Source organism: Toxorhynchites rutilus, chromosome 2, assembly GCF_029784135.1.
Source record: "Toxorhynchites rutilus septentrionalis strain SRP chromosome 2, ASM2978413v1, whole genome shotgun sequence".
Lineage (NCBI taxonomy): Eukaryota > Metazoa > Arthropoda > Insecta > Diptera > Culicidae > Toxorhynchites > Toxorhynchites rutilus.
The window spans coordinates 172,715,650-172,787,738 of NC_073745.1; the positions used below are offsets into that span (position 1 = coordinate 172,715,650).

At 41.6% G+C, this 72,089-nt stretch overlaps 1 protein-coding gene across 1 annotated transcript; it reads right to left on the reverse strand.

Annotated features, from left to right (window-relative positions):
• Positions 1 to 44,181: 44,181 nt before the first annotated feature.
• On the reverse strand, positions 44,182 to 52,655 carry LOC129766396 (uncharacterized). The gene is made up of 4 exons (XM_055766921.1): positions 52,496 to 52,655; positions 51,693 to 52,440; positions 44,329 to 48,964; positions 44,182 to 44,255 (listed from the first exon to the last, which is right to left on the reverse strand). Exons 2-4 carry the CDS (start codon positions 52,209 to 52,211, stop codon positions 44,182 to 44,184), a joined length of 5,229 nt encoding a protein of 1,742 aa, XP_055622896.1. The 5' UTR covers positions 52,212 to 52,440; positions 52,496 to 52,655.
• Positions 52,656 to 72,089: the final 19,434 nt, after the last annotated feature.

Genomic DNA, 72,089 nt, shown 5'->3' on the forward strand with positions numbered 1-72,089 from the left:
GAATAAAATAGTACATATCATATAACTAACTATCGAACAATTGAAAAAAATCAACCCCTATTCAAACAGAGATACCCAGTCCTGATTGGTCGAAATTGACGTCATTTCTTTTTCGCGCCCGATTCGTTCTCTCACCGGCAAGCTGCATGGCAATCGAGTAGGAGGCGCCTACTTCACACATACCAAATGATATAAAAGGAAGGATTCGTGGATCTCATTCAGAACATTTTTTTCAGTCTCATCTCAACCGCCGCCGCGTTAGCAGCTATTATTCGTTTTCTTAAATCGTCGTGTGTGGTGAAGAAAAAAAAAAAAAAAAAAAAAAAAAAAATCATTTGAAGGTTCTCAAATGGGGATCAACACTAGGGTAGGAGCCTGCCCGTTGGTCTCAAATGTTCCTATCTCACGCCTCCACGAAGATCATATGACGACATTTTTAGATCGGGCGTGAACTGGAAACACACACCTGGTCTTGGCTCCGAGAACGGGTGTCGAAAGTGGCTAAGTGAGGGGGTGCGAGCGAGTCAGAGCGCTATATCTCTCCCGGGGAAGGCCTCCCGGGTCATGGAGGCCTTGCCAACCCGCTGTCTCCCGGGCAAAGGAGATACACCCAGACAATGGAGCTAAGGTCAAGACGAATACTACGAATGCGATCACCTGAGGAGGGTCCCCGAACTGGAGCTGGTCCTGGAACGGGCGTAAGAGCGAGCGGCCAGCGGCTGGAGGGCGATGTGCAAGAGCGGGCCACCAGCCGGGTTCAACCCGAAGAGCTACCGCCACACGGAAACAGCAGCCATCGACATCACCAACGAAACGCTGCGCCTACGAGGCGTGTTGCGACTGTCAGACGACAGTCGTCCACACTTGTGGGTACTACTAGGCGACGGATCATGTGGACACACGAAATGAACGAATTCGTGATCCGCGCCTATTACATCTGCACTGCTTTGGAGACGGACATGAGCGGTCGCCCTCGAATACTCGCAATGTTCGAGGAAGCGTATCCAGAGTTCGTCGGGAGGCTTGACCAAAACGCGATGAACGCGAGGCGTAGAGCGATTGTACGCAACAATATGCTCTCCCAAACGCAAGTCGACGAGATCAAGCAGCAGGTGCAGAGAGAACTAAGCAGAACAAGCAGAGCAAGCGATGTGTCGAGACGAAGTTCAGTACGGCTGAGCAATTCATTCGCGAGTGGGGCACGCGAATCAGCACCAGTGGAGGCCACAGTACAACAACCCTCTGAGCCGGAAGATCCACAGCCAGATCAACAACTACTACGCGATCTGGTCTTCCATTACGACGAGGCGATCTCACAGTTCCGCGACACGGACCCTTTGTCGCGCCCCAGGATCCCGAAGTTGCAGCATTCCCGCAGGCTGACAAGTGCAGTAAAGCTCATGAACGAGCACGTTCTTCCGCTGCACTTGGTTGATGCTGAGAACATGGAGGAGCTGCAACTGAAAGTTTACTGCGCTGCTGTGGCGACCGCCAAAAGTTTAGGATACCGTATTAGGCCAAGAGGCGGACTGCTCCAACATCTCCGTGAAAGGCGTGAGCCTCCATGGCGAAGGAGATTGGAGCAACGGATCCTAAACAAGCGCGCCGCAATTGGAAGACTGATGGCGTACAAAAGAGGCAGCAGATCGGTGAAATTATGTCGCCAAGTTGCTGTGATCGTGCGGCCTACTGAACTTCGCCAGCTGGGAGCTCACCAGCTGACGGAAAAACTCGACACACTGGTACAGCAATTGAGCGTCCTTACAAAACGGCTGAAACGTTACTCTGACTCTGCAAAGCGCCAGGAACAAAATCGGATGTTCAGAGATAACGAGAAAGCGTTCTACGACCACATTAGCGACGAGAAGCCCGACTACCGCGAAGGTTTGCCAGATATTAGCGATGTGACGAACTTCTGGGCTGGTATTTGGGAGACCCCAGTAGAACATCGCGACGGGCAAATGTGGTTAAGACGGGAGGAGGAGAGTTGTGGTGAAATTGGAGAGATGCCAGCTATCATCGTCGGAGAGAACGATGTCCGCGAAGCCTCGCGGTACCTGAGGAACTGGGCAGCCCCGGGCCCCGATGGTGTCCAGAACTTTTGGCACAAGAAGCTGACCGTCGCACATCCAAAGATAGCTGAGTGCTTCAACAAGGTGCTACGTGACCCACACAACCTTCCTCAATTCGCCACCCGTGGCGTCACCTTCCTCCTCCCGAAAGACAGCAACACATTGAACCCATCAAAGTACAGACCGATAACGTGCCTATCGAGTCTGTACAAAATACTGAGCAGCATAATTACCGCCAAAGTTTCTGCTCACTGCGAACAGCATCACATCATCGCTGAAGAGCAGAAAGGATGCAGGAAAAATACGCATGGCTGCAAAGACCAGGCCATCATCGACGCAGCCATAGTCGGCCAGGCGGTATATAACCAGCGGAACCTAAGTATGGCCTACATCGATTACAGGAAGGCTTATGACTCCATACCTCACATGGTTCGTGGCGAATCCTATAAATATCTTGGATTCCGACAGCTCACCGGGATTCGCCACTCCGACATCAAGACGGAGCTGCGAGACAAGTTCTTGAGTCGAGTGAACTGTGTCCTGAGGACTTTCCTCAACGCGGGGAACAAGGTACGCGCGATCAACACATTCGCGGTTCCCCTGCTGACCTTCAGTTTTGGTGTAGTCAAATGGAGCAAAACTGACCTAGAGGACCTTGAGAGGAGGATGAGGAAAGCATTTAAAGAGGCCGGAATGCACCATCCTCAATCGGCACTGGAGAGAGTTTCACTGCCACGCAAAGAAGGGGGACTTGGAATAGTCGACATATCTGCACTGTGTGTTGCCCAGGTACGACAACTGCGCGAGTACTTCGCAGAACGCGCCAACCAAAACGCGCTATACCGGGCTGTCTGCGCCGCCGACAGAGGATACAGCGCTCTGCACTTGGCGCAAGCGGAGTACCAACTCAACTGCAATCTGCAGACAGTGGAGGAGAAGATTGCAGCTTGGAAGCAGAAGGCAGTGCATGGTGCCCACCCCCATCAACTGGATCGGCCACACGTCGACAAGGCCGCATCTAATCTGTGGCTAACGCGTGGTGAACTCTCTTCAGTAGTAGAAGCCGACATGATAGCCATCCAGGACAGGATAATGCCGACGAGAAACTGCAGGCGGTACGTCTGGCATCAAGACGTTGATGACATTTGCCGGATGTGCCATCAACCAGGTGAAAACATAGAGCACATTATGGGAGGCTGTCCCGTTTTGGCCAACGCAGCCTACACCGAGCGCCACAACAACGTGGCCCGTATTGTTCATCGACAACTGGCGCTCCAATGTGCTCTACTGGAAGACAACGTACCAAACTACCGGTACCTGCCTGCACCTGTCCTGGAAAATGACCGTTTCAAGCTGTACTGGGATCGCACTGTTCTGACCGACCTCTCGATCCACCACAACCGCCCAGATATAATGGTTTACGACAAAAGCGACCGCAAAGTCACCATCATCGATGTCGCTATTCCACTGAACCAGAATCTGGAGGAGACCCACGGTCGCAAAATCTGCAAGTACCGACCATTGGCCGTGGAGCTCAAGGAACTGTGGGGGCTAAGGGAGGTCCCAAGAATTGTTCCAGTCGTTCTCTCTGGAACTGGAATTATCCCGAAGACACTTCTGGAAGCGCTAAAGGTGTTGAATATGGAGAAGGAATTGGCCGGCATCCAAAAGTCGGTCATCCTTAGCACCTGCGCGATTGTCCGACAATTTCTCGGTCAGGACTGAAACAGCACGGGCATGCAGATACGTGCATTCCGCAGAGCCTAGTCCCCCTTTGGCATTCAGAAGCCCGGGGGCAGGTGAAATTTCTGGCTAGGTTCGCCTAGTTAAGAAGTGAGATAAGTCTGCCAAAAAAAAAAAAGCCTCAAATGGGGATCAACATAGGGTAGGAGCCTGCCTGTTGGTCTCAAATGTTCATATCTCACGCCTCCACGAAGATCATATGACGACATTTTTAGATCGGGCGTGAACTGGAAACACACACCTGGTCTTGGCTCCGAGAACGGGTGTCGAAAGTGGCTAAGTGAGGGGGTGCGAGCGAGTCAGAGCGCTATTTCTCTCCCGGGGAAGGCCTCCCGGGTCATGGAGGCCTTGCCAACCCGCTGTCTCCCGGGCAAAGGAGATACACCCATTAAATGGAGCTACGATCACGAAGAATAATTAGAATGCGATCACCCGAGGAGGGTCCCCGAACTGGAGCTGGTCCTGGAACGGGCGTAAGAGCGAGCGGCCAGCGGCTGGAGGGCGATGTGCGAGAGCGGGCCACCAGCCGGGTTCAACCCGAAGAGCTACCGCCACACGGAAACAGCAGCCATCGACATCACCAACGAAACGCTGCGCCTACGAGGCGTGTTGCGACTGCCAGACGACAGTCGTCCACACTTGTGGGTACCACTAGGCGCCGGATCATGTGGACACACGAAATGAATGAATTCGTGATCCGCGCCTATTACATCTGCACTGCTTTGGAGACGGACATGAGTGGTCGCCCTCGAATACTAACAATGTTCGAGGAAGCGTATCCAGAGTTCGTCGGGAGGCTTGATCAGAACGCGATGAACGCGAGGCGTAGAGCGATAGTACGCAACAACATGCTCTCCCAAACGCAAATCGACGAGATCAAGCAGCAGGTGCAGAGAGAAATAAGCTCCAGGAACAACAGAGCAAGCGATGTGTCGAGACGAAGTTCAGTACGGCTGAGCAATTCATTCGCGAGTGGGGCACGCGAATCAGCACCAGTACAACAACCCCCTGAGCCGGAAGACCCACAGCCAGATCAACAACTACTACGCGATCTGGTCTTCCACTACGACGAGGCGATCTCACAGTTCCGCGACACAGACCCATTGTCGCGCCCCAGGATCCCGAAGTTGCAGCATTCCCGCAGGCTGACAAGTGCAGTAAAGCTCATGAACGAGCACGTTCTTCCGCTGCACTTGGTTGATGCTGAGAACATGGAGGAGCTGCAACTGAAAGTTTACTGCGCTGCTGTGGCGACCGCCAAAAGTTTAGGATACCGTATTAGGCCAAGAGGCGGACTGCTCCAACATCTCCGTGAAAGGCGTGAGCCTCCATGGCGAAGGAGATTGGAGCAACGGATCCTAAACAAGCGCGCCGCAATTGGAAGACTGATGGCGTACAAAAGAGGCAGCAGATCGGTGAAATTATGTCGCCAAGTTGCTGTGATCGTGCGGCCTACTGAACTTCGCCAGCTGGGAGCTCACCAGCTGACGGAAAAACTCGACACACTGGTACAGCAATTGAGCGTCCTTACAAAACGGCTGAAACGTTACTCTGACTCTGCAAAGCGCCAGGAACAAAATCGGATGTTCAGAGATAACGAGAAAGCGTTCTACGACCACATTAGCGACGAGAAGCCCGACTACCGCGAAGGTTTGCCAGATATTAGCGATGTGACGAACTTCTGGGCTGGTATTTGGGAGACCCCAGTAGAACATCGCGACGGGCAAATGTGGTTAAGACGGGAGGAGGAGAGTTGTGGTGAAATTGGAGAGATGCCAGCTATCATCGTCGGAGAGAACGATGTCCGCGAAGCCTCGCGGTACCTGAGGAACTGGGCAGCACCGGGCCCCGATGGTGTTCAGAACTTCTGGCACAAGAAGCTGACCGTCGCACATCCAAAGATAGCTGAGTGCTTCAACAAGGTGCTACGTGACCCACACAACCTCCCTGAATTCGCCACCCGTGGCGTCACATTCCTCCTCCCGAAAGACAGCAACACATTGAACCCATCAAAGTACAGGCCGATAACGTGCCTATCGAGTCTGTACAAGATATTAAGCAGCATCATAACCGCCAAAGTTTCTGCCCACTGCGAACAACACCATATCATCGCAGAAGAGCAGAAAGGATGCAGAAAAAATACGCATGGCTGCAAAGACCAGGCCATCATCGACGCAGCCATAGTCGGCCAGGCGGTTTATAACCAGCGGAACCTAAGCATGGCCTATATCGATTACAGGAAGGCTTATGACTCCATACCTCACTCGTTTCTCGTCCGGGTATTGGAGCTCTACAAAATTGATCCCGTCGTCGTTAGGTTCCTGCAGCATGCGATGAGACAGTGGAGTACGTCTCTGCACCTCAGTGATGGGGAAAATGTGTTGCAGTCTAGAACGCTGCAGATAAAGAGGGGGATATTCCAAGGCGACTCTTTCAGCCCGCTTTGGTTTTGTCTGGCACTGAACCCCCTCAGTAGGACGCTCAATAGAAACGGTCATGGCTATAAAATAAGGTATGGCGACGGCGCCCACGAAGAAGTGACCCATACCTTCTACATGGATGATCTCAAGGTCTACGCTGATTCACGTCAGTGTCTAGGTGTAGCTATCCGGGTTGTCGAAGACATAAGCAGGGACATCTGCATGGAGTTCGGCCTCGACAAGTGCCGCTGTGTCCATCTGCTGAAAGGGCAGCTTACCGAATCCGGAGGTTACGAGGTCTATGACGGCGAGTTCATAAGAGACATGGTTCGTGGCGAATCCTATAAATATCTTGGATTCCGACAGCTCACCGGGATTCGCCACTCCGACATCAAGACGGAGCTGCGAGACAAGTTCTTGAGTCGAGTGAACTGTGTCCTGAGGACTTTCCTCAACGCGGGGAACAAGGTACGCGCGATCAACACATTCGCGGTTCCCCTGCTGACCTTCAGTTTTGGTGTAGTCAAATGGAGCAAAACTGACCTAGAGGACCTTGAGAGGAGGATGAGGAAAGCATTCAAAGAGGCCGGAATGCACCATCCTCAATCGGCACTGGAGAGAGTTTCACTACCACGCAAAGAAGGGGGACTAGGAATCGTCGACATTTCTGCACTGTGTGTTGCCCAGGTACGACAACTGCGCGAGTACTTCGCAGAACGCGCCAACCAAAACGCGCTATACCGGGCTGTCTGCGCCGCCGACAGAGGATACAGCGCTCTGCACTTGGCGCAAGCGGAGTACCAACTCAACTGCAATCTGCAGACAGTGGAGGAGAAGATTGCAGCTTGGAAGCAGAAGGCAGTGCATGGTGCCCACCCCCATCAACTGGACCGGCCACACGTCGACAAGGCCGCATCTAATCTGTGGCTAACGCGTGGTGAACTCTCTTCAGTAGTAGAAGCCGACATGATAGCCATCCAGGACAGGATAATGCCGACGAGAAACTGCAGGCGGTACGTCTGGCATCAAGACGTTGATGACATTTGCCGGATGTGCCATCAACCAGGTGAAAACATAGAGCACATTATGGGAGGCTGTCCCGTTTTGGCCAACGCAGCCTACACCGAGCGCCACAACAACGTGGCCCGTATTGTTCATCGACAACTGGCGCTCCAATGTGCTCTACTGGAAGACAACGTACCAAACTACCGGTACCTGCCTGCACCTGTCCTGGAAAATGACCGTTTCAAGCTGTACTGGGATCGCACTGTTCTGACCGACCTCTCGATCCACCACAACCGCCCAGATATAATGGTTTACGACAAGAGCGACCGCAAAGTCACCATCATCGATGTCGCTATTCCACTGAACCAGAATCTGGAGGAGACCCACGGTCGCAAAATCTGCAAGTACCGACCATTGGCCGTGGAGCTCAAGGAACTGTGGGGGCTAAGGGAGGTCCCAAGAATTGTTCCAGTCGTTCTCTCTGGAACTGGAATTGTCCCGAAGACACTTCTGGAAGCGCTAAAGGTGTTGAATATGGAGAAGGAATTGGCCGGCATCCAAAAGTCGGTCATCCTTAGCACCTGCGCGATTGTCCGACAATTTCTCGGTCAGGACTGAAACAGCACGAGCATGCAGATACGTGCATTCCGCAGAGCCTAGTCCCCCTTTGGCATTCAGAAGCCCGGGGGCAGGTGAAAATTCTGGCTAGGTTCGCCTAGTTAAGAAGTGAGACAAGTCTGCCAAAAGCGTTGTGCTGTTGCAACGAACAGTCGCAGATCTGAAATTATAAAACGAAAGTAATTCACGCGTTAAAAAAAAAAAAAAAAAGTGATGTCTAAACGACGCAAGAAGCAGGGGCAGAGCCCCAGCAACAAAAATGGATGCAGCACTGCTCATGAAAAGCGCCCTAGGAAGAATTCTGTCCATTCGATGCAGAGCACTAAAACACCTGATGTCGCAAGTAACACATCGATGATCAGTGAAACAGTGAAATTAAGTGAATCTGGGAAGCCACCTAACATTCCGCAAATTGTTAAGCTTCCGCCATTCATGGTAAAATCAATTCCTCTTAGTGAACTAATGGAAAAATTGTCAGCACAAAAAATTGAAGCTGAATTCAAATTGTGCAGAATCGGCATCAAGGTGGTGGTCAAAACCAAAGACCATTATAATCAAACTTTGGCATACCTGAAGGAAATCAAAGCAGAGTTTTATTCCCATGATATTCCCGGGGAAAAACCCTTTAAAGCCGTTTTAAGAGGACTGCCAGAAATTGACACCGATGACCTTGATGAAATTCTTCGTGAGTACTACAAAATGGCCCCAATAGCAATTCATCGTATCATAAGACGTGACGAAAAGGTGAAACGATTTAAAGATCGTCTATACCTTCTGCATTTTAAGCGAGGAACAGTGACCATGAACAGCTTGCAGGCAATCCGTTCCCTGTTTTCTATCATTGTAAAATGGGAACCCTATCGTGGCGGAAACAGGGATGTCACCCAGTGTCAGCGGTGTTTAAACTTTGGCCATGGAACCCGAAATTGCAACATGGCTCCTCGTTGCAACAGCTGCGCCCAAAACCACTTTTCGGAGGAGTGTCCGATTGTAGAAGTTGTTGCCATGAAATGTGCTAACTGTGGTGGAGGACACCAGGGTTCGGACAAACAGTGTCCCAAACGTGAACATTTCAAACTTATCCGAAAACAAGCATCTTCCAACAACACATCCAAAGTGATAAAACCGGTCGAGCCCGTCTTTAATTTGAATGACTTTCCGGCACTGAATGAGTGTGTTTCAGCCCGACCTAATATGGCCCGTGCACCCGTTCAAAATCAGTGGAGCAGCCCTACTCCTGGTCTGAGACATCAAACAACACCTACATTAAGTCCTCCAACTAACAACAACGCGGATCTTTTTAATGCAGCTGAGTTGATGAAAATCTTTGTGGATATGACTGGTGCGCTTCGTCAATGCCGCAACAAAGCTGAGCAAGTGCAAGTACTCGGAACCTTCATTATCCAGTATGGCGTCTAACAACTTCAAAATTTTACTTTGGAATGCTCGCTCAGTAAGAGCGAAAAAGATCGAGTTGACTGAATTCCTTCGGTCTCACAATATCGACATAGGCATCATCACAGAAACGTGCCTATCTGCAGAGAAATCTTTTTCTATTGGAGACTACACCACAATTCGTTTAGATCGATCCCATTCTGATGGAGGAGGAGTGGCTTTGATTGTGAAAAAAGGATTGAAATTTAGCACACTCAAACATCAAAACACGAAAATCATTGAAGCACTAGCAATCGAATTACATCTAACCAGTGGAAATGTTAAAATCGTAGCCGTGTATACGCCTCATCAGTGCACAGACATCAGCGGAGACTCTAGAGTTTTCAGAAATGACTTGGCAAAACTCACCAGAGGCCATGGGAAATACATCATCGGAGGAGATTTGAATGCTCGACATGAATTATGGGGAAACTCTCGCAGAAACAAAAATGGTGTTCTTCTGGCGGATGATGCATTGCTGGGATACTACACGGTCAACTATCCAGATGAACCCACTTACCTATCATCCAGAGGAACTACTTCTACACTTGACGTTTTTCTGGCAAATGTTGTTCTTTCCAAACCGGTGGTGTACAGCGATTTAAGCTCGGACCACTATCCTGTCATCTGCAATATGGTTTGTAAAATCGTTCCTGCCCCGAAAGAAACACGTAAGGATTACCATCATGTTGATTGGTATCGCTTTCGAAGACTTGTGGATGCTGCCATCGGAGAAAACCCGGTAATAGTATCTGCTGAAGATATCGACCGGGAACTAAACCACCTTCAATTTGCGATCATGGAGGCAGATGCAACATGTGTTAGGAGAACGTTGATAAAAGGTAAGCACATTGCTATTGATTCCCAAACTAAATATTTAATACGTTTAAAAAATTTGATTAGACGCCAGTTTCAAAGGTCTGGAGAGTTGGGGAAAAAACAGCAAGTCAAAATTTTGTCCAGGGAAATAGCCAAACGAATAGAAGCTTTGAAAAACCAACATTTTTCCAGAACCGTTGAAAGACTTGGCAGCCATTCAAAACCCTTTTGGAAAATGACTAAAGTTTTAAAATCCAAGCCAAAGCAAATACCACCTCTCAAAGCTGATAATAATCAACTGCTCATAACACATTTTGAAAAAGCAAACGCCATTGGAGAGCATTTCGTCTGCTCACATAACTTAGGAATTAATATACAGAGTTCAAAGTCACAAATGGTTGCGAGTTGTGTGCAAAATCTCGAGGGAAAATTCTTTACAGTACCTCAAGATAAGAAAATAACCTCTGAACAAATTATTTCAGCTGTGAAATCGACTAGGAATATGAAGGCCCCCGGGTTTGATGAAATATTTAATATTGTGCTGAAACAGATGAGTAACAAAGTTTACTCGCTCCTGTCTGCCATATTTAATCGTTGTTTGGAGCTACATTACTTCCCTTCGATTTGGAAAACAGCGAAAATAATCCCAATTCTCAAACCCGGGAAGGATCCAAAAACAACATCAAGCTACAGACCTATTAGTCTTCTTCCAGCTTTGAGCAAAACCTGCGAGCGTCTTCTGTTGGATAGATTGACGGACTGTCTGGACAGAAACAATACCTTATTGCCTGAGCAGTTTGGCTTTAGAAAGGGACACTCTACTACACATCAGCTGGTGAGGGTGTTGAACATCATAAAAAGGAACAAATATGTATCAAAGTCAACTGCAATGGCAATACTTGATGTCGAAAAAGCGTTCGATAACGTGTGGCATGATGGACTGATATATAAACTCTGCCAATTCAACATCCCTCCTTACATAATCCAAACAATTAAATCTTATTTACAAAACAGGACTTTCAAGGTGTCCCTGGGGTGTGTGAAATCAAACATCTTTCGGATTCCTGCAGGCGTTCCGCAAGGTAGTCTGCTTGGTCCAATATTGTACAATATCTACACATCTGACATTCCTCCCTTACCTGAAGGATGTAATCTGTCACTTTTTGCAGATGATACGGCAATCATGGTGAAGGGAAGGATGCCAAGAGAACTTAAAAACAAACTCCAGCGATGTCTTGATAGTCTTATAAAATACATGGAGGAGTGGAAATTGAAAATAAACTCAGCAAAGACTCAAGCGGTGATGTTTCTGCATAGACGGTCCGCCAAACTGATTCCTCCAGAAGACTGTACATTAACGGTTCTGGGCACCCAAATTGGTTGGTATCGCGATGTAAAGTACTTAGGAGTTGTACTTGATTCGAAGCTTCTATTCCGATCACATGTTGATCAAATTAAATCAAAATGTGGAACTCTGATTAAATGCTTATACCCATTAATCAATCGAAGATCAAAACTGTCCAGACCAAATAAGTTGGCAGTGTTTAAACAAATAATTGAACCGGTAATTACATATGCATCACCAGTTTGGGAATCATGTGCAATGATGCATAAAAACAAGCTTAGAGTAGTTCAGAATAAAGTGCTTAGAATGATCACCAATGCTCATTTTTACGCGAGAAACAACCAAATCCACGAAATGCTGAATCAACAATCATTCAATGTAACGATCATAAATAAAAAATACAAATTCGTTCAAAAATGTTTTGCATCTGATTACCCCCTTATAAGGGATCTTTATGTATAAATTGTAAATATTTTTAGGTTAGGTTAGGTTAGGGTAGATTAGTTTAGTCTTAGTCTTATTAAAAAAAAAACAAAAATCACCAAATCCCTATTCACAGGGTTCAAATTCACATAGTCCTAGGAATCACACACAACTTTATTCAAAACAAGAAAAGCAAAGAGGAAAATTTATTATAAATGTATCACTTGAGAGAAAAACTTGTTCACACAAACTGAAAATTAATGTAAATAAAGATAAAATTTTTGACTTTTGACTTTGAAATCCACTCAGTTCTAATTGAACAGCGATTGGAGCATGTTGTCGCTGTTGCGGTGAAGCTCTTTATTTATCATGAAAGCGCGGATGAACGGTGTCACCAAGAGCCTGTTTGTGCACCCTAGGCCAGAAGAGAATCTATCAGGAGGAGAGTGATGCCACAAACGGTTCCCTGGGAAGACATCGCTACACACACATACACGCGCGGCTATTAACAGGTGGTTATCGAGTTGGCATTAACCACTGGTGGGCTTCCAGTATCGAGGAAAATGTGGAAATATCTAATCGTTACTGAGAATAATCTGCCAGTTCCTCTGGGAATTTTCAAAATATATTCATGTGAAAGAGTTTAATTGAATGTTTTCTATCCATGTAACACTGTGACCAAATATGTTTCAATCAAGTGCTATTAACAGGTGGTTATCGAGTTGGCATTAACCACTGGTGGGCTTCCAGTATCGAGGAAAATGTGGAAATATCTAATCGTTACTGAAAATAATCTGCCAGTTCCTTTGGGAATTTTCAAAATATATTCATGTGTAAGAATTTAATTGAATGTTTTCTATCCATGTAACACTGTGACCAAATATGTTTCAATCAAGTGCTATTAACAGGTGGTTATCGAGTTGGCATTAACCACTGGTGGGCTTCCAGTATCGAGGAAAATGTGGAAATAACTAATCGTTACTGAAAATAATCTGCCAGTTCCTCTGGGAATTTTCAAAATATATTCATGTGAAAGAGTTTATTTGAATGTTTTCTATCCATGTAACACTGTGACCAAATATGTTTCAATCAAGTGCTATTAACAGATGGTTATCGAGTTGGCATTAACCACTGGTGGGCTTCCAGTATCGAGGAAAATGTGGAAATATCTAATCGTTACTGAAAATAATCTGCCAGTTCCTTTGGGAATTTTCAAAATATATTCATGTGAAAGAGTTTAATTGAATGTTTTCTATCCATGTAACACTGTGACCAAATACATTTGGTTTTGTGGTTTTTCAATCAATCGCAATCAACAGGATAGCTTCTGAAGATTATTCTTCCCCATCAGTAGGATATTTCCGTATCCAATATTGGATGCATAAAACCTTGTGCCTCCAACGTAACGCTCTCGTTTTCGAAGTTCTCCAAATATTCATTCATTCAGAATGAATTCAGATTCAACTTCATACAAATGAACTCTATATCAACGAAAGTCCTACGTCACCCTTGCGGTTATACCATAGATATAACCCACTTCCTGTTTTTTTTGACGTAGGACTACGTCTAACCGGAAGATATAGGGGGTGAAATGGAAATCTAGGCACTGAACAAGTAGGAAAAAATGCAAGATTTGGAACGCTTATAACTCGAGCATTTCTCAATAGATCGCAAAGGTTTTTGCATCAATTGATAGGAAATAAATCTACGCATCTATCATAACGAATAACATTTCATTTTTCTTGAGATAAATAATTGAATAATTGTGAAATATCAAGCATTGTTAAAATGCACTATGTGCCCATTTTTGATTGGTCCATTTTGTGCTCCTCAAATCGTACCGACCAAAACGGGCAACCAGAGCAGCAGCGAAATAGAATGAAGCACGATTGGAAAGGAAAAAGGAAAAAATGAACGACACATTGGTCGCAGTCTCACACATGCGTAATTCTCGAGCCAGCCAGTCAGCTTAAAAATCCTCGCTCCGCTGCCGTAACGATCCATTCTTTGTGTGGACACCGACTGGACAACATCGTTGCTGGACGGCGAGGGATCGAGTGCCTTTCTCAAGGCAAGAGGGCGGAGGTGGTAGCGCTGGAGTAGAATAGAGTAGAGTTTTCAAAGGGCCTTTCTCAAGGCTAGAGACGAATGAACTGCAAAAGTTTAAAGTCTCTATAATACAATACCTTCCTTCCGTAACGATCTTTCTCATTCAAACCGTACACCACATCGTTTCGCATCACAACACATCAATAAACCAACCCAAGCAGCCATGTCTGGACATGGTAAAGGAGGAAAAGTGAAGGGAAAGGCAAAATCCCGCTCGAACCGTGTTGATCTGGAGTTCCCCGCAAGGGTAGCTAGGCCGAGCGCGTTAGTACCAGTCCACCTAGCCGGCGTTATATAGTTTCGGCCGCTGAAGTGATCGAGTTAGCTGGCAAAGCTGCTCGCGACGATAAGAAAACCCGCATTCGGAACAGAACACATTCGGTTCGGTGGACATCAAGACAACAGGCAGTTGCAGCGAGTGGCGAGTGGCCAACGCAATCACAAAACGGCATCAGGTAGCAGAAGAAAAAAGTTTGTTCTTTATACAAACTGCTTTGGTGGTAAATCCAGAACAAGGCGGCATCGAGGGCGTTCGAAATGGTTTTTTTTCAAAACCACGAGTACTAAGTTTTCTAAATTGGAACCATTCCATAAAACAAGGCGCTTTTCAGGGCCATTAAACCTTCCAAAAAAGAGTTTAGGAAATACAGTTCAATGCTTTCTAAAACAATATCCAAAATAATAATAAAACACAAATTGATTTTTTCATAATTTGTTTGCCAGGATATGATGAGTAAGTGAATTTGGCAGTTGTTCTGAGCTTATTGATTTTCACCAACTCTTAAATTGCTTCTAGATTGAAAGTACAGTAATTTACACTTATCTCGACATTTAGCTAATTGGACGGACCTGTAATGCGACATATTTAGTTGGACATTTTTGTAAACATAGAGTTCGGGGTCCAAATTATGACTCCTCATTGAAAGCCGACACTGTACCACTGTCATCGCAAATGTTCAATTACAGGTTAAAATTACCTCCAATCCGATACTGAGTGGTGGTAATGCGACGTGCCATTGAATGTAATTTACTGTAAAATATGTCACAAGCTGGATGGGAAGAAATTATCCAACTGTGAAAGCTGTGGCGAGTGGCAAATGCAATCGCTAAACAGAAAGGTTTAGCCGAACAAGATGGGGATATCGAGTGATAACAAAACAATAAACTCTTTAGATTGAAGATAATTTTGTGATCCTGAAAAGGACCCTTTTTAGCCTGCATGTGAATCCAACGAGCGAACAAATCGTAATGAATGTATATTTTTGCCATCGCTCCCTTTTAACGCTCATTCGTTCGTCTCGTTGGACTCGCCCCTCTGGCTGAGTCTGCCGATTTGTCTCTATCCTGTGAGTGTGTACCGCTAGAGTATAAAACACGCGGACCCCAAAAAAATATCTTATTTTCTTTCAAACCGTAAACCCGTGTGGTTGTACGGCATCGGCATCGTGGACGTAACAAAGGAGGACAAGTTAAGGGAAAGGCAAAGTCTCACTCGAACCATGCAGGTCTCCAGTTCCCTGTTGATCGCATTCACTGATTGCTCCGCAAGGGTAACTAGGCCTAACGGATTGGTGCCGGAGCACCAGTATACCTAACAGCGATTATAGAGTTTCGGCCGTCAGAGTGCTCGAGTTGGCTTGCAAAGCTGCTCACGACAATCAGAAAACCCGCATCAAGAACAGAGCAGCTACGGTTCGGCGCTCATCAAGGCAACAATTAGTTTCAGTGAGTGGCAAAGTGTTTCTCCGGCATGTCGAATTAAATGTAATTTACTGAACAACATGTCACAAGCTGGATGGGAAGAAATTTTCCAACTGTGAAAGCTGTGGCGAGTGGCAAACGCAATAGCTAAACAGGAAGGTTTAACCGAACAAGATGGGAATATCGAGTGATAACAAAAACACAACACCAAAGGTTCTTCTCAGAACCATCAACATATTCATAAAGAGTAAACAGTAAACTAATCCATTTTTCAGGTAGATAGGTAGGTATTCAAAAAAAAATAGGTAGGTAGGTAGAAGAAAATAAAACAATATATTTAAAATATATATTTAACAAAAGCTGTCCCCTTTGTATAGTCCTACGTCACTCCGGTTATGTCCCCGACATTACCCACCCGTCTTTTTAAATATAGATTTCTCCTTTTTTATATATGTATAAATGTGTAAAACCATATCTTGTTTGCTTTTTTATCTTTATCCTAATCTACCGTTTTTCGTGTATATATCAGATTCACATATTATTATTATTATTATTGTTATTATTTTGAAAATTGATCTACTTTTTCAATTGCATTTTTTTTTCATGCGCATTTTGGATTTCTCCTAACTGTATATATAATATTTTTTTTATAAATTTTTTTTTCTGAAACATTCACATAAACGCTTATTATTATTACTGTTTATACGTTGACTGGCTGTTCATCTTCCGCTCTGTTTATCCGTTGACTGGCTGCTTATCTTCCGCTTGTGACTTGTCAATTGGTTGGTCTCTGGTACTAGGTGTGGATTACTGCTTGTCTCCTTCCGCGTTGCATTGTCTCATCCGTCCGTCTTCCTCCACCGTAGCGTGTTCCTGGGTCCTATTCCTGAACAACCTTTAGAACGGTCCATAATTCCACCACGTCATCGTTGGAATGAAATTCAACTTCAAGAACTTGTTTTTGTTTGCTAGTTTTAGAGCTTCATTTGCTGCTCCGGTTGTAGTGTTTGCAATTATAGCAATGTAGGCTCTCCAATCATTAAATGTCATCTCCTTCAGTTCATCTTTGATCCTTATTTTAGTATCATGTGTCTCCTGTTCATCCTTATCTGGATCCTAGTTATTCTCTTTAACATCAGTTTCCGGCGATAAATAACCAGATTGCAGATTGTTGTAATATTCTACGTCATCGTAGAATGCAAAGGCACTACCCCAATTATGGAATCCAATTCCATCACGTTTTGTGCTGCTTTGACTTCAGTTTTCATTAGAATAATATCGTCGATAAAATTTACGTTTCCAAGACTCTCGAATTGCTGCTTGTTGTTTTCGCTCCGTCGTCCCACAGCACCCAACACCATTGACCATCGACCTTCCGCATGACTCGTCGTCCTCTTCTGGTGGCGATCCGGCTGAGATGTCGAATCGTTCCTCTTCCCTTCAGCGGTCTGCTGAGTTTTGTTCTTGCCTCGCACCTCGTCGAAAATCCATTTCCATCGTTCAACTTTGACCATCTTACGTTATAAATTTTTATATATTTTTTTAAATTTTTGACGTAGGACTACGTCTAACCGGAAGATATAGGGGGTGAAATGGAAATCTAGGCACTGAAGAAGTAGGAAAAAATGCAAGATTTGGAACGCTTATAACTCGAGCATTTCTCAATAGATCGCAAAGGTGTTTGCATCAATTGATAGGAAATATATCTACGCATCTATCATAACGAATAACATTTCATTTTTCTTGAGATAAATAATTGAATAATTGTGAAATATCAAGCATTGTCAAAATGCACTATGTGCCCATTTTTGATTGGTCCATTTTGTGCTCCTCAAATCGTACCGACCAAAACGGGCAACCAGAGCAGCAGCGAAATAGAATGAAGCACGATTGGAAAGGAAAAAGAAAAAAATTAACGAAACATTGGTCGCAGTCTCACACATGCGTAATTCTCGAGCCAGCCAGTCAGCTTAAAAATCCCCGCTCCGCTGCCGTAACGGTCATTCTCATTCAAACCGTACACCACATCGGTTCGCATCACAACACATCAACAAACCAACACAAGCAGCCATGTCTGGACATGGTAAAGGAGGAAAAGTGAAGGGAAAGGCAAAATCCCGCTCGAACCGTGTTGATCTGAAGTTCCCCGCAAGGGTAGCTAGGCCGAGCGCGTTAGTACCAGTGCACCAGTCCACCTAGCCGGCGTTATATAGTTTCGGCCGCCGAAGTGATCGAGTTAGCTGGCAAAGCTGCTCGCGATGATAAGAAAACCCGCATTCGGAACAGAACACATTCGGTTCGGTGGACATCAAGACAACAGGCAGTTGCAGCGAGTGGCGAGTGGCAAAAGCAATCGCAAAACGGCATCAGGTAGCAGAAGAAAAAAGTTTGTTCTTTATACAAACTGCTTTGGTGGCAAATCCAGAACAAGGCGGCATCAAGGGCGTTCGAAATGGTTTTTTTCAAAACCACGAGTACTAAGTTTTCTAAATTGGAACCATTCCATAAAACAAGGCGCTTTTCAGGGCCATTAAACCTTCCAAAAAAGAGTTTAGGAAATACAGTTCAATGCTTTCTAAAACATTATCCAAAATAATAATAAAACACAAATTGATTTTTTCATAATTTGTTTGCCAGGATCTGATGAGTATGTGAATTTGGCAGTTGTTCTGAGCTTATTGATAGTTGGGGACTTTCCTGATTATTCAATTTTCACCAATTCTTAAATTGTTTCCAGATTGAAAATACAGTAATTTACTATTAGTTCGACATTTAGCTAATTGGACGGACATGTAATGCGACTTATTTAGTTGGACATTTTTGTAAACATAGATATCCAAATTATGACCCCACATTGAAAGTCGACACTGTACCACTGTCATCGCAAATGTTCAATTACAGGTTAAAATCGCCTCCAATGCGACACTGAGTGGCGCTTCGGCACGTCGCATTGAATGTAATTTACTGTACAACATGTCACAAAGCTGGATGGGAAGAAATTTTCCAACTGTGAAAGCTGTGGCGAGTGGCAAACGCAATCGCTAAACAGAAAGGTTTAGCCGAACAAGATTGGGATATCGAGTGATAACAAAACAATAAACCCTTTAGATTGAAGATAATTGTGTGATCCTGAAAAGGACCCTTTTTAGCCTGCATGTGAATCCAATGAGCGAACAAATCGTAATGAATGTATTTTTTTGCCATCGCTCCCTTTTAACGCTCATTTGTTCGTCTCGTTGGGCTCGCCCCTCTGGCTGAGTCTGCCGATTTGTCCCTATCCTGTGAGTGTGTACCGCTAGAGTATAAAACGCGCAGACCCCAAAAAATATCTTATTTTCTTTCAAACCGTAAACCCGTGGAGGTAACAAAGGAGGACAAGTTAAGGGAAAGGCAAAGTCTCACTCGAACCGTGCAGGTCTCCAGTTCCCTGTTGGTCGCATTCACTGATTGCTCCGCAAGGGTAACTAGGCTGAACGGATTGGTGCTGGAGCACCAGTATACCTAACAGCGATTATAGATTTTCGGCCGTCGGAGTGCTCGAGTTGGCTTGCAAAGCTGCTCACGACAATCAGAAAACCCGCATCAAGAACAGAGCAGCTTCGGTTCGGCGCTCATCAAGGCAACAATTAGTTTCAGTGAATGGCAAAGTGTTTGTCCGGCACGTCGCATTAAATGTAATTTACTGAACAACATGTCACAAGCTGGATGGGAAGAAATTTTTCAACTGTGAAAGCTATGGCGAGTGGCAAACGCAATAGCTAAACAGGAAGGTTTAACCGAACAAGATAGGAATATCGAGTGATAACAAAAACACAACACCAAAGGTTCTTTTCAGAACCATCAACATGTTCATAAAGAGTAAACAGTAAACTAATCCAGAGTAAACAGTAAACTAATCCAATCCAAAACAATATATTTAAAATATATATTTAACAAAAGCTGTCCCCTTTGTATAGTCCTACGTCACTCCGGTTATGTCCCCGACATTACCCACCCGTCTTTTTTTTTTTCTTTGTTTCACCAATGTATGAATTGTTTTGTTGTTTTTTTTTTATATTTCAAATTTATTTATTTATTTCATATTTCTAACTTTTAAGCAAATTATCAATAAAATTTAATTAAGTTTACAAAAAGTGTTCAGCATATATATCTCTCTTTTTTTTTTTTTTATTAAATCGTTTATTTTTACAGGCTCAGTTACATAAGTTTAAAGGAGCCAAACTCCTATCTGTATTGTTACAAGTATATATAATCATTTTTCATTAATTCTAGTGTTAATGAAGTAGAGAACCGATTGCTCGCGGTTTGCTCGAGTTTAGAAGGGTGACATTTTTTTCAGGAAAAGGAAGGGATATAAGGATATGTTGACAATGTTCACACTCACATTCATCATACTCAATTCTTAAGTCTATCTTATATCTAATATGTATTTACATTTCACCTTATTCTATTGTTAGTAAGAAGGGATTTAATTTCTCGCGAAGGAAAAGGAAAAGGAAAATATAAGGATATAAGGACAATCACACACGAAGATCGATAACTTTTAAGAAGACGTATATTTGGGACATGTAATCAAGGTCTAACCGAGCCAACACATCTCTCACTGGCACATTGGGCTGTCTTCCTCTGGCCCGAAGAGAGTTTTCTAAATTCGATCTGGCAACAAGATACTCCTCGCACGACCAAACAACGTGTTCGATGTCGTGGTAACCTTGGCCACAAGCACAGATATTGCCATCGGCAAGATCAAAACGAAAGAGTAGCGCGTCTAACGAACAGTGATTGGACATGAGTCGAGAGAAGGTGCGAATAAAGTCCCGACTCAAGTCCAGACTTTTGAACCATGGTTTGAGGCTAACCTTAGGGATAATCGAGTGAAGCCACCGACCCAATTCATCTTCGTTCCACTTACGTTGCCAGTTAACGATGGTATTTTTACGGACTAAAGAATAAAATTCATTGAAGGCGATTTGACGCTGATAAATATCGCCTTCAATTGCACCTACCTTTGCCAATGAGTCAGCCCTCTCATTACCCGGAATTGAGCAATGTGAGGGGACCCAGACAAAGGTAATGACATAACAGCGTCTGGTTAAAGCACTCAAAATTTCTCGTATTCTCTCAAGGAAGTACGGCGAGTGCTTTTCCGGCCTCACTGAACGGATAGCTTCGACAGAGCTAAGACTATCCGTTACAATGTAATAGTGTTCAACAGGTCGTGAGGCGACGCTGTCCAGCGCCCAGTGTATTGCTGCCAATTCAGCAATATACACTGAGCAAGGATTCTGAAGACTGTGGGAGGTGCTAAAAAATTCGTTGAACACTCCAAATCCTGTGGACTCATTCATAGAGGACCCATCAGTAAAGTACATATTATCACAATTGATACGCCCATATTTTGCATTGAAGATCGTAGGAACGATCCCCGATCGATGATAATCTGGAATTCCATGGATTTTCTCCTTCATAAACAGATCAAAATGTACAGAGGAATTGATGTAGTCAGGAAAACAAACACGGTTGGGAATATACGAAGAAGGATCAACCTGCATGGAGATGAATTCATGATATGAAGTCATGAATCCAGAATGAAAATTTAGCCCGATCAGCTGCTCAAAATTTCCGATCACCAATGGGTTCATGACCTTACACCGGAGGAAGAACCGAAGAGATAAAAGACGGGTGGGTAATGTCGGGGACATAACCGGAGTGACGTAGGACTATGCAAAGGGGACAGCTTTTGTTAAATATATATTTTAAATATATTGTTTTATTTTCTTCACCTACGTGAATACCTACCTATCTACCTGAAAAATGGATTAGTTTACTGTTTACTCTTTATGAATATGTTAATGGTTCTGAAAAGAACCTTTGGTGTTGTGTTTTTGTTATCACTCGATATTCCCATCTTGTTCGGCTAAACCTTCCTGTTTAGCGATTTGTTGTCACTCGCCACAGCTTTCACAGTTGGAAAATTTCTTCCCATCCAGCTTGTGACATATTTTACAGTAAATTACATTCAATGGCACGTCGCATTACCACCACTCAGTGCCGGATTGGAGGTAATTTTAACCTGTAATTGAACATTTGCGTTGACAGTGGTACAGTGTCGACTTTCAATGTGGGATCATAATTTGGATCTCTATGTTTACAAAAATGTCCAACTAAATAAGTCACATTACATGTCCGTCCAATAAGCTAAATGTCGAACTAATTGTAGATTACTGTACTTTCAATCTGGAAACAATTTAAGAATTGGTGAAAATTGAATAATCAGGAAAGTCCCCAACTATCAATAAGCTCAGAACAACTGCCAAATTCACATACTCATCAAATCCCTGCAAACAAATTATGAAAACATCAATTTGTGTTTTATTTTTATCTTGGATAATGTTTTAGAAAGCATTGAACTTTATTTCCTAAACTCTTTTTTGGAAGGTTTAATGGCCCTGAAAAGCGCCTTGTTTTATGGAATGGTTCCATCTTAGAAAACTTAGTACTCGTGGTTTTGAAAAAAACCATTTCGAACGCCCTCGATGCCGCCTTGTTCTGGATTTGCCACCAAAGCAGTTTGTATAAAGAACAAACTTTTTTCTTCTGCTACCTGATGCCGTTTTGCGATTGCGTTTGCCACTCGCCATTCGCTGCAACTGCCTGTTGTCTTGATGTCCGCCGAACCGAATGTGTTATGTTCCGAATGCAGGTTTTCTTATCGTCGCGAGCAGCTTTGCCAGCTAACTCGATCACTCCGGCGGCCGAAACTATATAACGCCGGCTAGGTGGACTGGTACACAGGTACTAACGCGCTCGACCTAGCTACCTTTTCCGGTGCAATTGGCGGATACACCTACGGGAAATTGCAGACCACCACGGTTCGAGCGAGATTTTGCCTTTCCCTTCTATTTTCCTCCTTTGTTGAGTACACGATGCCGATGCCGTACAACCACACGGGTTTACGGTTTAAAAGAAAATAAGATATTTTTTTGGGGTCCGCGTGTTTTATACTCTAGCGGTACACACTCACAGGATAGAGACCAATCGGCAGACTCAGCCAAAGGGACGGGTCCAACGAGACGAACGAATGAGCGTTAAAAGGGAGCGATGGCAAAAAAATACATTCATTACGATTTGTTCGCTCGTTGGATTCACATACAGACTAAAAAGGGTCCTTTTCAGGATCACAAAAAGTCTAAAGAGTTTATTGTTTTGTTATCACTCGATATCCCCATCTTGTTCGGCTAAACCTTCCTGTTTAGCGATTTGTTGTCACTCGCCACAGCTTTCACAGTTGGAAAATTTCTTCCCATCCAGCTTGTGACATATTTTACAGTATATTACATTCAATGACACGTCGCATTACCACTACTCAGTGTCGGATTGGAGGTAATTTTAACCTGTAATTGAACATTGTCGATGACAGTGGTACAGTGTCGACTTTTAATGTGGGATCATAATTTGGATCTCTATGTTTACAAAAATGTCCAACTAAATAAGTCACATTACATGTCCGTCCAATAAGCTAAATGTCGAACTAATTGTAGATTACTGTACTTTCAATCTGGAAACAATTTAAGAATTGGTGAAAATTGAATAATCAGGAAAGTCCCCAACTATCAATAAGCTCAGAACAACTGCCAAATTCACATAAAGGGTGTGTCACATCAAATTGCATCACGGAAAAAACGCTGTAGAAATTTAATTTTTAGGAATTATATCTTCAGCTTTCGCTTATAATCAGATAAGAGTGTATAGATCACGTTGGCCATGCTTCACTGTCAATTTTTCGTAAATTTGGAAAAATGTGGTCGAACGAAAAAGAGCGTCGTGAATTAATCCTGTGCACTCATTTCGAGAATCCGGAGTTGTCACATCGGGACATCGGTAAGATGCTGGGAATCGTCCAATCCACGGTCAGCAGAGTACTAAAACGATACTTCGAGAACCTAACAATCGACCGGAAGGTGAAGAACGGCAAAAATGGATGCTTCGTCAGTGAAAAAGATCACAAGCGCGTAGTTAAGCAGTTTAGACGTGATCCGAGAAGTTCGGTCCGGGATGTCGCCAATTAGCTGAATTTGTCAAGTTCATACGTCCAGCGGACCAAGCAGCGGAAGGGCCTGCGTATATACAAGGTTCAGAAGGCTCCTAACCGCGACGAAAGGCAAAACATGGTGGGGAAGACGCGAGCCCGGAAGCTGTACACCGAAATGCTGACGAAGCCGCATTGCCTGGTAATGGACGACGAAACCTACGTCAAAGCGGACTTTCGTCAGCTGCCGGGCCTGTTGTTCTTCTCCGCAGAGGACAAATTCAGCGTTCCGGAGGAGATTCGCAAGCAGAAACTATCCAAGTTTGCCAAAAAGTACATGGTGTGGCAAGCGATCTGCTCTTGCGGAAAGCGAAGCGCCCCCTTCGTGATGACCGGCACGGTAAACGGGCAGGTTTACCTTAAGAAGTGCCTACAGAAGCGCTTACTACCACTATTGAAGCAGCACGAGGGCCCGACCATCTTCTGGCCGGATCTCGCTTCGTGCCACTATTCAAAGGACGTGTTGGAGTGGTACGAAGCCAACGGGGTCACCTTCGTGCCAAAGGAAATGAACCCACCCAACTCGCCAGAGCTTCGCCCAATAGAGAACTATTGGGCGATTATGAAGCAGGCCCTCCAGAAGAACCCAAAAGTTGTCAAATCGGAGGTGGACTTCAAGAGAAAATGGATTTCTGTTAAAAAAAAACTACAACCTGACGTTGTACAGAACCTTATGGACGGGTTGAAGAGGAAGGTGCGAGCATACGGGCTTGGGCTCGAAGTATGAATAAAAAGAAAATGCCAAAAGTTGTTTAATAGTTTTTATTTTACTGTCTAAAATTTTCAAAAGGATCGGTCTACTGAGCGAATTTCTACAGCGTTTTTTCCGTGATGCAATTTGATGTGACACACCCTTTACTCATCAAATCCTGGCAAACAAATTATGAAAGCATCAATTTGTGTTTTATTATTATTTTGGATAATGTTTTAGAAAGCATTGAACTTTATTTCCTAAACTCTTTTTTGGAAGGTTTAATGGCCCTGAAAAGCGCCTTGTTTTATGGAATGGTTCCAATTTAGAAAACTTAGTACTCGTGGTTTTGAAAAAAACCATTTCGAACGCCCTCGATGCCGCCTTGTTCTGGATTTGCCACCAAAGCAGTTTGTATAAAGAACAAACTTTTTTCTTCTGCTACCTGATGCCGTTTTGCGATTGCGTTTGCCACTCGCCATTCGCTGCAACTGCCTGTTGTCTTGATGTCCGCCGAACCGAATGTGTTATGTTCCGAATGCAGGTTTTCTTATCGTCGCGAGCAGCTTTGCCAGCCAACTCGATCACTCCGGCGGCCGAAACTATATAACGCCGGCTAGGTGGACTGGTACACAGGTACTAACGCGCTCGACCTAGCTACCTTTTCCGGTGCAATTGGCGGATACACCTACGGGAAATTGCAGACCACCACGGTTCGAGCGGGATTTTGCCTTTCCCTTCACTTTTCCTCCTTTGCCATATCCAACCATGGCTGCTTGTGTTGGTTTGTTGATGTGAGGTGATGCGAAACGATGTGGTGTACGGTTCGGATGAGAATGATCGTTACGGCAGCGGAGAGGGGATTTTTAAGCTGACTGGCTGGCTCGAGAATTACGCATGTGTGAGACTGCGACCAATGTTTCCCTCATTTTTTTCTTTTTCCTTTCCAATCGTGCTTCATTCTATTTCGCTGCTGCTCTGGTTGCCCGTTTTGGTCGGTACGATTTGAGGAGCACAAAATGGACCAATCAAAAATGGGCACATAGTGTATTTGGACAATGCTTGATATTTCACAATTATTCAATTATTTATCTCAAGAAAAATGAAATGTTATTCGTTATGATAGATGCGTAGATATATTTCCTATCAATTGATGCAAAAACCTTTGCGATCTATTGAGAAATGCTCGAGTTATAAGCGTTCCAAATCTTGCATTTTTTCCTACTTGTTCAGTGCCTAGATTTCCATTTCACCCCCTATATCTTCCGGTTAGACGTAGTCCTACGTGAAAACCCCAACCAGTTCAAGAACAAGCATAAACAAAACAAAACAGTTTATATTATATGTCATATTATGTCACTTTAGAATGCATTGGTATTGTGAAAAACTTTTAATAACTCTTTTTTGAATGGTTTTATGGCCCTGTAAAGCGCCGTGTTTTACGGTGGCTGGTTTTGCCACCAAAGCGGTCTGTATAAACAAACTTTTTCTTTCTTCTACCTGCTGCCGTTTTGCGATTGCGTTTGCCACTCGCTGAAACTAGTTGTTGCCTTGACGAGCGCCGAACCGAAGCTGCTCTGTTCTTGATGCGTGTTTTCTGATTGTCGTGAGCAGCTTTGCAAGCCAACTCGAGCACTCCGACGGTCGAAACTCTATAACCGCTGTTAGGTATACTGGTGCTCCGCCACCAATCCGTTCGGCCTAGTTACCCTTGCGGAGCAATCAATGAATGCGACCAACAGGGAACTGGAAACATGCACGGTTCGAGTGAGACTTTGCCTTTCCCTTAACTTGTCCTCCTTTGTTACGTCAACACGTCCACGTTGCTGCTTGTTTTCTTTTTATGATGTGATGCGATGCGATGCTAAACGATGCCGTACAACCACACTGGTTTACGGTTTGAAAGAAAATGAGATATTTTTTTTGGATCCGCGCGCTTTATACTCTAGCGGTACACGCTCACAGGATAGAGACCAATCGGCAGACTCAGCCAAAGGGACGAGTCCAACGAGACGAACGAATGAGCGTTAAAAGGCAGCGATGGCAAAAAAGACGGGTGGGTAATGTCGGGGACATAACCGGAGTGACGTAGGACTATACAAAGGGGACAGCTTTTGTTAAATATATATTTTAAATATATTGTTTTATTTTCTTCACCTACGTGAATACCTACCTATCTACCTGAAAAATGGATTTGTTTACTGTTTACTCTTTATGAATATGTTGATGGTTCTGAAAAGAAACTTTGGTGTTGTGTTTTTGTTATCACTCGATATTCCCATCTTGTTCGGCTAAACCTTCCTGTTTAGCGATTTGTTGTCACTCGCCACAGCTTTCACAGTTGGAAAATTTCTTCCCATCCAGCTTGTGACATATTTTACAGTAAATTACATTCAATGACACGTCGCATTACCACTACTCAGTGTCGGATTGGAGGTAATTTTAACCTGTAATTGAACATTTGCGATGACAGTGGTACAGTGTCGACTTTCAATGTGGGATCATAATTTGGATCTCTATGTTTACAAAAATGTCCAACTAAATAAGTCACATTACATGTCCGTCCAATTAGCTAAATGTCGAACTAATTGTAGATTACTGTACTTTCAATCTGGAAACAATTTAAGAATTGGTGAAAATTGAATAATCAGGAAAGTCCCCAACTATCAATAAGCTCAGAACAACTGCCAAATTCACATACTCATCAAATCCTGGCAAACAAATTATGAAAACATCAATTTGTGTTTTATTATTATTTTGGATAACGTTTTAGAAAGCATTGAACTTTATTTCCTAAACTCTTTTTTGGAAGGTTTAATGGCCCTGAAAAGAGCCTTGTTTTATGGAATGGTTCCAATTTAGAAAACTTAGTACTCGTGGTTTTGAAAAAAACCATTTCGAACGCCCTCGATGCCGCCTTGTTCTGGATTTGCCACCAAAGCAGATTGTAAAAAGAACAAACTTTTTTCTTCTGCTACCAGCTGCCGTTTTGCGATTGCGTTTGCCACTCGCCACTCGCTGCAACTGCCTGTTGTTGTCTTGATGTCCACCGAACCGAATGTGTTCTGTTCCGAATGCAGGTTTTCTTATCGTCGCGAGCAGCTTTGCCAGCTAACTCGATCACTTCGGCGGCCGAAGCTATATAACGCCGGCTAGGTGGACTGGTACACTGGTACTAACGCGCTCGGCCTAGCTACCCTTGCGGGGAACTCCAGATCAACACGAGCGGGAACTCTAGATCAAGGTTCGAGCGGGATTTTGCCTTTCCCTTCACTTTTCCTCCTTTGCCATATCCAACCATGGCTGCTTGTGTTGGTTTGTTGATGTGAGGTGATGCGAAACGATGTGGTGTACGGTTCGGATGAGAATGATCGTTACGGCAGCGGAGCGGGGATTTTTAAGCTGACTGGCTGGCTCGAGAATTACGCATGTGTGAGACTGCGACCGATGTTTCGTTCATTTTTTTCTTTTTCCTTTCCAATCGTGCTTCATTCTATTTCGCTGCTGCTCTGGTTGCCCGTTTTGGTCGGTACGATTTGAGGAGCACAAAATGGACCAATCAAAAATGGGCACATAGTGTATTTGGACAATGCTTGATATTTCACAATTATTCAATTATTTATCTCAAGAAAAATGAAATGTTATTCGTTATGATAGATGCGTAGATATATTTCCTATCAATTGATGCAAAAACCTTTGCGATCTATTGAGAAATGCTCGAGTTATAAGCGTTCCAAATCTTGCATTTTTTCCTACTTGTTCAGTGCCTAGATTTCCATTTCACCCCCTATATCTTCCGGTTAGACGTAGTCCTACGTCAAAAATACATTCATTATGATTTGTTCGCTCGTTGGATTCACATGCAGGCTAAAAAGGGTCCTTTTCAGGATCACAAAATTATCTTCATTCTAAAGAGTTTATTGTTTTGTTATCACTCGATATCCCCATCTTGTTCGGCTAAACCTTCCTGTTTAGCGATTTGTTGTCACTCGCCACAGCTTTCACAGTTGGAAAATTTCTTCCCATCCAGCTTTGTGACATGTTGTACAGTAAATTACATTCAATGCGACGTGCCGAAGCACCACTCAGTGTCGCATTGGAAACGATTTTAACCTGTAATTGAACATTTGCGATGACAGTGGTACAGTGTCGACTTTCAATGTGGGGTCATAATTTGGATCTCTATGTTTACAAAAATGTCCAACTAATTATGTCGCATTACATGTCCGTCCAATTAGCTAAATGTCGAACTAATTGTAAATTACTGTACTTTCAATCTGGAAACAATTTAAGAATTGGTGTAAATTGAATAATCAGGAAAGTCCCCAACTATCAATAAGCTCAGAACAACTGCCAAATTCACATACTCAGCAGATCCTGGCAAACAAATTATGAAAAAATCAAATTGTTTTTTATTATTATTTTGGATATTATTTTAGAAAGCATTGAACTATATTTCGTAAACTCTTTTTTGAAAGGTTTAATGGCCCTGATAAGCGCCTTGTTTTATGGAATGGTTCCAATTTAGAAAACTTTGTACTCGTGGTTTTGAAAAAAACCATTTCGAACGCCCTCGATGCCGCCTTGTTCTGGACTTGCCACCAAAGCAGATTGTATAAAGAACAAACTATTTTCTTCTGCTACCAGCTGCCGTTTTGCGATTGCGTTTGCCACTCACCACTCGCTGCAACTGCCTGTTGACTTGATGTCCACCGAACCGAATGTGTTCTGTTCCGAATGCGGGTTTTGTTTTCGGCGCGAGCAGCTTTGGCAGCTAACTCGATCACTTCGGCGGCCGAAACTATATAACGCCGGCTTGGTGGACTGGTGCACTGGTACTAATGCGCTCGGCCTAGCTACCCTTGCGGGGAACTCCAGACCGACACGATTCGAGCGGGTTTTGCCTTTCCCTTAATTTTTCCTCCTTTGCCATGTCCAGATTTGGCTGCTTGGTTTGGTTTGTTGATGTGTTGTGATGCGAACTGATGTGGTGTACGGTTTGAATGAGAATGATCGTTACGGCAGCGGAGCGGGGATTTTTAAGCTGACTGGCTGGCTCGAGAATTACGCATGTGTGAGACTGCGACCAATGTTTTTTCGTTCTTTTTTTTTCTTTTTCCTTTCCAATCGTGCTTCATTCTATTTCGCTGCTGCTCTGGTTGCCCGTTTTGGTCGGTACGATTTGAGGAGCACAAAATGGACCAATCAAAAATGGGCACATAGTGCATTTGGACAATGCTTGATATTTCACAATTATTCAATTATTTATCTCAGGAAAAATGAAATGTTATTCGTTATGATAGATGCGTAGATATATTTCCTATCAATTGATGCAGAAACCTTTGCGATCTATTGAGAAATGCTCGAGTTATAAACGTTCCAAATCTTGCATTTTTTCCTACTTGTTCAGTGCCTAGATTTCCATTTCACCCCCTATATCTTCCGGTTAGACGTAGTCCTACGTCAATAAATTGAAGCGATCTTTTAGTGGGAGTAGGCCTGCCAAAACCTCGAGACTCATGGTATGCGTTGAGGGCATACATCCCAACGCAATACGGAGACAAAGATACTGAATTCGCTCGAGTTTAATGAGGTGTGTTTTGGCAGCTGATTGAAAACAGAAACTGCCATACTCCATCACTGAGAGAATAGTTGTTCGATACAACATTATAAGATCTTCTGGATGGGCTCCCCACCAGGTGCCGGTAATTGTACGGAGAAAGTTTATTCTTTGTTGGCATTTTTTACTCAGATACCTAATATGGGCCCCCAAGTACATTTGGAGTCGAACCAGACCCCAAGATACTTGAATGACATAGCATGAGTGATCGGTTTACCCAAAAGTTGAAGCTTTGGTTTTGCTGGTCTGTGCTTCCTAGAAAAAACCACCATCTCTGTTTTCTCCGTGGAGAATTCGATCCCTAGCCCAATGGCCCAGGTTGAAAAATTGTTCAAAGTATCTTGTAAGGGTTCTTGCAGGTCGGATTCTTTTGATCCTACGACAGACACTACTCCATCATCTGCAAGTTGTCTTAAGCTGCAATTTTGTGTAAGGCAATTGTCAATGTCGCTTACATAGAAGTTGTACAAAAGGGGGCTTAAACATGAGCCCTGAGGGAGGCCCATGTAAGAGACCCGACTTACTGCCGAATCTCCGTGAGAAAAATTCAAATGTTTCTCACAAAACAAGTTATATAACATATTATTCAATAGAGGCGGTAGACCCCGAGAGTGTAATTTGTCTGACAAAACCTCTATTGAAACAGAATCAAAGGCCCCCTTTATGTCCAAGAATACTGAAGCCATTTGTTTTTTTTTCGGCCATTTGTTCATTTGAATTTCTGAAGAAAGCAACGCAAGACAATCATTCGTCCCCTTGCCCCTGCGGAACCCATATTGTGTATCTGAGAGTAGGCCATTCGTTTCAACCCATCGATCAAGGCGAAACACGATCATTTTCTCCAACAATTTCCGTATACAAGACAGCATTGCTATTGGGCGGTACGAATTGAAGTCGGACGCGGGTTTTCCGGGTTTTTGAATAGCTATAATTCGCACTTGTCTCCAATCATCTGGAACAACATTATGCTCCAGAAACCGATTGAATAAATTCAACAAGCGATGTTTCGCCACATCAGGGAGGTGTTTCAACAAGTTGAACTTAATTCTATCTGTTCCTGGAGCCGAATTGTTACAAGAAAGGAGAGCAAGAGAGAATTCTACCATCGAAAACTCGGAATCAAGATCGCACCTATCTTGTGATATATCTCGAACAATTTTTTGCACAGGAACGGAATCGGGACAAACTTTCCGTGCAAATTTAAAAATCCATCGATGTGAATATTCTTCGCTTTCATTCGATGAAGAGCGATTTCTCATGTTTCGAGCCACTTTCCATATTTTTTTCATTGACGTTTCTCGTGACAAACCTCCCACGAAAGTTCGCCAATAAGCACGTTTTTTCCCTTTGATCAAGTTTTTAAATTGATTTTCAAGGTCCAAATACGTTTGAAAATTCTCAATGGTTCCACGTTTTCGAAAAGCTTTAAATGCGTTCGATTTATCCTGATAAAGCTTGGAACATTGGCTATCCCACCATGGATTGGGAGGCCTTCGACGAATAGTGGAGCCTGGGATGGGTTTCGTTTGAGCGCGAACCGCGCTGTCATAGATCAAACGAGAAATGAAGTTATACTCCTCCAATGGAGGCAAACCATCTCTGGAATTGATGGCTAGAGCAATCGCGTCCGCATATTTTTTCCAGTCAATGTGTCTTGTGAGGTCATATGCCATGTTTATAGATTCAGAAGAATTCGACCCAATGGTGATGGAAATTTTGATTGGCAAGTGATCACTACCGTTGGGGTCCTGGATTACATTCCACTTGCAATCTAACGATAGTGAATTCGAGCAAAGCGAGAGGTCAAGAGCACTTGGGTTAGCAGAAGGTTTAGGTACACGTGTTGTTTCCCCAGTATTCAAAACGGTCATATTGAAGCTGTTACAAAGGTCATATATCAACGATGAACGATTGTCGTCGTACTGTTCCCCCCAGGCAGTTCCGTGAGAGTTGAAGTCTCCCAAGATCAATCGTGGCTCAGGAAGGAGTGAGCACATGTCAACAAGTTGCTTGCGGCTAACCGCAGCTCTCGGAGGCCAATACAAGCTGACAATACAGAGGTCTTTGCCTCTGATGTTTGCACGACAAGCAACAGCTTCTATCCCTCCAATAGGTGGAAGGTCAATTCTAAAAAATGGGTGGCACTTATTAATCCCCAATAGTACCCCTCCGTATCTGTCATCGCGGTCCAAGCGTATTATATTAAAATCGTGGAAAGAGAGATCATTTTGAGAAGAGAGCCAGGTTTCGGACAGAGCAAAAACATCACAATTGAATTTATGAATTAGAAATTTGAAAGTATCCAATTTAGGGATAAGACTACGACAATTCCACTGTAAAACAGTGATATCTCCGACCTCTCTATTTAAATTAGACATCAAGAGAGATAATCATTGCAAGAAGGGGCCATGTTTGCATCAATTGCTGCAAAATTGTCTTTAACACTGGAAGCATTGAGATGACAATGGTTCTGATGGAGTCGGAAACGTTAAAACACGTGAAGATTTGATCCACAAGGTCAGTCAACTTTATAAATCCCGATTGGGAAGTTGAACTAGACGGAAAAACAGGGACAGTTGGGGTTTTTGATGTCCCCTCGAGTGCTGGGCCGTTCAAAGGTGAACCATTCCCACGGAAACCAGGAGGAACCTGATTTTGCTTGTCCGCTGCACTCGATTTTTTAGACATGCTAACAGGGGGTATAACCGGTGGGGCTTGTCCTTGAACTTTGGGAGTGGTCACATTTTTGCGCCGGGGATTCCCTTGGAAAATGAACGGTGTGCCCCCGTTAGCTGTGTCCGCTTCCATTTCGTCAACGGGCAACGTGGCGAAGACATTTTGAGTGTTGATTGATTGTTGTTGGGCAAGTGGAGAAGCGCCCTTTAAAATATCCGCAAAAGTGCGTTTTGAGCGTTCCTTCAAAGAGCGCTTCTGTTTCTCCCAGCGACTCTTGTAAGTTTCACAAGCTGAGAGCACGTGTGGGGATCCCCCGCAATATGGACACTTATGCTCAGTCGCACTGCAGGATTCCCCCACATGTTGCTCTCCGCAAGTTGCACAGTGCTCCTTGTTGGCACAATAATCTAAAGTGTGACCAACTGACTTGCATTTGTTGCAAGTCATGGGCTTTGGCACGAAGAGTCGCACAGGCAGTCTCAATTTGTCCACCATGACGTAGTCAGGGAGGGCCGAACCAGCAAAAGTTACTCGAAACGAGTCTGACGGCGTGAATTTCGTTTTTCCCTCTTCTTGGGATACTTTACCTAGTTGGCGACTGTCCAAAATTTTAACGCCCACCAAAGGGAGTCTTTTGAATTTACCAACTCCTTCTTTTATCAATTGGCACGTCAGACCCGTTTCAGTTACCACCCCCGAGATTTCTACGTCATGGGAGGGCACGTAGACACGATACTCTAGGGTGAACCTCTCGTCGATCACAATTGCATTTGCGTGTTTCCGATCACTCACGACAACACGCAGTTTGTTCGGCCTAACCTTAGAGATTTCGACCACGGAGGAATAAAATCTTGCCAGATCTTTCGAAACCTGAATTACATTAATGGATTTTCCTTTAGGTTTGGGCCGGAAAAAAACAACCCATGGACCAGCTCCTGGTGCATCGTCTGGATAGACCTTGACACGAGGAGAGGAAACAACTGAGGGGGAGGACGAGGTCGATTGTTGAGCGGGAGCGGGATCAGTAGGACTGGGAGGCAAGTTCGGGAGTTGAACGGAAGCGGGAGATTGAGGGGGCGAAGAGGAAAAGTTTGCCAATTTTCTTGAGGGAGGCTTGTTGAGGTTAATTAACTCTTTCTCTGAAGAGACATCTTCTGAGGGGGGAACGCGTTTGAGCGACTTCCCAGCCCCCGTTGTAACGGTAAAATCGCACCACCACACGATGATGGAATCGATGACGATGATAAAGCACACACAGCGATGATACGGCACACGCACCGCGCCCGCGGTGGAGAACTTCTTCCTCACGCTGGTTGTGATTGCTGCTCTTCTCACTCGCGCAATAAAGAGAACCCCGTTAGGGCGAAATAACTTCACCAGCCACTGATAACGGTATAATCTCCACTGTATGATAGACGCGAACAAATTTGCGACCGATGTCTTCGGACTGCGCGATCTGAATGATATATCTCTCTTATAATGTTAACAATTTATCAATTACTTTCTTCTCTTTCATTAATTCATTGTTTTTGACGTAGGACTACGTCTAACCGGAAGATATAGGGGGTGAAATGGAAATCTAGGCACTGAACAAGTAGGAAAAAATGCAAGATTTGGAACGCTTATAACTCGAGCATTTCTCAATAGATCGCAAAGGTTTTTGCATCAATTGATAGGAAATATATCTACGCATCTATCATAACGAATAACATTTCATTTTTCTTGAGATAAATAATTGAATAATTGTGAAATATCAAGCATTGTCAAAATGCACTATGTGCCCATTTTTGATTGGTCCATTTTGTGCTCCTCAAATCGTACCGACCAAAACGGGCAACCAGAGCAGCAGCGAAATAGAATGAAGCACGATTGGAAAGGAAAAAGAAAAAAATGAACGAAACATTGGTCGCAGTCTCACACATGCGTAATTCTCGAGCCAGCCAGTCAGCTTAAAAATCCCCGCTCCGCTGCCGTAACGATCATTCTCATTCAAACCGTACACCACATCGGTTCGCATCACAACACATAAACAAATCAACCCAAGCAGCCATGTCTGGACATGGTAAAGGAGGAAAAGTGAAGGGAAAGGCAAAATCCCGCTCGAACCGTGTTGATCTGGAGTTCCCCGCAAGGGTAGCTAGGCCGAGCGCGTTAGTACCAGTGCACCAGTCCACCTAGCCGGCGTTATATAGTTTCGGCCGCCGAAGTTATCGAGTTGGCTGGTAAAGCTGCTCGCGACGATAAGAAAACCCGCATTCAGAACAGAACACATTCGGTTCGGTGGACATCAAGACAACAGGCAGTTGCAGCGAGTGGCGAGTGGCAAACGCAATCGCAAAACGGCATCAGGTAGCAGAAGAAAAAAGTTTGTTCTTTATACAAACTGCTTTGGTGGCAAATCCAGAATAAGGCGGCATCGAGGGCGTTCGAAATGGTTTTTTTCAAAACCACGAGTACTAAGTTTTCTAAATTGGAACCATTCCATAAAACAAGGCGCTTTTCAGGGCCATTAAACCTTCCAAAAAAGAGTTTAGGAAATACAGTTCAATGCTTTCTAAAACATTATCCAAAATAATTATAAAACACAAATTGATTTTTTCATAATTTGTTTGCCAGGATCTGATGAGTATGTGAATTTGGCAGTTGTTCTGAGCTTATTGATAGTTGGGGACTTTCCTGATTATTCAATTTTCACCAATTCTTAAATTGTTTCCAGATTGAAAGTACAGTAATTTACAATTAGTTCGACATTTAACTAATAGGACGGACATGTAATGCGACATATTTAGTTGGAGATTTTTGTAAACATAGAGATCCAAATTATGACCCCACATTGAAAGTCGACACTGTACCACTGTCATCGCAAATGTTCAATTACAGGTTAAAATTGCCTCCAATGCGACACTGAGTGGCGCTTCGGCACGTCGCATTGAATGTAATTTACTGTACAACATGTCACAAAGCTGGATGGGACGAAATTTTCCAACTGTGAAAGCTGTGACGAGTGGCAACAAATCGCTAAACAGGAAGGTTTAGCCGAACAAGATGGGGATATCGAGTGATAACAAAACAATAAACTCTTTAGATTGAAGATAATTTTGTGATCCTGAAAAGGACCCTTTTTAGCCTGCATGCTCATCAAGGCAACAATTAGTTTCAGTGAGTGGCAAAGTGTTTCTCCGCCACGTCGCATTAAATGTAATTTACTGAACAACATGTCACAAGCTGGATGGGAAGAAATTTTCCAACCGTGAAAGTTGTGGCGAGTGGCAAACGCAATAGCTAAACAGGAAGGTTTAACCGAACAAGATGAGAATATCGAGTGATAACAAAAACACAACACCAAAGGTTCTTTTCAGAACCATCAACATGTTCATAAAGAGTAAACAGTAAACTAATCCATTTTTCAGGTAGATAGGTAGGTATTCACGTAGGAGGAGAAAATAAAACAATATATTTAAAATATATATTTAACAAAAGCTGTCCCCTTTGTATAGTCCTACGTCACTCCGGTTATGTCCCCGACATTACCCACCCGTCTTTTTTCATAATTTCTCTCTTTATATATATATTTTTTTATTTTTATCCACTTATTAAACTGAAAAATACATATAAATATATTTTTTTAATAATTTTTTTTTAACCTTACCATTCCTCTGTTGATAGGGGATCGCTTCTTTCTCCTCTATGCTGATATGGGGCGTCACTCTTTTCCGGTTCTGAAAATAAACCGTGGATGCGGTCGCTCCCCCCTCTTTTTGTAGGTCCTAGGTGGGATCTGTGAAAATAATTAGAACTTATTGTATGTTTTTCCTAATATCTTATTTTAATCTTGTTTCGTATTTTTTTTCATTCACATTCCGGGGCGCGCCTCCCTTGTCCATTCATTATGTATTTTCTTATTTATGCTCCTTATACAATGTACACCCTTTTATAAAAAGTGATTGAGAAAACGAGTGAAAGAAAAATTACACGCTTCACATACACACACACACACAGTCGATAATAACCATTACCATTTCCTGAATATTATTAATATATTTCACTTCCTATATAGTATCAATGTAATTCACTCATGCATCGTTCACTCATACTGGGACGTCTCCCTTGTCTTGAATTATTCAAACATCTCATTCATCATCTCATTGAAACAATTAAAATATTCTTGTGTGTATTATTATTATTATAATTTTTCAAATGTTCCTCAAAATATTTTCATTTGTATCTTGCTGCCTTGATTTTTTTTTCCTAAGTTTTCTAAGTAATTTGTTTTCTCGATTAATCCTTCTTTATTTTTTTCTATCCTTTACTTTCCTCTTTTTTAAATTCATCTTATTTATGGGCCATTGATTCATCTACCCTAATGTTTATTTATTCATCCTTTTCATATATTAATCGTTTTATCCATTTTAATACTTCATATCTTCTTTAATTCATTCGAAACTTTATTTTCTTCATCTTCATTTATGTTTCCTTGTAACTTATCTTCTTCAAAACCCTTATTTTCTTATTAATATATATTTCATTTGATTTCTGAATAAAATTTTTTCTTTATATAATCAACATTCTTCATTTTTCTGTATATTATTTTTCTTCTATAACCCTTTCAGCTGCTCTAATTTTTCTATTTCTATTTAATTGCTTTGGTTAATTTATACGTTTATCCTTTTTAATGTGGATTTCACCATTATTTTTTTTCTTTATACCCTCACTTATTTTCTTTATATTCCTCTCATGCATCATAACTTTTTTGATATATATTTTTCTTTTCTCTAATTGTACCTTTTTTTTCTTTATGTTTTACCTTTGTTTCTCTCTCTATCTTCTTTTATTCTTTCTCCTTTATTTTCTTCATTTTCGTTCATATTTTATTTTCCCCATTTCGTTTCCCGTGTATTTTTCTTCTTTTTAAAAAAACTTCATTATTATCTTTCCATTTATCTATCTCTTCTTTGATTTCATTATCCTTATTTTATTCATTTATCTTTCACGCATATATATATTTATATTTTTTTTACGGTATCATTGAATCGTTGTAACCCTGACAGACATAGACAAGCTATTCTGGTTTTCTAGCCCTTCGGTACGTTCAAAAACGATATGCGTTCCCTAATAATAAAATTATGAAACGTCGCATTGACGGACTCATTAATTGTTATATGAGCAATATAATACGATAATGCTCTTCTTCGTTTGAATTCCTTTCTGATCTTTTTTTTCAGACACATTCTCTGTTCTATATTTTTTTCAGACTCCTGTATAACTTTATTCTTTATCCTCTTACTTTTTTTTTCAATCCCCATCAAATTACCTTTTCTTTCCTAATTCTTTGGATTTCCAATATATATATATATATATATATATATATATATATATATATATATATATATATATATATATATATATATATATATATATTTATAATATGTTGTGAATCGTGGCTACCCTTACAGAATATAGCTATTCTGGTTTTCCAGCTCCTCGGTACATTCAAAGACGTTCTGCATAAAAAGTAATAAATTACTTAGGATGCTGTCTTGATGGACGCATTGATTGTTAGAAATTAGCTGTAAGTAACCCGATTTTACATTTTTTTTCATTTGTTTTATTATTCTTTTTATCATATTTTCAAATTTGCATACATCCTTAAGTAGGGAAAAATAGTGCTATGAGCTTTAATATACCTTCGATCTTCCATTATATATTTTCGAATAACTCACTTTCATTTCCTTTTTCTTATTAATTTTGTTAACAATTTCGGGATTACTCTCTATTTCAATTTTTTCATTATCATTAATTTCATGGTTCGTCACAATTTCTCTATCGGATTTGTTTCTCCTGTTTAAACTTGCATTATGTTCCTCAGTATTGCCCTTAGATTTTTGACGTGGGACTACGTCTAACCGGAGTATTTGCATTAATTGATAGGGAATATTTCTACGCTTCTATCGCAATTAATAGAATGTTATTTTTCATTAGATAAACAATTGAATAACTGTAAAATGTTAAGCGTTATCTAAACGCCCTAACTACCTCATTTTGATTGGCCCGATCTACGGTTTCCCTAACACAGCCATCAAAACCAAGCAGCCTTGGGGAAATCGGCATTGCAAATACATGAAAGTATGGGGACTTTTGTTCTTATCGAAATGTGTTCCCTAACACAGACTTCAAAACCAAGCAGCGTTGGAGAGATCGGCATTGCAAATACATGTAAGTTGGGGGCATTTTTGTTCCGACTGAAATGTGTTTCCCTAACACAGACTTCAAATACATTGAGCTTAGGGAAATTGGCATTCCAAATACATGCAAGTCGGGGGTATTTTTGTTCCGACTGAAATGTGTTTCCCCAACACAGACTTTGAACCAAGGTGTCTGAGGAAATTGGCATTGCAAATTCATGCAAGCCGGGTCATTTTTGTTCCGACTAAAATGTATTTGCCTAACATAGATTTCAAAACTAAGATGTCTGGGGAAATCGGCTCAGCAAATAAATGCAAACTGCGAGTACTTTTGTACTCGCTTGCCTTTGTGCAAACTAGAATATGCTTCCTTAAAACGGTCTTCCGGGGTTCTTCGGCACTCGCATGTTTTTTTGCACTCCGAAAAGTGTTTTCCTAACACGGAGTACAAAAGCGGGTACGAACACCACGCTTTGGCTCGTTTATTCAAGATTGTATTGAAGGATATGCCTTAATATTTTCTGCTCACTGAATTCCTACGCATACCATTTGATGATTAGGCAAGATGTTGATAACCAATTGCTGCGATGACGCCTATTGATTAAATAATATGCGTTCGACGTACATGTCAAATTCGAAACTGAGTGCCTGAAGTTCATCAAATTAAACAAATTCGCGGTTCGAGAAATACGTACACTTGAGAGATGCAAACTTCAGAAGGAAACGTAAAATAAAATAATCGTTTGATAATTCTTCCGTTCATATGTTTTGTCCTAGGCATCATACCAAACGTAAAAGGACTGTCATTAAATTTACTTGTAACGAAGAACATAATCTATCACAATGCATGAATTGACCTTATATGGAATTATACAATCTTTTTACTCACGAAGCAAATATATTGAATTTGATTGAATTCGGGAATTGTTTCATTCTATCAAAAATTTAATCAATACAAACAAATGATTGCTACGCTAAGATAGTCCCACGTCAACCTTGCGGTTATATCATAGATATAACCCACCCATTTTTTTTATTTCATTCTTTGTATTCAGTTTCTTTCTTTGTTTATTAGACTGTTTGACATAGCGTGTCCTTGTTCTTGTTCATGTTGTATTATTAAGAGCTAACTTTCTTGCACAACATGAAATTTCTCCTCTAAAGCAACAGAAAAAAATTGCTAAAACACCTCCTATAATTGCTATGGTAGAAAATGTGAACCATGGTTTTTCCAAAGGAGCGTAAATAATATTTTCTAATATAGTTTTTTGGCTATAGTACTTCGTTGACATCTATACCCATGTTGAACAGTTTCTTCTTACTAATAAATTGAAAGATTCCGTCACTGTTATTGAGTATCGGGACATTATTGAATTCATGTTTATTTATAGTGAAATTGATGAAATCTTATTCCATTTCATGTGCTATTATTATTTGATTTTCGGATTCTTCGTAAAAATAATATATCTCGACATTTTTAGTCGCTAATTTCATATGCGAGTTCAATTTTATTGTTCCCGATCCAGAAATCATTACTACCGTGGTGTTAGAACCATGGGTTATATTTAATTTAATTGGTTGTGGTGCTATATACATCCACTCATTATGTGTCATAGTATTTAGCCAAATTTCGTGCGAAACTTTCAGCACTCTGGTTTCGCATCTTTTTGAGTTGTTTCTGAAGAATAATTGCGTAAGACAGTGCTCACTAGCTATCAAATTTTCCTGCGCTTCGTTAATGTCGCATAATTTAACATTTCCTAGATTTCTACAGGCTGTAAAATCGTTTTCTTTTATCACAAAACCCATTTTTGATTTTTCGTTCGTGATCATTACATTATTTTCGAAATGAATCAGTGTCATGATTTGATCCTTTACTCCTGGTAATACCATCCCATAAAATGCTTCAAAAGCATATTTTGATACTAAAGGAACTTGCAACCTAACGATTATTTCAAATTTATTGGTTAAAACGAAGTCGTAGTTCATTTTATTTAATATTTCCTCAAATATAGCTCCATTGTTTCCTTGGAAATCCTATATTTCTATGGAACAAGCCTTCATGTTCTTCGAGTTTAATGAAAAATTGCGAGGGTTCAATGATCTCTGCTAATTTATTCACACTCAGATCGTTCTTCATCAGAATGTCTAGTATAATTTCTTGCCTTTCTTTAATCGTGCTCAGTAGCTCCTCCATCCACATGCCCAGTTCTATTAATTCCGTTTCAATAGTTAACATTTGTTTAATTCCTTTGGTAAAATTCAGACCCTTTTCTATATCTAGCTGGGTAGTTTTAATATTTTTTTGTATCCATTTGAGTTTTCCATCCACCTGTGTGGAAGCATTGTTCAGTAACTCGTACATGGAATCTACTACCATCGTCTGTTTGTTCAAATTGTCTTTTAAATGCTCCTCATTTTTTCTTAACCGATCGAAATCCTCATCTACTCTAGATCTATCCTCTGAATCCATGACACCCAAATATTTCCAAATTCCTCTGTTTGTTCTGCGAGGAAAAAATACCTTTATAAATTTTTGCTTCGAATTAAGTTTCTCTATGATTCTTTCCAAATTATGGCTCATACGATTACATTTTACTGTCGTCAACTGAGCCGATAATTCTTCGCAAGAATCTTTGTATAAATTCAAACCATTTTCAACAAAATTGGCCAAATTGTTTAAATCATTGACTTCTAACTTTACCTTAATACTAAATGATCCTTGTAAAACGAGAACGTCATTTAGTTTTTTTGTTATCAATTTTGGGTTTTCTTCTGCGTTGTACCCTATTCCGCTGAGGAAAACACTGCAAAGATATGAACATTATCACCTCATTAGAACTTTATATTATTTTCAGATTAGTTTTATCTATTACAACAATTCTATTGTGATAGTAAGATAGATCCACTGTTTTTCTATTATAACAATATTTCAAAACCAATCTATGCCACCATAGGCAATAAAAATAAAGATAAATATAAAAAGGATAGCATTGCTTTGTTCATGTTAGAAAAAAAGACCTATGCAATAAAATTAGTGTAAACGGAAAATTTGAATAAAAGACGGGTGGGTAATGTCGGGGACATAACCGGAGTGACGTAGGACTATACAAAGGGGACAGCTTTTGTTAAATATATATTTTAAATATATTGTTTTATTTTCTTCTACCTACCTACCTATTTTTTTGAATACCTACCTATCTACCTGAAAAATGGATTAGTTTACTGTTTACTCTTTATGAATATGTTGATGGTTCTGAGAAGAACCTTTGGTGTTGTGTTTTTGTTATCACTCGATATTCCCATCTTGTTCGGTTAAACCTTCCTGTTTAGCTATTGCGTTTGCCACTCGCCACAGCTTTCACAGTTGGAAAATTTCTTCCCATCCAGCTTGTGACATGTTGTTCAGTAAATTACATTTAATGCGACTTGCCGGAGAAACACTTTGCCACTCACTGAAACTAAGTGTTGCCTTGATGAGCGCCGAACCGAAGCTGCTCTGTTCTTGATGCGGGTTTTCTGATTGTCGTGAGCAGCTTTGCAAGCCAACTCGAGCACTCTGACGGCCGAAACTCTATAATCGCTGTTAGGTATACTGGTGCTCCGGCACCAATCCGTTCGGCCTAGTTACCCTTGCGGAGCAATCAGTGAATGCGATCAACAGGGAACTGGAGACCTGCATGGTTATCACTCGATATCCCCATCTTGTTCGGCTAAACCTTTCTGGTTAGCGATTGCATTTGCCACTCGCCACAGCTTTCACAGTTGGATAATTTCTTCCCATCCAGCTTGTGACATATTTTACAGTAAATTACATTCAATGGCACGTCGCATTACCACCACTCAGTATCGGATTGGAGGTAATTTTAACCTGTAATTGAACATTTGCGATGACAGTGGTACAGTGTCGGCTTTCAATGAGGAGTCATAATTTGGACCCCGAACTCTATGTTTACAAAAATGTCCAACTAAATATGTCGCATTACAGGTCCGTCCAATTAGCTAAATGTCGAGATAAGTGTAAATTACTGTACTTTCAATCTAGAAGCAATTTAAGAGTTGGTGAAAATCGATAAGCTCAGAACAACTGCCAAATTCACATACTCATCATATCCTGGCAAACAAATTGTTGGGTTAGGGTCACCAACTCTAATTGAGCACCACGTTTTTAGTATGTGAGCTTTAAGCTGCAAATAATTATTTATTTTAGCATAGCCATAACATTATTTTGTTCCCCTAAACTTACAAATTTGGTGTAAGAAACTTCTGGAAGTGGTATGGCTTAAATTACCCTTTTAACTGCGCTGACTACAATGCTAGTTTCTAGAATGCAGCTAAGTTAGTTACGCAATTTTCGTACTATTCAATTGGTACTTACAATAACTAGTTCTATATTTAGGTTTTATAATTGCACGGTAGAATAAGTTTTAGATTTAGGAACTTAGGAAAATATATAAATAATTAGAATAAGAATAAATGTCGTACTGGTACACTCAAAGCCTTCTGATCATTTTTTAATAATTCTTTTGTTCCATCCTTTTATGACCCAGTAGCGTTACATGCCATTCTTCTATCGCCATGTCACTTGTTGACAGCTGACGCCACGTCGTAGCGTGAAGCGTTGCTGCGATGAGGGGTCTCGTCGTAACATACTCCCGCCCGTAAACCTCGGTGAGAGGCCACAACTCTAGGAGCATCGGCAGCAGGTTTACTGTTCAACTCGACGTCCAAAACAGCTAATTTCACTACTGGTCTGCGTAAGACCCCCGACGATGTCCGCACCAGCGCTTGCCGCACTCTACCGTCTCGTCCTGGGAAAACTCGCTCAATTCTTCCTCGTATCCACTGGTTCCTCGCCGCCCCGTCAACTACCAGTACTAAGTCACCGGTCTCTAGATTCTTCACGTCCTCGAACCACTTGCATCTCCGTGTGATCATCGGGAGATATTCCTTGAGCCATCTGCGCCAGAGTTCATCCGTGATGTATCTGGCCAATTTCCAGCTGCTTCGTAGTGTGCATCGGTTGTCCATCTGTTCAGTAGGCAGGAACTTTGTCCCAGAAGAATTTTCCAACAAAAAATGGTTGGGAGTCAGGGCCTCCTGATCCGCGGATTCCAACGGAATGAAAGTAAGTGGTCTGGAGTTTATCATTCCTTCTGCCTCCAAGATGATCGTCTCGAATGTCTCATCATCTGGCTTCCGCAGGACGTTCAAAACTGATCCTATCGCCACCTTCACCGATCGAACGAGTCTCTCCCACGCTCCACCCATGTGTGGAGCAGCTGGGGGGATGAACTTCCAGGTGGTGCTTGTTGTAGTGAACTTCTCAGATAGAGCTTTGTTACTTGCTTCCCTATGTGCTTTCAGTTCATTGCTGGTACCTTGGAAGCAGGTGGCATTATCAGTCCAAAATTCTCTGGGAAGGCCTCTGCGTGCGACGAAGCGTTGTACTGCCATAATACAAGATTCGGTGCTTAGCGAGTGCACAATCTCCATATGTATCGCTCTAATCGTCAGGCATGTGAAGAGAGCCACCCAGCGTTTTACGTTGCTCCTGCCAACCTTCACAATCATCGGACCGAAATAGTCCAACCCGGTGAACGTAAAGGGTTGAGTGAATGCTGTCAGACGCATCTCGGGAAGCGGAGCCATCGCTGGAGATCTTGGCATCGCCTTGGTTACCCTGCAGAAAGTACATGAGCGTTCAACTTTATCCAACAGTCGTCTTAGGGCAGGTATTTCGAAGCGCTGGCGGATTTCATTGAAGATGGTCTCTCGGTTGGCATGACGGAAGCGGCGATGATACCAGTCTACAATTAGGAAAGTTATTAAATGTTGGTTGGGAAGAATGATCGGAAACTTAGCTTCGGTCGGTGCATACGGTGCAGCACCAATTCGACCACGGCTACGCAGAACGCCGTTCTCATCCAGGAATGGACACTTGGTGTAGATAGGGCTGGATTTGTCTACGGTGACGTGGTGATTCTCTGGTGACCCTTGAGTCTTGACGAGGTTGTTGATTTCGTCCGTGTAATACACGGTTTGAGCGGTTTTCAGCAGTTCTTCCTCGGCCCGTCGAAGTTCTTCGCTGGTAAGGTTTCCGAGTTCAAGTTTATCCTTCGATCGACACCTGCGAAAATTTTCGATGCCTCGGAAAACATATGCGGCTACTCTATGCATTTTGGTCCATCTATTGAACCTCTCGAATACCATGTTCGGAGCGAAGTGGGTGGCGTGGAAACGAGTTGGCCGAAGCTCTTCTTCTGTTGGGACGATTGTTCGCTGCTTAGGCCAACGTTCTTCTGGTTCGTAGAGGAAGGCCGGTCCCTGGAACCAGGGGTTGTCGATTGTCACAGGCATACCATTCCTCCACTTGGTGGCAAAATCCGCAATGTTTTGCTTGGATGGCACCCACCGCCATTCTGACTGTTGCGTAGAAGAGAGAATCTCTCCTATTCGAACGGCTACGAATTTGTGGTAGCGCCGATGATCGGTGGAGCGTACCCACGCTAGAACGGTACTGGCATCACTCCAGCAGAACCGTCGACTTACTGTGTACGTGTGCTGTTTTTGAACAGTTTCCATAAATCGAGCGCCCAAAACTGCTGCCTTTAGTTCGAGTCGAGGTATGGAGAGCGTCTTCAGCGGTGCTACTTTTGTTTTGGCACCGACGAGTTTCACCTGTGTTGTGTCTTCGTTTTCCAAGCGAAAGTATACCACGCAAGAATATGCGGATTCGCTTGCATCCACGAATAGGTGGATTTGTAAATGAGAGTAGTCCTTCGTTGAGCGGAAGTAGCATCGTGGTATGCGGAGTGAGTCTAATTGTTGGAGTAAAGCCACCCATTGTCGCCAGCGTTCGTTGAGATCGTGTGGGAATTCTTGGTCCCACTCTATCCCTGCTGCCCATAATTCTTGGATAAATATTTTGCCGTGAATGAGTAGGAAAGCGATGAGACCTAGCGGATCAAATAGGCTCATGACCACTTTGGCTACCTCGCGTTTGGTTGGGATGTGACCATTTTCCAAAATGTGCCGTAGATCCTCTCGCGTACCGAAGGCGTAGATGAACACGTCATCATGCGGAATCCACTTCATCCCTAGCACCGACTCGCATTTCCCATCACGTTCCAAATGTAGGTTTTTGGGTTCTTTCTCCGTAATTGTTTCTCCTATTCCTTGCAGAACTTCAGGTTCGTTGGATAAGAAGCTGCGAAGAGTGAAACCTCCTCTGGAGTGTACAAGTTTCACTTCATTCGCCACCGCAATCGCTTCGTCGGTGGTCTCGAAGCTGTCCAAGTAGTCATCAACATAATGTTTGTTCTTGATGCCTACTGCGGCTCTCGGATACTCACTGGCGAACTCATCTGCGTTGAAATTTTTGACGTACTGCGCTGACGCCGGGGAGCAGGATGATCCAAATGTGGCTACGTCCATGACGTAAACTTGTGGTTGATCTACTGGTCGATTTCGGAATATGAAGCGTTGTGATTGACAATCAGGAGAACGAATTTTAATCTGGTGGAACATTTCCATGACGTCACCACTTACAGCCACAGGGTATTGACGGAACTGACATAAGACCATTGCAAGTGGCGCCAGTAGGTCAGGTCCCTTCAGGAGTCGGGAGTTGAATGAGACTCCACCCACTTTAGCTGCCGCATCCCAGATTAGGCGTACTTTACCGGGCTTCCGAGGGTTTGTCACGACGCCTAGAGGAAGATACCACACACGGTTAGCCTCAACAGAAGTCAATTCGGCCAAGCTCGCTCGATGTGCATATCCTTTGCTTTCGTAATCCAAGATCTGTTCATGTACGCGCTCCTTCAGTTCTGGATCTCGTTGAAGACGACGTTCTAGAGACTCCAGACGACGGACGGCCATGGGGTAACTGTCTGGAAAGTTTGGTTCATCAGTACTCCATAGCAGACCGGTTTCGAATTTCGATCCATCTGCTGTGCGTCGTGTTGTCTCTCGTAGCAGTTGTATTGCACGTTGCTCGTCCTTCGACTCATGAACTTGATGCGCCTCAGCAACTCCAGCATCCTCCAGTGTGAAGTAGTCTCGAAGCTGTTGATTCAACTCACGATCACGATCCGAGACTGTTCCAACGTGGAACCCGATAATCATCGAATTCGTTGCTTGATTTGGAACATACCCATAAATGCTCCACCCCAATCGACATTTCGCTCCAATAGGATGGGAGGGTCCTCCTTCACGTAGTTTCAGAGGCACGCATAACCTCAAGTTATCTAGACCAATCAATAATTTGGGCTCGACCAACTCATAGTCACTAAGCGGGAGCCCACGCAAATGAGGAAAACGATTTGCTAGGTCCTGATACTTTATACTTTGCGTAGGAAGCACGAGACGACTCACCTTACGAACATTGGAAAGGGTGTATCGGGAGCTAATATTTTTACCGGAGATGTCGAGCTGCACGCATTGTGATTTTGGCTCGACTCGTGTAACATTTCCCGTCCACTTCAAAGTAAGTGCTTCTGTCTTCCCATTGACACACAGTTCTTTCGCAACGGTTTCGTCCAGTAGAGTATACGACGAACCCTCGTCAATAAAGGCAAATATAATTTGCGAGGAATTGTTGCCATATAAAATGACAGGAAGAATGCGGAAGAGTGGCCACTGGGATTCACCGGAAGTAACGTGGCTGGATGAAACGTTTATTTGCTCGAAAGAAGAAGACGAGTGTAAAAGTGTATGATGCTTCTGACGGCATCCGTCAACCTCGCACCCTTTCCAAGAACGACAAGGCCACTTGCCGTGATTATTCAGGCATGTTCTGCAGAGGGCCTTCTGCTTAACTAACTTCCAGCGTTCATCTACACTGGCACCATTGAACTGATGGCACTCAGACACACGATGGCCCGCACGACCACACGAGAGGCATACCTTGCCGGGTTTCGTGCTAGCTGGAGTGCTGCTGGACGTAGACGCTGGAGTTTTCTCTGCAAGATGAGCTTGAATTATACCAGTATTTCCACCCTTCGGTTTGATGGTTCTGCTTTCATAATTTGTGGTGTGTTTCTGAACGCTGAATCCCGGCACGGTGTAGGAAACTTCGCTTGCTGCTGTCACCAAACCCGACATGAATTTCCCGAAGGTGTCGAGTGTTACGGGTTGACGATGGGTTTTGTAGACTGCCCAATCGAGTCGTAATGAGCCTGGCAGTTTTTCCACTAACTCCTGAAGGAGTACCGGATTCGTTAGATGATTAAACTGCTGCGCTGCTTTGAGATGGTCAACCAAATTCTGCACTGCTATGCCGAAATGCATAACAGTCTCCAACCGATCGTGTCTGGGTGCCGGAACTTGTTGGATTTTATTCATCATCGATCTGATGAGAAGATCCGGTCTCCCGAAGAGCGTACGCAGGGTCTGAATGACGTGCGGTACACTAGCTGGCAGGAGCAATCGGCTTTTCACCGATTCGAAAGCGTTCCCTTTTAAACACCGCTGAAGTCGAACGAGATTTTCTGCGTCCGAGTAACCGCAGGTGGTTGTTGACTGTTCGAAGTTACTAATAAAAATGGGCCAATCCTCTGGGTTTCCGCAGAAAACAGGCAGGTCCTTTCCTAGTACCTGTCTCGCAGCGATTTGAGTTTGCGATAGTGTTCGAATCGAGGTAACAGGAACTGTCGACGCCGGTTGCGGTATTGGAACCGGGTTACTCAGTTGAACTGGTGCAGTAGAGGGTACTCCGATTGGAACAGATGGGTTGGGCAATGAAGCGAGAAGACTCTGTAGAGGACCTACGACCGGAGGTGAAGGGGGTGGCACCTGTGGTAACGACATGTCCGGAAGCGTTGGTTGAATAGGATTCTGAGGAACTACCGTTAGCGGATGTTCTGGGTCTTCAGGATTCGGGTTTGTAAGGGGTATGTTTGAATTCCCTTGTACATTTCCATCTGATCTTCCAGGGTTTTGACCGTCTAGCCAGTCTTTCACCTTCTGGTCGGAATTTACGACCGATCCACTTCTACTGCTCGCTTCTGCCATCTGCCGAATGATACTCTGCCGCTTCTCAAAGGATTCTTTTGACGTAGGACTACGTCTAACCGGAAGATATAGGGGGTGAAATGGAAATCTAGGCACTGAACAAGTAGGAAAAAATGCAAGATTTGGAACGCTTATAACTCGAGCATTTCTCAATAGATCGCAAAGGTTTTTGCATCAATTGATAGGAAATATATCTACGCATCTATCATAACGAATAACATTTCATTTCACTTGATATAAATAATTGAATAATTGTGAAATATCAAGCATTGTCAAAATGCACTTTGTGCCCATTTTTGATTGGTCCATTTTGTGCTCCTCAAATCGTACCGACCAAAACGGGCAACCAGAGCAGTAGCGAAATAGAATGAAGCACGATTGGAAAGGAAAAAGAAAACAATGAACGAAACATTGGTCGCAGTCTCACACATGCGTAATTCTCGAGCCAGCCAGTCAGCTTAAAAATCCCCGCTCCGCTGCCGTAACGATCATTCTTTGTGTGGACACCGACTGGACAACATCGTTGCTGGACGAGCTGGACGGCGAGGAATCGAGTGCCTTTCTCAAGGCAAGAGGGCGGAGGTGGTAGCGCTGGAGTAGAGTAATAGAGTAGAGTAGAGTTTTCAAAGGGCCTTTCTCAAGGCTAGAGACGAATGAACTGCAAAAGTTTAAAGTCTCTATAATACAAGACCTTCCTTCCTTCCTTCCGTAACGATCATTCTCATTCAAACCGTACACCACATCGGTTCGCATCACAACACATCAACAAACCAACCCAAGCAGCCATGTCTGGACATGGTAAAGGGGGAAAAGTGAAGGGAAAGGCAAAATCCCGCTCGAACCGTGTTGATCTGGAGTTCCCCGCAAGGGTAGCTAGGCCGAGCGCGTTAGTACCAGTGCACCAGTCCACCTAGCCGGCGTTATATAGTTTCGGCCGCCGAAGTGATCGAGTTAGCTGGCAAAGCTGCTCGCGACGATAAGAAAACCCGCATTCGGAACAGAACACATTCGGTTCGGTGGACAATCAAGACAACAGGCAGTTGCAGCGAGTGGCGAGTGGCAAAAACGCAATCGCAAAACGGCATCAGGTAGCAGAAGAAAAAAGTTTGTTCTTTATACAAACTGCTTTGGTGGCAAATCCAGAACAAGGCGGCATCGAGGGCGTTCGAAATGGTTTTTTTCAAAACCACGAGTACTAAGTTTTCTAAATTGGAACCATTCCATAAAACAAGGCGCTTTTCAGGGCCATTAAACCTTCCAAAAAAGAGTTTAGGAAATACTGTTCAATGCTTTCAAAAACATTATCCAAAATAATAATAAAACACAAATTGAATAATTTGTTTGCCAGGATCTGATGAGTATGTGAATTTGGCAGTTGTTCTGAGCTTATTGATTTTCACCAATTCTTAAATTGCTTCTAGATTGAAAGTACAGTAATTTACACTTATCTCGACATTTAGCTAATTGGACGGACCTGTAATGCGACATATTTAGTTGGACATTTTTGTAAACATAGAGTTCGGGGTCCAAATTCGACACAGTCGACACTGTACCACTGTCATCGCAAATGTTCAATTACAGGTTAAAATTACCTCCAATCCGATACTTAGTGGTGGTAATGCGACGTGCCATTGAATGTAATTTACTGTAAAATATGTCACAAGCTGGATGGGAAGAAATTTTCCAACTGTGAAAGCTGTAGCGAGTAGCAAATGCAATCGCTAAACAGAAAGGTTTAGCCGAACAAGATGGGGATATCGAGTGATAACAAAACAATAAACTCTTTAGATTGAAGATAATTTTGTGATCCTGAAAAGGACCCTTTTTAGCCTGCATGTGAATCCAACGAGCGAACAAATCGTAATGAATGTATTTTTTTGCCATCGCTCCCTTTTAACGTTCATTCATTCGTCTCGTTGGACTCGCCCCTCTGGCTGAGTCTGCCGATTTGTCTGTATCCTGTGAGTGTGTACCGCTAGAGTATAGAACACGCGGACCACAAAAAAATATCTTATTTCTTTCAAACCGTAAACCCGTGTGGTGGTACGGCATCGGCATCGTGAACGTAACAAAGGAGGACAAGTTAAGGGAAAGGAAAAGTCTCACTCGAACCGTGCAGGTCTCCAGTTCCCTGTTGGTCGCATTCACTGATTGCTCCGCAAGGGTAACTAGGCCGAACGGATTGGTGCCGGAGCACCAGTATACCTAACAGCGATTATAGAGTTTCGGAGTGTCGGAGTCGGAGTGTCGGAGTGCTCGAGTTGGCTTGCAAAGCTGCTCACGACAATCAGAAAACCCGCATCAAGAACAGAGCAGCTTCGGTTCGGCGCTCATCAAGGCAACAATTAGTTTCAGTGAGTGGCAAAGTGTTTCTCCGGCACGTCGCATTAAATGTAATTTACTGAACAACATGTCACAAGCTGGATGGGAAGAAATTTTCCAACTGTGAAAGCTGTGGCGAGTGGCAAACGCAATAGCTAAACAAGAAGGTTTAACCGAACAAGATGGGAATATCGAGTGATAACAAAAACACAACACCAAAGGTTTTTTTCAGAACCATCAACATATTCATAAAGAGTAAACAGTAAACTAATCCATTTTTCATGTAGATAGGTAGGTATTCACGTAGGAGAAGAAAATAAAACAATATATTTAAAATATATTTAACAAAAGCTGTCCCCATTGTATAGTCCTACGTCACTCCGGTTATGTCCCCGACATTACCCACCCGTTTTTTTATTTGCTGCTGCTTACGCTTCATCTCCAACTCCTCTTGCAGTTTACGGCCACGGAGGCGATTCTTTTCTTCCAGCTGACGCTCTTCCTCTTCTAATAACCGTTTCCTGATCCCTTCTTCTTCCAACAGGGCTTGTTCCTTCATCGTTTTCTCTTCTTCGATGAGTTTAAGCTGCTCTGACAACAATACAGCCCTTACACTGGAGGTCACGCTATCTGGTGGGCCTGGGTTCTTCTTTCCTTTCTTGGAGCCTACCTTTGAACCCGCCTTGGATCCTTTTGTAGAACGTGTTCCGATCCCTGGAATTTGCAGATGATCTTTGCTGGATTGTCCAGGTTTTGAGCACTGCTTACACGCATATCTAGCGCTTGGCTGTCGGATTTGCTCGTCCACACCGGCGCATCCAAAGTGCTCCCACAGCTTGCAGAAGTCACACTGGACCATTTCGCATTCTGCCGAATCCGTTCGTTCACAGGATTGGCAGTTCCGAGGGGAATTTTGATCTGCCATACTTCCGATACCCGAACAAATTTCTTAAAGAAATGTTGGGTTAGGGTCACCAACTCTAATTGAGCACCACGTTTTTAGTATGTGAGCTTTAAGCTGCAAATAATTATTTATTTTAGCATAGCCATAACATTATTTTGTTCCCCTAAACTTACAAATTTGGTGTAAGAAACTTCTGGAAGTGGTATGGCTTAAATTACCCTTTTAACTGCGCTGACTACAATGCTAGTTTCTAGAATGCAGCTAAGTTAGTTACGCAATTTTCGTACTATTCAATTGGTACTTACAATAACTAGTTCTATATTTAGGTTTTATAATTGCACGGTAGAATAAGTTTTAGATTTAGGAACTTAGGAAAATATATAAATAATTAGAATAAGAATAAATGTCGTACTGGTACACTCAAAGCCTTCTGATCATTTTTTAATAATTCTTTTGTTCCATCCTTTTATGACCCAGTTGCGTTACATGCCATTCTTCTATCGCCATGTCACTTGTTGACAGCTGACGCCACGTCGTAGCGTGAAGCGTTGCTGCGATGAGGGGTCTCGTCGTAACACAAATTATGAAAAAATCAATTTGTGTTTTATTATTATTTTGGATATTGTTTTAGAAAGCATTGAACTGTATTTCCTAAACTCTTTTTTGGAAGGTTTAATGGCCCTGAAAAGCGCCTTGTTTTATGGAATGGTTCCAATATAGAAAACTTAGTACTCGTGGTTTTGAAAAAAAACCATTTCGAACGCCCTCGATGCCGCCTTGTTCTGGATTTACCACCAAAGCAGTTTGTATAAAGAACAAACTTTTTTCTTCTGCTACCTGATGCCGTTTTGTGATTGCGTTGGCCACTCGCCACTCGCTGCAACTGCCTGTTGTCTTGATGTCCACCGAACCGAATGTGTTCTGTTCCGAATGCGGGTTTTCTTATCGTCGCGAGCAGCTTTGCCAGCTAACTCGATCACTTCAGCGGCCGAAACTATATAACGCCGGCTAGGTGGACTGGTACTAACGCGCTCGGCCTAGCTACCCTTGCGGGGAACTCCAGATCAACACGGTTCGAGCGGGATTTTGCCTTTCCCTTCACTTTTCCTCCTTTACCATGTCCAGACATGGCTGCTTGGGTTGGTTTATTGATGTGTTGTGATGCGAAACGATGTGGTGTACGGTTTGAATGAGAATGATCGTTACGGAAGGAAGGTATTGTGTTATAGAGACTTTAAACTTTTGCAGTTCATTCGTCTCTAGCCTTGAGAAAGGCCCTTTGAAAACTCTACTCTATTCTACTCCAGCGCTACCACCTCCGCCCTCTTGCCTTGAGAAAGGCACTCGATCCCTCGCCGTCCAGCAACGATGTTGTCCAGTCGGTGTCCACACAAAGAATGGATCGTTACGGCAGCGGAGCGAGGATTTTTAAGCTGACTGGCTGGCTCAAGAATTACGCATGTGTGAGACTGCGACCAATGTGTCGTTCATTTTTTCCTTTTTCCTTTCCAATCGTGCTTCATTCTATTTCGCTGCTGCTCTGGTTGCCCGTTTTGGTCGGTACGATTTGAGGAGCACAAAATGGACCAATCAAAAATGGGCACATAGTGCATTTTAACAATGCTTGATATTTCACAATTATTCAATTATTTATCTCAAGAAAAATGAAATGTTATTCGTTATGATAGATGCGTAGATATATTTCCTATCAATTGATGCAAAAACCTTTGCGATCTATTGAGAAATGCTCGAGTTATAAGCGTTCCAAATCTTGCATTTTTTCCTACTTGTTCAGTGCCTAGATTTCCATTTCACCCCCTATATCTTCCGGTTAGACGTAGTCCTACGTCAAAAAAACGCAAACAGCAGAATATACCACGTGGTTTTTTTTTCGTTTTTTTTTTATTGCCTAGACTGATAGGCGCGCAAGATTAAATAAACCCAAGTGAGCTGTATTTGACTTAGCTTGGGTAATTGAAATGTGTATATGTTATAGCAATAAGAGATTTGTTTATGTTCAGGATGCTATGCGAAGGAATGCGCAAGAATTTTTTATTCATAAACAGGACCCAGGCGAGCATATGGTTAAGCGATAAGTGCAGCCGCATAATTTCTGTTCACACAAGATTAAACAGGATGAGATTACAAATAGTGCACCGTGCTCGTGGGGGTAAGGAAACCAATAATGAAATAAACATTAGGTGATAAAACTTGATCCGTTTATGGAAAATGCACTCAACAAGTATAGAATTACTTCCAACGGCAAATACAGATGCCAATGCGAAGGATGGAAAACCATAAAAAAAAGGATAAAATTCTCGCGCTGATATTAGAACAGTTTACCAATGCACTTGTTTGTTTTAAACCGCTGTGTGGTGGTCTAGATTAGACACTGTACAAAGGAATGGAGAAAAACATATATGGCAACGTCTCTTGCTGAGACCCTTGAACCCTTTTAGCTCTAGACAAGATGGCAATAAAAATATGTTATTTAGGAGTCCCACATAAAAACAATGTTGATTTACGATAGGCAGCGCCGACCACTTATCGGAGCCAAACAAACATTTTTGTTTAGTTTTGTCGTAAATGAAGTAAGATCTGAAATATTTTCCTAACGATAAGAAGAACTTATGGAAACAAAGTTTGATGGAACAATTTGATTTACCATTCAATTGTTATATTTCTTTAGGTGATTTACATGTATTTTTTCTATTTTATTTCCGTTGCGAATCATAGCAGTTTGTTCACTTGGGATATCTACTATAGTATATGGGCCCCGCCATATGTTTTGCAGCTTTTGTCCTGTTCCTGTAGGGTTTGCTTGTACTAAAACCAAGTCTCCCCACATGGGTTGCCAATCGTTTGCTTTATGGTCATACGTTTTCTTCCGTTGTTCTTTTGACTTTAGTAGGTTCTCTCTCGCATTTTTATGTAATTGACCAAAAATTGATTTCATTTCTGTGATGAAATCATCATAGTTCAGATTCCTGTCGTTATTGTTATAAATTGACGTTGGTAATCTAGCCATTCGTCCGTACATGAGTTCGAATGGCGTGTACTTTGTGGATGAATTCACGGTTGTATTGTATTCGAAAGTAAAATATGGTAAAAGTTGGTCCCAAATTGCTGGATTGCCCGCCACGTATTGCCTCAAATACGTCTTCAGTTCTCGATTGGACCTTTCAACTAAATTGGCTTGAGGGTGATATGCACTTGTGTGGATCTTTTTTATCTTTAAAATTTTACACACCTCCTTAAACACCTGACTCATGAAATTGGAACCTTGATCCCTTACCAATTCTAACGGAGTTCCAAAATAACAAATGTAATGCTCCACAAAAGTTTTTGCAACAGTATTTGATTCCTGATTATCCATTGGGGCCACAATTAAGAATCTTGTCAAATCGTCTTGCATTACTAGTCCATATTTATTACCAAAATCAGATTCTGGTAATACAACTATATCCATATATATTTTTTCCAGAGGTTCCGACGATGTAGTGGTGATTTTCATGGGAATTTTGTTAGAACTTCCAATCTTATTCTTTTGGCAGGAATCACACTGTTTTACATAGTTTTCTATGTCTCGTCTCATATTTGGCCATGCAAAGATCGTGCCAATTCTTTTACTCATTCGTTTCGCACCTACGTGTCCACCTAATGGCGCGTCATGAAACTCGTGTAAAATTGTGTCTATATTTTCTTTTCCTGGAAGAGTTCGTTCTGACGTAGCGTTATATAACGTAAATTCCTTATTAAATTTCATTGCTCCAAATTGGATCATTTCCAATATTTCTGGTTGTTGTACCTTTCTGAATGATATTACGTGATTTTTTTTCTGTTGGTTCAAGATTTCCGTATTTTCATTCAAGCATCGATAAAATTTATCAAAGAAGGTTTTGTTGTTTATTAATGCGCATTTTTTTCCTTCAATAATTATTCCTATAATTCCTTCCTTGTGAAATGTCAACATATTATCCTTTGTTAAGTCTCTTATTCCATGCGGAATAGAGCAAATTGAAGAAATTTCCTCAAAAGCTGATTTGCTGTTACAAATCAAAATGTTCATGTCTGCTTGATTATTCAGTGCTTTTTTGGTAATTTTTAGTTTCGAAATGTCTATTAATCCTTGATTTCTTACATTTTTGAACTCCTCGAATATATTTTCCGTACTATTTTTCAATTCATATTTATCATTGTCCGCTATATCTATGCGCAGGAATGCGTTTTCATCCGAATCTAATAGTTCGTCCGATTTATCATGTATTTCATTTTCGCTGATAGTCATATTTAAGTCCCTGTTCGATTCTGAGCTGTATTCAATTAATTCCTGTTGTCGCTTTTGTTGTCGTGTAACAATTGCGACAGTTTCTTCTTGCACATTAGAATCTGAATTCAACCTAGAAAGAAAATCTGCTACTATATTATCTCTACCTTGTTTATATCTAATGATACAATCCTTCCCTTGCAACTTTAGACGTAATCTGGTGAGGGTCGAAGAGGTTTCTTTTAAATGCCATAACGACACCAACGGTCTGTGGTCAGTATAAACAATAAATTTTTGATTGAATATATAATGTTTAAAGTGATCTACTGCCCATACAATTGCTAATATTTCTTTCTCAATTGTGTGATATTTTCTTTCGGCTCCAATTAGTCCTCTGCTTGCAAAGGCTATCGGTCTATCCGTGGTTTTTTCATTAGATAATACGACTCCGATAGAATGTTCGCTAGCGTCCGTCGTTAGGACAAATGTGTCATTATAGTTTGGTCGTATTAATAATGAATCTGAGGTCAAAAATTTTTTCAATTCATCAAATGCTTTTTGGCATTCTTGAAACCAATTAAATTTCACATTTTTACTTAGCAAGTTATTCAATGGTTTCCTAATTTCTGCAATTTTTGGTATAAATTTTCCATAAAAATTTACTGTTCCAAGAAAAGAACGGACACCTTTGACTGTAGTTGGTGCTTTCATATGCTTGATAGTTTTGATGTTTTCGTCTGTCGGTCGAATTCCGTGTTGATCAATGATGTGACCTAAATATTGAATTTTCGTATTTAAAATTTGGCACTTGCTTGGCTCAATTTTTAAATTATGTCGACGTAACGCCTTTAATACTCTGCAAAGATTTGTATTGTGTTCCTGAATAGTTTTCCCAAATATTATAATATCATCTAAATAAACAATGGCTTTGACATTTTCCAGCTCGTAGATTACTGTATTCATCAGTTTTTGAAATGTTGATGGGCTGTTCCTCAATCCCATTGGCATTCTCGTGAATTCAAAATGACCCTTGGGGGTAGAAAATGCCGTTTTTGCTGCATCTTTTGGGCTAATTGGTACTTGAAAAAATCCTGATTTCAAATCTAATGTTGAGAAATATACACTATCCCCAATATTGTCGAGTATCTCATCGATGAGTGGGATAGGATATACAAAGGGCTTTGTAATCAAATTTAATGCTCTAAAATCTACTACTATGCGATATTTTTTGTTTCCTTCTGCATCAGTACCTTTCTTAGGGATGCATAAAACTGGTGCATTCCATGGACTTTTACTAGGACGTATTATTACTTGTTTGTACATTTCTTCAATTTCTCTGTTTATATGTTTCTTTGTTGATTCAGGGAATCTGTACTGCCTTTTATTAATAGGCACATTGGTTGTTGTTTCAATCTCGTGCATAATAGTGTTGGTATATGTTAATTTATCTCCTTTTAGAAAAAATACATCACTATAGTCATTTATGATCAACTTTACCAGATCCGTTTCTTCTGGACAAAGATGGTTAAGTCTGATTTCCTCTAGGATCTTCTTATATCGTTGAAGTCCTTGAAGCATTTCTATGTCCTGTGCTTCCATAATGTCATAATCCATATTACTGTCCAAATCTATCATTTTATTATCTTGCTTTGCTAATTCATTCTCATACGATTCACATAATTCGTTATGCGATGTATCATTGTTTTTGTTCCCATCTATTATTCCTGTATATGCATGAACTTGTATTAAATTTGGATTTGCAAATTGATTATCAATTTCTTCATCTGTACCTAAAATGGCGTAATCAAAGTTTTGACGTAGGACTACGTCTAACCGGAAGATATAGGGGGTGAAATGGAAATCTAGGCACTGAACAAGTAGGAAAAAATGCAAGATTTGGAACGCTTATAACTCGAGCATTTCTCAATAGATCGCAAAGGTTTTTGCATCAATTGATAGGAAATATATCTACGCATCTATCATAACGAATAACATTTCATTTCACTTGATATAAATAATTGAATAATTGTGAAATATCAAGCATTGTCAAAATGCACTTTGTGCCCATTTTTGATTGGTCCATTTTGTGCTCCTCAAATCGTACCGACCAAAACGGGCAACCAGAGCAGTAGCGAAATAGAATGAAGCACGATTGGAAAGGAAAAAGAAAACAATGAACGAAACATTGGTCGCAGTCTCACACATGCGTAATTCTCGAGCCAGCCAGTCAGCTTAAAAATCCCCGCTCCGCTGCCGTAACGATCATTCTTTGTGTGGACACCGACTGGACAACATCGTTGCTGGACGAGCTGGACGGCGAGGAATCGAGTGCCTTTCTCAAGGCAAGAGGGCGGAGGTGGTAGCGCTGGAGTAGAGTAATAGAGTAGAGTAGAGTTTTCAAAGGGCTTTTCTCAAGGCTAGAGACGAATGAACTGCAAAAGTTTAAAGTCTCTATAATACAAGACCTTCCTTCCTTCCTTCCGTAACGATCATTCTCATTCAAACCGTACACCACATCGGTTCGCATCACAACACATCAACAAACCAACACAAGCAGCCATGTCTGGACATGGTAAAGGGGGAAAAGTGAAGGGAAAGGCAAAATCCCGCTCGAACCGTGTTGATCTGGAGTTCCCCGCAAGGGTAGCTAGGCCGAGCGCGTTAGTACCAGTGCACCAGTCCACCTAGCCGGCGTTATATAGTTTCGGCCGCCGAAGTGATCGAGTTAGCTGGCAAAGCTGCTCGCGACGATAAGAAAACCCGCATTCGGAACAGAACACATTCGGTTCGGTGGACAATCAAGACAACAGACAGTTGCAGCGAGTGGCGAGTGGCAAAAACGCAATCGCAAAACGGCATCAGGTAGCAGAAGAAAAAAGTTTGTTCTTTATACAAACTGCTTTGGTGGCAAATCCAGAACAAGGCGGCATCGAGGGCGTTCGAAATGTTTTTTTTCAAAACCACGAGTACTAAGTTTTCTAAATTGGAACCATTCCATAAAACAAGGCGCTTTTCAGGGCCATTAAACCTTCCAAAAAAGAGTTTAGGAAATACTGTTCAATGCTTTCAAAAACATTATCCAAAATAATAATAAAACACAAATTGAATAATTTGTTTGCCAGGATCTGATGAGTATGTGAATTTGGCAGTTGTTCTGAGCTTATTGATTTTCACCAATTCTTAAATTGCTTCTAGATTGAAAGTACAGTAATTTACACTTATCTCGACATTTAGCTAATTGGACGGACCTGTAATGCGACATATTTAGTTGGACATTTTTGTAAACATAGAGTTCGGGGTCCAAATTCGACACAGTCGACACTGTACCACTGTCATCGCAAATGTTCAATTACAGGTTAAAATTACCTCCAATCCGATACTTAGTGGTGGTAATGCGACGTGCCATTGAATGTAATTTACTGTAAAATATGTCACAAGCTGGATGGGAAGAAATTTTCCAACTGTGAAAGCTGTAGCGAGTAGCAAATGCAATCGCTAAACAGAAAGGTTTAGCCGAACAAGATGGGGATATCGAGTGATAACAAAACAATAAACTCTTTAGATTGAAGATAATTTTGTGATCCTGAAAAGGACCCTTTTTAGCCTGCATGTGAATCCAACGAGCGAACAAATCGTAATGAATGTATTTTTTTGCCATCGCTCCCTTTTAACGTTCATTCATTCGTCTCGTTGGACTCGCCCCTCTGGCTGAGTCTGCCGATTTGTCTGTATCCTGTGAGTGTGTACCGCTAGAGTATAGAACACGCGGACCACAAAAAAATATCTTATTTCTTTCAAACCGTAAACCCGTGTGGTGGTACGGCATCGGCATCGTGAACGTAACAAAGGAGGACAAGTTAAGGGAAAGGAAAAGTCTCACTCGAACCGTGCAGGTCTCCAGTTCCCTGTTGGTCGCATTCACTGATTGCTCCGCAAGGGTAACTAGGCCGAACGGATTGGTGCCGGAGCACCAGTATACCTAACAGCGATTATAGAGTTTCGGAGTGTCGGAGTCGGAGTGTCGGAGTGCTCGAGTTGGCTTGCAAAGCTGCTCACGACAATCAGAAAACCCGCATCAAGAACAGAGCAGCTTCGGTTCGGCGCTCATCAAGGCAACAATTAGTTTCAGTGAGTGGCAAAGTGTTTCTCCGGCACGTCGCATTAAATGTAATTTACTGAACAACATGTCACAAGCTGGATGGGAAGAAATTTTCCAACTGTGAAAGCTGTGGCGAGTGGCAAACGCAATAGCTAAACAAGAAGGTTTAACCGAACAAGATGGGAATATCGAGTGATAACAAAAACACAACACCAAAGGTTTTTTTCAGAACCATCAACATATTCATAAAGAGTAAACAGTAAACTAATCCATTTTTCATGTAGATAGGTAGGTATTCACGTAGGAGAAGAAAATAAAACAATATATTTAAAATATATTTAACAAAAGCTGTCCCCATTGTATAGTCCTACGTCACTCCGGTTATGTCCCCGACATTACCCACCCGTTTTTTACCTATTTGTACTACATGTTTCTGCAAAAATTCATTCCCTAATAAACAGGGCACTATTAGGTTTTCAACCAGATGTAACTTTATTGGGAAAACTTTATTACCTATTAATAGGTTTATGTTGACCGACCCTAATGTTTTTGCCTTCCCATTTCCTATACCTTTTATTATTATTTTGTTAGTAGTGTCTATTTTTTCTGTAATAATTTTGTTTGCTACATCAAGTCTCAAGAGATTCACTGCTGAACCTGTATCTAATAAACATTTCAAATTATAAGGTGGATCGTTCTTTACAATTGCTTCAATAAATAATAATTTCTCATTCGAATGGCTTGTATTTATAGTTATTTTGTTTTGTACTTCGTGATTATTTTTCCCATACTTTTTCTCTCGTGAGTTGATTTCTAACTCATTGTCATTCTTATTATTATTTTGCCTTGTTATTTCTTCTTCTTTTTCTGACAAGATCCCTGTTGTATTCTTTGTGGAGACATATTGTGTCTCCCTAATATAATCTTCTATGTCCCTGCCATTAATTTCTCCATTTATATACTCAAAATATTCCTCACATACTGAAGAAGAGTCACTTTTAAAAATGGTGTAAGTAAATCTTCCACCTATCTCTTCTATAAAGTTTCTAGCAAATTCCGTACCTATTGTAGCTGGTACTGTTAAATGATGGACTACATTGAATTCTATTGGTAAAAAAAGACGGGTGGGTAATGTCGGGGACATAACCGGAGTGACGTAGGACTATACAAAGGGGACAGCTTTTGTTAAATATATATTTTAAATATATTGTTTTGGATTGGATTAGTTTACTGTTTACTCTGGATTAGTTTACTGTTTACTCTTTATGAACATGTTGATGGTTCTGAAAAGAACCTTTGGTGTTGTGTTTTTGTTATCACTCGATATTCCTATCTTGTTCGGTTAAACCTTCCTGTTTAGCTATTGCGTTTGCCACTCGCCATAGCTTTCACAGTTGAAAAACAGGAAGTGGGTTATATCTATGGTATAACCGCAAGGGTGACGTAGGACTATCGTTGATTTAGAGATCATTTGTTCGAAGTTGAATCTAAATCCATTCTGAATGAATGAATAAATGAATATTTGGGGGACTTCGAAATCGAGAGCGTTACGTTGGAGGCACAAGGTTTTATGCATCCAATATAGGATACGAAAAACCTTGTTCTGAAGAATAATCTTCAGAAGCTAACCTGCTAACTGTACTTGATTGACAAATCACAAACCCAAATGTTATATATGGATATTTTATGGATAGAAAACATTAAAATAAACCCTTTCGCTTGAATGTAATTTTCAATTCCAAGGGGAACTGGCAGATTATTTTCCAGCAACGATTAGATATTTCCACATTTTCCTCGATACTGGAAGCCCACCAGTGGTTAATACTAACTCGATAACCACCTTTTAATAGTACTTGATTGAAAAATATTTGGTCACAGTGTTACATGGATAGAAAACATTCAAATAAACTCTTTCACATGAATATATTTTGAAAATTCCCAAAGGAACTGGCAGATTATTTTCAGTAACGATTAGATATTTCCACATTTTCCTCGATACTGGAAGCCCACCAGTGGTTAATGCCAACTCGATAACCACCTGTTAATAGCACTTGATTGAAACATATTTGGTCACAGTGTTACATGGATAGAAAACATTCAATTAAATTCTTTCACATGAATATATTTTGAAAATTCCCAAAGGAACTGGCAGATTATTTTCAGTAACGATTAGTTATTTCCACATTTTCCTTGATACTGGAAGCCCACCAGTGGTTAATGCCAACTCGATAACCACCTGTTAATAGCACTTGATTGAAATATATTTGGTCACAGTGTTACATGGATAGAAAACATTCAATTAAACTCTTTCACATGAATATATTTTGAAAATTCCCAAAGGAACTGGCAGACTATTTTCAGTAACGATTAGATATTTCCACATTTTCCTCGATACTGGAAGCCCACCAGTGGTTAATACTAACTCGATAACCACATTTTAATAGTACTTGATTGAAAAATATTTGGTCACAGTGTTACATGGATAGAAAACATTTAAATAAACTCTTTCACATGAATATATTTTGAAAATTCCCAAAGGAACTGGCAGATTATTTTCCAGCAATGATTAGATCTTTCCGGAACTTTCTCGATGCTGAATGGCATCCTAACGGAAAGAGTTCTGCGCGTGTATGTGTCGATCCTTCGCCGTCCACCTCCTCCAGCACGTTAGGCAACGATGTTGTCTTGTCGATGTCCTCACGAAAAATGAATGTGTCTCACCACCAGAATATCGCTTAAGTATGCTTTTTGTGTGTGATTGAATCGAGAGAAGGTGTGGTTTACGATGGCAATTTGGAAGGCAAACTAGAGGGGAATGAACTCTCTGAGCTCGGAACTTTCGGCGACTGAGCAATAATCGATTGCGGGCGCATACAATATTGGATACGGAAATATCCTACTGATGGGGAAGAATAATCTTCTGAAGCTATCCTGTTAATTGCGATTGATTGAAAAACCACAAAACCAAATGTATTTGATCACAGTGTTACATGGAAAGAAAACATTCAAATAAACTCTTTAACATGAATATATTTTGAAAATTCCCAAAGGAACTGGCAGATTATTTTCAGTAACGATTAGATATTTCTACATTTTCCTCGATACTGGAAGCCCACCAGTGGTTAATGCCAACTCGATAACCACCTGTTAATAGCACTTGATTGAAACATATTTGGTCACAGTGTTACATGGATAGAAAACATTCAATTAAATTCTTTCACATGAATATATTTTGAAAATTCCCAAAGGAACTGGCAGATTATTTTCAGTAACGAATAGTTATTTCCACATTTTCCTTGATACTGGAAGCCCACCAGTGGTTAATGCCAACTCGATAACCACCTGTTAATAGCACTTGATTGAAATATATTTGGTCACAGTGTTACATGGATAGAAAACATTCAATTAAACTCTTTCACATGAATATATTTTGAAAATTCCCAAAGGAACTGGCAGACTATTTTCAGTAACGATTAGATATTTCCACATTTTCCTCGATACTGGAAGCCCACCAGTGGTTAATACTAACTCGATAACCACCTTTTAATAGTACTTGATTGAAAAATATTTGGTCACAGTGTTACATGGATAGAAAACATTTAAATAAACTCTTTCACATGAATATATTTTGAAAATTCCCAAAGGAACTGGCAGATTATATTCCAGCAATGAATAGATCTTTCCGGAACTTTCTCGATGCTGAATGGCATCCTAACGGAAAGAGTTCTGCGCGTGTATGTGTCGATCCTTCGCCGTCCACCTCCTCCAGCACGTTAGGCAACGATGTTGTCTTGTCGATGTCCTCACGAAAAATGAATGTGTCTCACCACCAGAATATCGCTTAAGTATGCTTTTTGTGTGTGATTGAATCGAGAGAAGGTGTGGTTTACGATGGCAATTTGGAAGGCAAACTAGAGGGGAATGAACTCTCTGAGCTCGGAACTTTCGGCGACTGAGCAATAATCGATTGCGGGCGCATACAATATTGGATACGGAAATATCCTACTGATGGGGAAGAATAATCTTCTGAAGCTATCCTGTTAATTGCGATTGATTGAAAAACCACAAAACCAAATGTATTTGATCACAGTGTTACATGGAAAGAAAACATTCAAATAAACTCTTTAACATGAATATATTTTGAAAATTCCCAAAGGAACTGGCAGATTATTTTCAGTAACGATTAGATATTTCCACATTTTCCTCGATACTGGAAGCCCACCAGTGGTTAATGCCAACTCGATAACCACCTGTTAATAGCACTTGATTGAAACATATTTGGTCACAGTGTTACATGGATAGAAAACATTCAATTAAACTCTTTCACATGAATATATTTTGAAAATTCCCAAAGGAACTGGCAGATTATTTTCAGTAACGATTAGTTATTTCCACATTTTCCTCGATACTGGAAGCCCACCAGTGGTTAATACCAACTCGATAACCACCTGTTAATAGCACTTGATTGAAACATATTTGGTCACAGTGTAACATGGATAGAAAACATTCAATTAAACTCTTTCACATGAATATATTTTGAAAATTCCCAAAGGAATTGGCAGATTATTTTCAGTAACGATTAGATATTTCCACATTTTCCTCGATACTGGAAGCCCACCAGTGGTTAATGCCAACTCGATAAACACCTGTTAATAGCCGCGCGTGTATGTGTGTGTAGCGATGTCTTCCCAGGGAATCGTTTGTGGCATCACTCTCCTCCTGATAGATTCCCTTCTGGCCTAGGGTGCACAAACAGGCTCTTGGTGACACCGTTCATCCGCGCTTTCATGATAAATAAAGAGCTTCACCGCAACAGCGACAACATGCTCCAATCGCTGTTCAATTAGAAGTGAGTGGATTTCCGAGCGCCGCTCGCTTATATACCGATTGGTGATTTCAATAGCCTGTTTTGAAAGCAATTTTAAGACTATTGAAACAAGTTTTTGGATCAGAAAGTAACAAGTATATAACGCGTAGACATTTTATCTTTCGAATGAAGTGTTTATCATACCATTTCGTTCAGTTGTTTAGGAGCTATTAACGCTCAAAATCTCGGTCTCCGGCGTAACGCTTTCATTTTCGAAACTTTGATTTTACACCCCGGTATAGAAATGAAAGACGTAGTCCTACGTCAAAATTTCTTCCCATCCAGCTTGTGACATGTTGTTCAGTAAATTACATTTAATGCGACGTGCCGGACAAACACTTTGCCATTCACTGAAACTAATTGTTGCCTTGATGAGCGCCGAACCGAAGCTGCTCTGTTCTTGATGCGGGTTTTCTGATTATCGTGAGCAGCTTTGCAAGCCAACTCGAGCACTCCGACGGCCGAAAATCTATAATCGCTGTTAGGTATACTGGTGCTCCAGCACCAATCCGTTCAGCCTAGTTACCCTTGCGGAGCAATCAGTGAATGCGACCAACAGGGAACTGGAGACCTGCACGGTTCGAGTGAGACTTTGCCTTTCCCTTAACTTGTCCTCCTTTGTTACCTCCACGGGTTTACGGTTTGAAAGAAAATAAGATATTTTTTGGGGTCTGCGTGTTTTATACTCTAGCGGTACACACTCACAGGATAGGGACAAATCGGCAGACTCAGCCAGAGGGGCGAGCCCAACGAGACGAACAAATGAGCGTTAAAAGGGAGCGATGGCAAAAAAATACATTCATTACGATTTGTTCGCTCATTGGATTCACATGCAGGCTAAAAAGGGTCCTTTTCAGGATCACACAATTATCTTCAATCTAAAGGGTTTATTGTTTTGTTATCACTCGATATCCCAATCTTGTTCGGCTAAACCTTTCTGTTTAGCGATTGCGTTTGCCACTCGCCACAGCTTTCACAGTTGGAAAATTTCTTCCCATCCAGCTTTGTGACATGTTGTACAGTAAATTACATTCAATGCGACGTGCCGAAGCGCCACTCAGTGTCGCATTGGAGGCGATTTTAACCTGTAATTGAACATTTGCGATGACAGTGGTACAGTGTCGACTTTCAATGTGGGGTCATAATTTGGATATCTATGTTTACAAAAATGTCCAACTAAATAAGTCGCATTACATGTCCGTCCAATTAGCTAAATGTCGAACTAATAGTAAATTACTGTATTTTCAATCTGGAAACAATTTAAGAATTGGTGAAAATTGAATAATCAGGAAAGTCCCCAACTATCAATAAGCTCAGAACAACTGCCAAATTCACATACTCATCAGATCCTGGCAAACAAATTATGAAAAAATCAATTTGTGTTTTATTATTATTTTGGATAATGTTTTAGAAAGCATTGAACTGTATTTCCTAAACTCTTTTTTGGAAGGTTTAATGGCCCTGAAAAGCGCCTTGTTTTATGGAATGGTTCCAATTTAGAAAACTTAGTACTCGTGGTTTTGAAAAAAACCATTTCGAACGCCCTTGATGCCGCCTTGTTCTGGATTTGCCACCAAAGCAGTTTGTATAAAGAACAAACTTTTTTCTTCTGCTACCTGATGCCGTTTTGCGATTGCTTTTGCCACTCGCCACTCGCTGCAACTGCCTGTTGTCTTGATGTCCACCGAACCGAATGTGTTCTGTTCCGAATGCGGGTTTTCTTATCATCGCGAGCAGCTTTGCCAGCTAACTCGATCACTTCGGCGGCCGAAACTATATAACGCCGGCTAGGTGGACTGGTGCACTGGTACTAACGCGCTCGGCCTAGCTACCCTTGCGGGGAACTTCAGATCAACACGGTTCGAGCGGGATTTTGCCTTTCCCTTCACTTTTCCTCCTTTACCATGTCCAGACATGGCTGCTTGTGTTGGTTTGTTGATGTGTTGTGATGCGAACCGATGTGGTGTACGGTTTGAATGAGAATGACCGTTACGGCAGCGGAGCGGGGATTTTTAAGCTGACTGGCTGGCTCGAGAATTACGCATGTGTGAGACTGCGACCAATGTTTCGTTAATTTTTTTCTTTTTCCTTTCCAATCGTGCTTCATTCTATTTCGCTGCTGCTCTGGTTGCCCGTTTTGGTCGGTACGATTTGAGGAGCACAAAATGGACCAATCAAAAATGGGCACATAGTGCATTTTGACAATGCTTGATATTTCACAATTATTCAATTATTTATCTCAAGAAAAATGAAATGTTATTCGTTATGATAGATGCGTAGATATATTTCCTATCAATTGATGCAAACACCTTTGCGATCTATTGAGAAATGCTCGAGTTATAAACGTTCCAAATCTTGCATTTTTTCCTACTTCTTCAGTGCCTAGATTTCCATTTCACCCCCTTTATCTTCCGGTTAGACGTAGTCCTACGTCAATAATTCTGCCTATTTTTAAATGTACCCAAATAGTTCCAATCGATTCCTCTGTTTTTCCATCGCGATGTAAATTATTCTTAAATGGATTTATTTTTCTAGCTCCTACTTTCGAAGCTATACTTTTGTGCATGAAATTTAAAGTGTTGCATGTATCAAAATAATATTTATTGAAAAAATCTTGTTTCTCATTTGTTGATATGGACCAGTAAAAACTATTATCTTTTTCCCCGAACATAGGATATTTTTCTCGCATTGCAATTACATTAGTATCGATTTCTATTTGCCCGTATAAACAGTGAGGCCCTGCAATCTTTTTCCTTCCAGAACCCCCTTCTATTAGTTTTTTTCTCTTGGGTCAAAATTAGCTCTAGTATTCCAATTTCTGCTATGATTTTGTTCGAATCGTTGATTTGCTTGTTGTTGGTCATTATTTCTGTAGTTGTTTTCCGTTCTAAAATTCATGATATCTCGATTACCGCCGCTTTCGTTATTTCTTTAATTTATCTCATTTCTGCTATTCCCATTATTTCTTCCAAAGTTAATATTTCCAGCATATCCATTACCTCTGAAATAATTTTCATTAACATTGCTGCTATTGTTTCTAAAAAAGTTTCCATTTCGATTGTTATTTTCCGAGGGTCTATATTCGGTGTTCCGGTAATAGTTTCTATTGAAATTATCGTTTTGAATAATATTTCCACTATTATTTCTAGAAAAGTTTCCGTTCATATTCCTGTTAAAATTGTTCCCTTGATTATAAATTTGAGGGTTCCTGTATTGATAATTATGTTGAGGTTGTACATTATTATGCCCATTTATATTTTGGAAATTGTCTTGTGATCTGAAATTGTTATTCCAATTAGATCCATTACTTTGTCGATTGTAATTATTAGGTTCACCGTATTCGTTCCTTTGATATCTGTTTGGTCTGGAGTCGAATCTATTTTGAGCGTCTTGAAAATTCATCTGTCTATATCGCGAAATGTTTCCTGTACTCAATCGTGTATTCTGTAATCGCTTTTCGATATCTTCCATTTGTTCGACATCAAAGCATTCGTCTTGCAAATAGTCTAATAATTCCTCAAACGATATATTTTTTTGAGTTTTTGCTAAATTTTTTAAATTTCTGCTTTTCAGCCCGACCAAAAAATGTAATTTCAGACTCCGTAGAGCATATGATTCCTTTCCTGCTCTGTTTTCTACATTTTCATAATCATCAATAAACTCTTTTAATGTCAAGGCTCTATCTTTGTAACTTTGGAAAGTCTCACTCGGTCCTTGCTCCAAAGTTTCAATCTTTTGTAATACCTCCTCTAACTTAACATTTGTACCGAACTCTTTTTCTAGATTCGCTCTTACTTCTTCCCACGTTTCTCCTTTGATGCGTTTAAAATATGTAGCGGCTGGCCCTTTCAATTTTAATAAAACGATTTGAATTAATTCCTCGTGATTTCCATCTGCAGGAATTTTATTTGCATAGTAATCAACAGTATGCAAGAATGAATCTAGTTCAGCCGCCACTCCTCTGTATTCAGGGATATATTGCATTGCCTTTTCTGTTGGAAATTCTGCCATATTGTACTTTAATTGAACAAGATTCGTCTCGAAACTGATGTGTGAGAATTCCTTTTTTTCGAAATTTTTGTTTTCGCGATTTGCTGTCTTGTGAACGTCCGTGAAGTTATTGCCCTCACGGTTTCCCTGTATATATTCTTCAAATTTTTTTACTTGATTAAGAGTTTCCGAACAAGCTTTTTTTAAAGAACTCGATGAACACGATGGTTCGTAATCAATTTGTGCAGGATCAAAAGGATTTTCGGGTAGGATAACTTCTAAGCAATATTCTGAATTTCGTCTATTTTTTGCTGAATCCTGAATAATGGCAGTCTTGTTCAGAATATTTATTGATAAATTTACTTTGTCTTTTACTGATATATAATCGTCTGTTAATTTATTCCACTCCTCCGTGGGCAGTAAGTTTTCATATTTTTGAATTATTGTCTCGAATTCTCCTAAGGCTTCTTTCAAAAGTCGTGTTTTACATTCAACCCCTTCTTGAGTTCTCGCTCTATTGATACTTTTACGGAGATTCGAGTATTCTTTGTAAATATATTCTTTAATGTCTTTTAAAATTGACATTTACGGCTATTTGAATAGGAAGGAAAAAAAGTCCAAAAATATAAGATTGTAAATCAATCCCAATGTGCAGAATTGAAATCGCACAAGAAACTTTTGTTATAAAAATTACGTACACTGCTTGCGTCATTAAAATTATACGTATATACTTTCGAAACAACAAAAAAAAAATAAAACGGTTAGTACTCACCATATAAAAAATACTCCGGATATCATCTTCTCTGCTTCGACCACTCGTGTAACCAATATAGACAACTTTAAAAAAAATACTTGCAAACACACGCACCTTTCCGATAAGGAAACTTTTTTTTTATTCCGAATAATTGTATATCACTACCATATGCGGAACACAATAATTGTTCCTACTCGCTCAAATAATTGGCTGTCCACTGTGATTGTTTCAAAAACTTAGCACTTTACAAAATAAACTCCACACTTCACCAGTCAGAAATGTCCTTTTTGCAGCTTTACCGCTGTCACCACTTGTAGCGCCCGAGCGGTCCAAGGCACTTTCTTTAGGAAATAAATACAACTTTTTTCTCCAAGCTGTTAGTTCCGACTCCCCTATATTTGATCCATTTTCTTTTAACGAAGCATTCCTAATCTTAATTTCTACCGACTGAACTCCAGAGGCGGAGCTTGTTCATTCATACCTTCTCTCTGTTTATCTTTCTAACGCTCTATCTCCATTCCTTCTCTTCCTCCTTACATTCATATTGGAAAATCCTTGGTTGGACTTTCCCCTATCTCTTTCCCGTTAAAATCATAAATTCTTATTGAAACTATTTACACGACCCGCCATAAAGATCGTTCGGGGAGATGTATTTATTTAGGCTCGAGCCTATTGATAATTTTGGGTATACAAAACCCGCCTGTTTTATTGGTCGCTGCAGACGATACACAACACATAACATACATGACATAACACTGACCTAGAAGCAGTATTTACCACCGTACTTGATGACCCGCTTCCACCTCGCAGGTAGGGAATCTATGCCTCTGGCATAGAACGTAGGAGGCTTGCTCTCGAAGAACTCTTTTAGGAATGCGCTCATCTCATCCTTAGTCTTGAAGAGTTTATTCCTAAGCTTATTACTCAATGACCTGAATAAATGGTAGTCCGATGGACTGATGTCTGGTGAGTAAGGAGGATGGTTCAATATGTTAAATCCCAGGCTCCTCGCCTTATCTATCGTTTCATGTGCCCTATGGCACGGAGCGTTATCGTGTAGTAGGGGTACCGGCCTATGTTTACTCACTCCCAGTATACCAGCCACCTTTTCCAGCTGCTTCTGATATCGTTTACGATTAACAGATACACCCTTGTCTAGCAATTCCCAGTGTATAATGCCTCGTCGATCCCAAAACACACAGAGCATGTTCCACTTGCGATTCATCCTGTCTTTGGCGATTGTCTTCGCAATGGCGCCTTTTTCGATCCAATGTATGCCTCTGTAAGGCGCAAACATGGGTATCTTCGATTCATCACAAGTGACCAAATTATCGAGCATACCCTGGTCTCGTTCACTTTGTCTGAGTAGTCGTTGGGCTAGTTTCACCCGCTTTGCAAGGTTGACTGGGTCTAGCTTGTGTGGGTGGTATCCCATACTTCTGGGCACATAGTTTAGTTTATGCAACGATCGCATAACAGTCGCTGCCGAACAGTTGTATTTCTGGGCCATAGACCTCGTAGATTGCTGGCTGTTTTGTTTCACATCAGCAAGCAGTGTTGCTGTGTTATCGATTGCCTTCGGACGGCCTTTGCGTGGACGATCCGCGCAGTTCCTGTCGGTATCGAACCTTTTGTACCACATCGTAACCGTTCTACGAGTAACAGTTTGTCCATATGTGGAATTCAATGCCAAGAGGGTGTCCGACACTGAATCACCCATGCCGTAGTGGTGCAAGATGAACGTTCTTGTTTCATTTCTAGATAGTCTTATGGTTTGTATATCATATTGACTAGCATCTATCGGCTCTAGGACAACTCTGAGTTCTTTCGGAGAGTCTAATTGGATCGTCTGCTGTGTATCAAACGACTCTATGTCTACAGAAGGGGACTGGGGTAGTTGCTCTAGCATCACTCTGGATGAC

Excerpts from the sequence above, each read along its gene's own strand:
- LOC129766396 (XM_055766921.1), bottom strand. The coding sequence starts at position 52,211 with ATGGCAGATCAAAATTCCCCTCGGAACTGCCAATCCTGTGAACGAACG. Across the intron at positions 48,965-51,692 it reads AGCAGCAAATAAAAAAACGG|ATGGCAGAAGCGAGCAGTAG; the intron begins GTGGGTAATGTC and ends ATCATTCGGCAG. Across the intron at positions 44,256-44,328 it reads TAATGCCACCTGCTTCCAAG|CACCACCTGGAAGTTCATCC; the intron begins GTACCAGCAATG and ends CACTACAACAAG.